Genomic DNA, 57,041 nt, shown 5'->3' on the forward strand with positions numbered 1-57,041 from the left:
CATACAAACATGTCATCGAAGCAAGTTTAAAAAGTACAACTGAATTCTCACAATTCAATAATGTACTCTAAAATATAGAAATTTATATTTACAAGAATTTGGAGGCACTACCCATCTAGCTATGATTGATACATTATGTGAATACAATAGATAAAAACACAAAAACATCTCTTGAAAATGTAAACAAAATTATATATATAGCTGCTATAATACTCATTACAAAACACACTCATTATGTATTCTCAAAACTATGACTATTTTAAACTGATTTAAAATAAATATATAAATATAAATTATAAAAATAAATATAATAATCCTATGGGCCACATTTTTAAAAAACAATGAAATTTATGGCATACATGAAGCTATCTATCACAATCCTTGCTCTAATTTTATATTTTTAAAGTAATTCTCTCCTAGTCTCAGCCCCTACACTCCACCTTCAAAAGGTTCTACATTGTGGCAACCAAGTGTATAAAAAACAGGACCTCCAGCTCTACCTCAGGGGAGATTTGAATTCAACAATCTGAGAATCTGGGTGCTGCCTTAGGAAGGGAGGGAGCCTGAAAAACCCGGGTTTCTTATTGTCCCTCCAGGAACTCCTAGAAGTAGCCCCAGCTCCTAGGACTACGACATGATAACTCTATTCAGCTCATTCTAAGATTCTGGGTTCTTCTAGGTTATGTGCACCAGAGGTTCCTCTCTTCCTTCCTCATGTCTGTCGTAAGTGTCTGGAATGACTTCCTGCTGAAAACTCGAATCTCCCCTGGGCGCAGTTATCTGGAAGCAGGAGAAAGACAGAGAATGTGAGATTTCAAAGAGGCAACTCCCCAGTTACCAAGATTATTCACATTCTCAGTCAATTCCAACCAGAGTTTGAACAAACTTACACATCCCATTTTATTTCTAATCCTCCGTTATAGACCCAAATCCTGAACCATCATTTTCAAGTGTGATTCTTGGACTTTGGTGACCTTGACTCCAAAAATGACTTAACGTGCCTAATGGCAGCCCAGTAATCAGCTTCATAGCAAGGACTGTGTGTGTTTCTGCTCAGGGTGTGGAGCGCACTTGGAGGAGAATGCAGCTTTAGATGTACATCCACCTTGTCTTTTTGTGCGACTTAAGATCTGGGCTTCTAACCACACTACAGACATCACTAACATGTCAACATCAGAAACCATGAGACCAGATGCCTGATCCCTAATCCGAACCCTGGATGCTAACTTTTAACCATAACACTTAGTCCTAACCTTGGCTGGTGCTATGATCTGAATGTTCGTGTCCCCCAAATTCATATATAGAAATCGTAACCTCCCAGGTGATGGTGTTAGGAGGTGAGAGATGATTAGGTCACGGGGTGGAGCCCTCACGAATGGGATCAATGCCGTTATAAAGGAGATCCCGGAGAGCTGGCTCGCCCCTTCCACCAGGTGGGGACACAGCAAGAGGCCACAGTCTGCAACCCAGAAGAGGGTCTTCACCAGAACCCGACCATGCTGGCACCCTGGTCTCGTAATTCCAGCCTCCAGAACTGTGAGAAATAAATGTTGTTCAAAAGCCACACGGACTGTAGTATTTTGTTTCAGCAGCCGAAATGGACTAAGACAGCTAGTTCACAAGATTTAAACCAAATCATTGCTTAATCCTCTGCCCAAATCTATCACTCGAATGTGTCGATCGTCGTAAGCCACACTGAGGCTAGTATTTCTTAACCTTAGCTCTTTCTGACAGATTCCTTGACCATAAACCTGAGGGGGAACGTGTAATTGTACAGGAGGAGAGACTGGTCCAGAAGTGGTGAGTCAGGGGAAAGGAAGGGCACGCAGGTCATCTGGCCATAAGCAATTTGCTTGAAAGTAAATTTGGATAAAACGTAGGTAGTCATAATTTATCTTTTAATATTGGATATGGAGACTGTCCCATCTAATAACCTCTTGTTAAACATTTAGTTTGTTGTAAATAAGTCCCTATGGTTGGTATCCCTGAGGGATGAAAGGCCAAAAATGAATTAAAAACAGAAAGTCAAAAACACAATGTATGGAAAAAATTGGAAAACTATTCATTTTTCACAAAAATCAAAATTTCACTACAGCTATTATTTGGACCCAATTGCTTTGGGTGAAGTGATTTCATCCAATCCGTGTGTCGGCGTCAAACTGGTTACGTGAGTTCTGGCCTCCCACCCACCCCATCAGGGCCATGCCTGTGTGTGCTTGTCAGTTTGTGCTGGGAGCTGAGTCGACGTCTGGCTGAGTGCTCGGCGGCTCTACTTCACAGTGTGTGGAAGGGTCACGTAGCGTAGGGGGTCCATGACTGTGAGATTCCTCAGATTTCCTAAACGGACAAGAAATCATCCTGTCCATACCTGACAGGACACAGACCTACCTTCCCTTAGGCCGGTGACCTCAGGCCTCCGTGGTCCCTGGATCTCTAGGGCAGGAGGGTGCGATCTCGCCCCCACACCCAGAGCTCTGGATCAAAAGCCTGGATCTGGAAAGACAAACAGCCCCCTGAAAAGATGATGACTCTCCAGGTGGACCCTGCCCTCTCTTGTCCAGCCTCCAATTCCTTCTCTTCCCAAATTCCCAACTCCATTCCCCATGATCCCCTCTCTCTGCAATCGGCCCCTGCCCCTCTCCCAAATCCACACAGCCCACCCACCTCCTCGCACTCTTCCCGGGAGACCCTCATCCTCCAGCCCATGGAACGGATGAATTGGAATCGCAGTTTGTGGAACAGGGGACGCTTGGCGCGGTTCTCCCCATAGAGGAAGGAAAAGATGGCCTGTTTAGGGGCCTGGTTATCCTCTTCCATGTCGTTGGCCAGGTAGCTGGGGAAAGACATCAGCATGCTGGTGAGGAGCGGGACCAGGAAGGACCCCGGCCTGAGGTCAGCTTCCCAGAAAGGACACGCGCTGATCATCTTCACACAAGACCTACAGGAGTCCTGCCCAGTGTCATAGAGCCCCACCCAGTCATCCAGAAGCCACTGCTGTGCAGTGACCTGAAGGACGCCTCTCACACCTTGAGATGAAGACCAAGTCCAAAACCCCTCCTCCCTTCAACTGCCTGTCTGTGTGCATAGCTGTGTTCTTAGATTGTAAGCACATAGGCAGCTCCTGAGGGCAGGAGGGGCTCTGGCCTATTTCTCAATTCATCCCTTCCTACCAAATGACTAACATAAGGCTTGGTTCCTATTGATACGTTAATTCAACAGTGCTTGTTGACTCTCTCTCACCATCACCTCATATTCCCTGGCATGGAGGATGTACTTGACAAGGTTTCATTGAATGAATGAATGAATGCTTTAGCTCATAGGCAAATGCAATACTGATTACCCATAGGTTCAATATAATGTAAACATTTACAAAATGAAAAGAATTGTGCTGAGTAGTTTAGGAATGTATTGAGGGCGGGCCTCGTGGCTTAGCGGTTAAGTGCGCACGCTCCGCTGCTGGTGGCCTGGGTGTGGATACCGGGTGCGCACCCACACACCACTTCTCTGGCCATGCTGAGGCCGCGTCCCACATACAGCAACTAGAAGGATGTGCAACTATGACATACAACTATCTACTGGGGCTTTGGGGGGAAAAAAAAAAGGAGGAGGATTGGCAATAGATGTTAGCTCAGGGCCGGTCTTCCTCCGCAAAAAGAGGAGGATTAGCATGGATGTCAGCTCAGGGCTGATCTTCCTCACAATAAATAAATAAATTTTAAAAAAAAGAATGGATTAATATTTTTACAATACCTGCCTTCAACAGGCGCCTAGTCTAAAGGGTTGAAGAAGAGGACGGGAGAGATAAGAAGTAACTATAATCCAAACTATCACATTATAATAGGATTTTAACTAAGTGCTACCAGGATGCAGAAGTTAGGGAGGTCAGGGAAGGCATCATGAAGTTCGGTGTTTGAACCAACTCTGAGACGTTGTTTTCTTCAGATGAGTGTGTGTGTGAGAGACACCTAGACAGCACAATATAGAAGCAGAGGGAATGGTATTTGGAAGGAGCAGTGGAACAAAGAAATGAGATGTCAGATGGAAGGAGGTTTGATGGAGGTTGTAGGGAGCGTTGAATTCAGACTGAGGACTCTGGACTCAGAAGGCACTGAGCCCAGGGAATTCTGAAGGAGGATGTGAAGGGGTTAGACCTGTGTTTTGGAAGGGTATTCAGGGAAATAAAGCCATCTGGCCTGGGAGAGAGACTTGTAGAAAACACAGGAGGGGAGGGTATTGTACAATAGATCTGTGTGAGGTAATGGGGGCCTGAACTGTGGCCTTTGTCCTGGGAACCCAGAGGAGGAAGACAAGGACACTTGGTGTTGATCTGGGAGGAGAGAGACAGAGGATCAGAGAGGGCACCTTCTCAAGCCTCTTTGCTTGGGGGCAGGGTGTGTCAGCTCTTTCTTTCCCTCCACTCAGGAGGGTGTTCTTTCTTTTCACTGACGGTAGGGTTGTTTGTTTTTACAAAGAACAGCATGAAAAAAGACTACAGTAGAATCCTATCATTTTTATACAGAGAGGAAACAGTACAAATAGGTTAAAAAAGCAGAGGAAAGGTCAAAGTCCCTTTTCTCTCCCTCCACCCTCCAAGGGTCGGGAAGATTGACTGACGGGAGGAGGGGAAATACCCACAGAGCAATGAAGAAATGAATCCGCTGGTACTGCCAGGAGAAGAGGCCAGCCCGGCTGAAATAAGCTATGACCATGGCCAGGAGATACTGATGGAAAGAGGGAAAAAAACACAAAGGAGAGGTTACATCCTAAGGAGGAAGAGCAGGATAAGGGTGCGGGAGGATGAGGGCAAGTGTCTCTGCTGCTCAGGGAAGAAATCCCCGTGTTGGGTAAGCCTGCTCAGTTGGGGAGGACAGGGGACGTCGGTGGGTCGGAGTTTCTGATGCTCCCCAGACAGCAGGCTCTGCTGGTTTGAAGGCCTGTGCTTAGGACCGCTGGCACAGGAGGGTCTTTGAGAAGCTGGAGCAAAGGGAAGTCCTCAGGAGCTGAGAGGAGAGAGGACTTAAGGTGGCAACAACCAAAGGGGCACGCCAAGAGCTCAGGTCTCCAAGGATCTGCAGGAAACCACGAGGGCCCCAAAGGGACCTGTTGAGAAGGCGTCAGGTTGGAGAGAGAAGTGAATTGTTGATTCTGAAAGCACTCCCCTGCCCAGGAAAGCTGCGGGACCAGGAAGACATCTGAGTGGGGAACAATCATACCTTGTCAGATAGCAGCAGATCTCTGTCCCAGGCTAGGAATTTTTTAATGACAGGATCCTCTGTGAAGAGACGGCGTTTGTTAGGATGACAACCAGAACAGGGTTGCTTTGGGAAGAGCAAGGAGGAGAACCATGCCTCCCTTGGAGAAGTTTTTGGATTGTGGGCAAGGGGGAGGTTGATGGGAAAAGGGGCAAGCAGACCATTCACTGGGCAAGGAAAGGTGGTGACTGCCTTGTTTGGGGTGGCTGAGTGAGAGGTGGGTGTCCATAACACGTCTCCATGGTTCAGAGCTTACATGACAGTGATGCTCCCTCATCATGCGTGAATGTACCCTGCAGAGACCATAAAGTCATTCAGAGTCATTTTCTCAACTGACAGTCGCATCAGGCTGCAAAGACAGCTTTATTATCTCGCTCACACCCACGAAGGCATTGAGAATCAAAAGGCCAGTAAGAGCTAAGAAGTCTCAGAGGGACAGTTGAAACCAAGATCTCTTATCCCAAGTGCACACCCTTTCCAAGTCTAGCCTAACCCTGTGTCACGTCTAAGTATCCCCAATGGGTGATCAATACGCAGTGTTCCAAGGACAGAGAGCTCAGCAACTGGCAGGGAATTCTTTTCCACTGGAAAAGCGTAGTCATTGGAGGTTTCTTCTGGTTTAAAAAGAAGAATAGGGTTGAGGGTGCTGTTGGGGGGCTCTTCCTACCGAGCAGTCTGGTGAAGGCCTCGTGGTGCTCTGGCAGCACTGTAGACACCCGCTGTCGCTTCAGTCTCATCTTGAGCCCACAGAGGGACTCCACCACCCAGACGTCCTCAGCCTCAGGGCCTCTCTCCTCGTCTGTCTCCTCGTCTGTCTCGTCCTGGAAGGCTGCTGACCACACCCTCTTGAGGCCAGAGGACTGAGGCAGGGGGCTGGAATCTACCCGGGGGGCTGAGTGAAGAAACCAGGCTACAACTTAAAGCTTTTGTCTTTACAATTAGGACATTGGTCACCCAAGCCCCGCAAATCCCGCCAGACAACCAAACCTCCTCTCCATTCTCTCCAGTCTCAGAGACTGTTGGCCTTCTCCCTAACCATCTTTCCATCCTGCTCCTTCGTTGACATCCATCTGCCCCGTTCATCTTGTCTTTGTTCCCTCACTCTGTCCTCACAACTCCTCCTCATTATAGAGATTTTCTCCCATGGGGGGAAAAAAAGGAAGCCTCCACTTGTTTCCTCTCTTCCCTTTTCTCATGCTTGGATCTCATCTCCTAAGCCTCCTCCCTTGCTCCCCAGGTTTCCCTTCCACGTGTATATCCTTGTCCCCAGCTCCTGTGCTCTCCTTCTCCAATCCCTGGCTTCTGCATCTCTCCTTCTTCCACACACAGCCTACTCAGGTACTCCTTCGTGACTTCTGTTCCCTCTCCTCCTTACTGGTCAACCTCTCAGACCCCTTCCCACTCCAGCTTCTCACCTGATGGTCCTGGGATTTCTTCATTCACTATCACCTCCAGGGGGTACCCTGACGTGCTAGACTGGGGGCTCTGGTGCTCAGGCTGGGGACTCGGTGGACGACTGGTCATGATTTCTCCCAAACTCTTTCTTCCCTTCCAAGAAACCTAGACCCTGTTCTGTCCAAAGTCCTCTTCTGGATTCTGGCTGAACACAAGCCCGTTATCCCTTCTTCAGGCTGAGGAGAAGGAGAAGCTGGGAGTGGAGAAAAGCTCTGAGAAGATGCTGTTGTCCACCTCCGCTGCCAAGCACCACGGAGTTTTGTCCTTCCAATCAGGAAGGTCGGAAGCCTCTGATGTCATCGTCATTCCAACCTGGCAACCAGTTTGAAGGAAAACTCATGTAACTGCCAGACCACTGTGTGTACTTCTGGAGATCAGGGGTAAACCATACCTCCTGCCACTAATCCACCCTCTGACCATCCTCCACAAGCTTCCTGAAGGTGTCCGGATCACTCCTTACCCCTCCCCAGCAGATGCCCTGTTCTCTCCATTCTAAACTTGAAACATGTAAAACTCTCTCCCTCCCTCCCATTCCTATTTCAGAGCGTGGTCTGGTGGGAGAGGGAGGAGAGTGACGAGGAGCCTCAGGGTAAGTGGAAATGGGGAGACCTTGCAAGAGTGAGATAAGTATGTAAAGACCACCCCAGGTACACTGACTTGTCAGATTAAAAAGTTACTAAAACACTCAATTTGGCCAAGCTCTTCTGCTCCGTTTTTACCGACACTATGTTCAGGATTCTGTGCTGGGGGACGCACATCCTCTATCCCCAGGCATCTTTGAGTCCAAGAGACATTTTGAGAACCTAAAACCATAGAAAACTGTACATGTGCCCACACACACACACACACACACACACACACACACACACACACAGATACAGACACACACTTCACATGGTGTCCACAATCTCAGGGAGTCCATGAATTCCTTGAAGCCTGCCCCACAATTCCAACTAAGAAACTCTAGTCTACATATCAAATATTTGAGCATGTGTATCATTATTGACCCAGAAATTTCACTAATGTTTCTGTGTCTTGAATAAAATGTCACATGCACAGAAAGGCGACATGGAAAATCTCTTATTCAAGACCGAATGTGTTGTTTCTGTGAAGGTAGGGAGTCCATGGGAGCACAAATGCAGAAAATAGCCAGCTTGTCTCGACATGCTACAACTAGTCAGTGCCCATCATAAGATATGTCGGTACATTGTCCAAATCTGGACTAAAGAGCCAGTTTGGGTGTGATGTTTGGGGGAAAATGAAACTATCCCGTCTCCTCTTCTCTCCGCCTCCAGTGGAGCAGTTCACATAACAGTGGCTCTAGCTATAGTGCAGAAATACCAGCAGAGTGAAGCAGGAGTGCTGTGTAGACACCATCCTTTCCACATGAGGATCACAGGGAGAAATTCACATACAGATGCCTGGACCCAGCCCCGTAGATTCTAACTCAATAGAGCTGAGGTGGGGCCTCATTTAACTTTGTAGGTGACACACATTCAGGTTTGGAAATCTCTGGGTGGGATGTGCCACCCAGGTCAGGGCACTAGGGATCCTAAAGAAAGCAACGTGACTATTGAGTACAATAAACAGGAGGGTGGTGAATGATGATCTGGGCCTCACATGGCAGGGCTGTGGCCAGGCTGAGTCCATTATGAGTGGACCTTCTGAAGCAGCCTCCAATCCTCCAGCCAGGTAGTCCATGATGACCCCTCCAGCAGCCTCGGTGCTGATGTGGACAAGGAGACCTGCGAGCAGGGTTCATCCTGAGCACCTACCCAATAATGCGTGTGCCCATGAAGAAACTGCCCTCTCTTTTAGGTAGCTCACCCCTTGTCAGGGGCTGCCCATTCTGGCCGTTCTGTTCTCCTCTAGGGAATAGTGGTCTCTGTACCTCCCCTTCTGTGACCTACAAGACCTAGGGAAGCCCCTAGGAGAATGACAGTGAGTGCTAAATCACAGAAGAGAGTTCTGTGATGGGGAGATGGAGAAGAGGTGCTAGATATTGACCTGAGCGTCTTGTGTCTGAAGCTAATTATTAAGCGCAAATCTTGGTCGTTGACTTTTATACTCCCCTCCACCACGGCTGAGATATTCTTGTTGGCTCCCCCAGGAAGGTTCGTTGTACTCTGCTATTCATTGCCTATCTCTCAAGTGTTACAAAATGTTGTGTAAACACCACTGTGCCCATTTATGTTTGGAAATCTTGTTTTGAAATAAAGATTTGTCATTTATAAGACATTTTCAGGAGCGTTGTCTCATTTTCTTTGTTGAGATGGGAAAGTGGGGTTGTAGTATTTGATTTTTAGACAAGGGACTTCAATAGTACTAGTGAGAAATGGAGCGAGGGAAACCAGGCTGATGGGTGCTCTTCCCAACTTCACCGTGGGGCTTCCAAGGTGCTCAGGGAAGATTCCATCTTTTACTTTGTAAAAATGGAAAAGATCGTGGAGAAATGGTCCCTAAATGTTTTCCTGGCTGAGGCCCAGAAGAGGTGCGGTCACTTTCGCTCACATGCTAGTATTCCTTGGGTGAGAATTCAGGCACAGGCCATGCTTAACAGCAGCAAGAGCTGGGAAAGACAGTTCTTGACCATGCAGCCCCTTCCAAGAGCAACTTTGGAGACCCACACATTTGTGGGGGATTCAGGATTCGCTTACTGCAGCAGTTCTGCTGGGAAAATCAGGAATGGGTGACTGGCCCATTCATTTGACGGAATCAGCACTTACTATCCCCTTTTTTAGTGCATTTCCTCGAGAAAACTTGTACTATAAATACTTCCTCTGTCCCTTTCATACGTATATAAATCTTTTTAAAAGCTAAATATGTCTCTTGCCAGCATTACAACCCAGGAGTATTTTTTAAGGGCCTGATAAGAGCTGTGTCTTTAAAATGCAAACCTCAAGGAAGATAAGGTCCCCAACTCTGTCTCCATGGGAGTTTGGGATAGGTTTTAGGCACCTTTGAGCTGAAAGGACCTGCTTGTCACAGACATATGAGAAGTTTTCTTTTTCCTTTGGTACAGGCAATTAACTAGCACGGATGGGCACCTTGACTACCAGGTGAGTTTAGGATGCACTCTGAAACAATGCACAGCAAATGGTGCTGTCAAGTCCTTTTACTTGAGGCAAGTGACCGTTCATCTTGAGAATGCGTGTGTAATGGCTTGTATCTGTTGAGCCATCCGGAAAGACGAGCTTCATTTCTCTCTTTGCGATCTCATTAGGGGTTCCTGTGATGCACAACACTGTCTTGGCTTAACGGTTATTCAACAACAAAGCTGTTCCTTATTTCTACGTTTGTGGAGAGCATTTCCTGGGTTGGCAGGAAATTTTATTTTTAATCCCCTTCCCCAGCTTGTTAGAAACAGTTGGCCAAGGACATGGTTATATTACTCCACCAAAATATAACGATAATCATGGTCCTTCTGATCCTATTTTTGAACAACAGCACTGTTACCTAACATGAACATGATACTCCTTTACAGGTAAGATCCCAGGCATCTGTTTTCATTTTCAAGTTTGTGTGTATTTTCTGATTTTTCTATACTTTTAATGCATTGGTTGCGTAACTTAGAAGAGCTACAATTTCTATTTTCTTTTCCTTCCTTGGAGAAACCATATGCCCACGGGTAATATTAATTGATGTCATGGCTGGGCATTAATTGTATCCTAGGATTTTACTGAAACTTCTTCTAGTATTTCAGTTAAGGGAACATGATACACCCTTTCCTTCCAATCTCCTGGTTGTGGGCGAATCTCAGTTCTAACCCGAAAGATCTCAGGGTCTGGAAAGGACCAGGGATCCAGGACACAATCTCACCGCCCCTAGTCGTGGCAACACCTTTCCTTGATCCCTAACAAGAGTGAAGATAAATGGGAAATTGAGTCCCTGGTGCTAGCGGCCAATTTTCCTGATGCAGCACCTTGTAACGGCTAGATGAAGCACAGACTTTTAAGACGTTCCCTAAACTTGACAGCGCGTAGACTCGCGGGAAATAGAGTCTTGGTATTTGTCCGGCTCCCTCGGGTGGGCCCGGGCAGGCGGACTTCCGGCATCCTCCTGCGCATGTGCACTTCTCCCTGTGTGCGTGTTCGCGCACGCGCACTGGTCCGGCTTCCTGTGCGTGCCCAGGTCGCCGCTCGCCGTCTCCGCAGGCTTTGGCCTCTGGCGGGCGAACATCCCGGGACCTGTAGGGTTGGACGCCGTCCGGCCGGGTTGGCACCCAGCGGGCGTGGGCTGTGCGCGCAAGGGTTCGCGTTGGTCGGGCGGGGGCTCGAGCGCGACCCCGGAGCCCGCAGGCTGGGCCGTGGGGCCGGGCGGGCGGTGGCGGCGCGGGGTCGGCGGGGCCCGGGCCCGGTCCGTCTGCACCCGCGGCGGCTCGGCGGAGGCTCGGACCGTGCGGCCCCGGGAGGCCGAGTTGGGCCCCGGGAGGGACGGTCGCCTGAAGTGAGTGTGTCCCGTAGGCCGGGAGCCGGCTCCTCGGGAACTGGGGCCTGGTAGGGGGAGAGGAGGGGACCCCGGTAGAAACACGCTGGTGGAGCAGTCCCCGGCCCGGGCCTCGGGAGCCTGGGGCGGAGGAGCGAGTCCCCGCTGGATAGGTGGTGGGCGTGCGGGCCTCGAGGCGGTTCTCGATCTTCCCGCCTGCAGTGAGCAGAGCTGCAGGGAACTGTCTCCTGGCCGAGGAAGCGAGAGTGTGCGACAGGGAGGGTCGAGCGCTCCCGGAGATGCGCGCGGCTGTGCTGGAGGGCAGGGGTGCTCTGCTCTGGGTGGACGCTGCACTGGGACTCGTGAGTTCAAGGTTTTCTGGGGTTGTAGGGCCACAGGTTGCGCTGTGGGCGTGCGGTGTCCACTCCTCCCTCCACACCCCAACACCCCTTCTTGTTCCCCCTGTCCTTTCCAAATGTGTCTCTAAAGGTCTACCAGCACCTTTGTTCTCTGATCTCCGCGTGCACTGATTCCCTCTCAGTTCTGCCCTTGTGAAATCACACCGTGCAATGCAGGGTAACTCTGTAGGTGGGATTGCTAACAAGATTCAACTCCCGAGCCAGATGTTCTGATTTCTGTGTTGCAATTTTCTTAACGCAGCGGTAACCATGTTTAGTGAGACAATGTAGAAACAAAGTCGTGCCTTCATACACATTTCTCTCATTTTTTGAGAGCTCCTATTCTCTGTTCCTGTGGATTCTTTGATTTTAAGAAATTTAGACAGTAAGAAAATTTGTAAGCAGTAACATGGGAATTTTTTTTGGAGGGGGGCTGAGGAAGATTAGCCCTGAGCCAACATCTGTTGCCTATCCTCCTCTTTTTGCTTAGCCCATCTTTCTCTACTTTGTATGTGGGACACCTGGCACAGCATGGCTTGATGAGCGGTGTGTAGGCCTGCACCTGGGATCCTAACCCGCGAAATGCAGGCTGCTGAAGTGGGGCACGGGAGCTCAACCACTGCAGCAGTGGGCCAGCCTAGATTTTTTTTTTCCACCTGTTGTTTAATGGTAGCAAACTATATGAAAAAGGAGTCAGTGTGTTCACCAACCACAGTAACTTGTCCAGTAACCTCCTGATCATGTTGGAGTTACACGCTTCAGGTGTGTGTTCTGCTATCACACTTTCAGCCCCTCTGACTGTTCACAGGGTGTCTTTTCTTTGAGCTCTCCTTGGTGCTGGTTATGCAGGAGGTTCCTGTCTCTCGGGCCAGGTCACCCAGGGCTTCAATTACTTGCTTCTCCTCTCCTAGGTCCACTGTTAACAGTCTCTACACTTTTCCAAGAACAGCGGAAAATGAGTGAATCCCAGGTGAGTTTTCCTGTCTGTGTATATGTTCCCCCACCTTGTTTTGTAATGCATTTTAGTAGGTTTAGAAGGATCCATACTTTAAAATGGGGTCGTAGAGTTAGATAAAAGACACAATCATGTCAGGTACAGTTCTGAGAGTGTGATTGGCACCAAGAATCTTCATAAAGTTCCTGTGTGTAGGCACTGTGATACTTTAGGGTGCTGAAGTTGAGCTGAAAACAGGACTGATGTTCTTGACAGTCACAGAAAAAGAAAATACCATCCATTATGTGGTTTGTATTCACTGTAAGAAGATACCATTGTTGTTACTTGTGGGGTGTAAAGATTTCCTAGGATTTGGGAAATCTTTCACAAAGTTGATAAACTGAATAGCTTTCCTAATAAAACCATTACATCATGCAATATATGGCTTCTCCTTGTTGCTTACCTAAGCAGGGGGCTTGCTGCCCAGGGAGAACTTGGTGCATGGGATTTTTCCAGGCGCCAAAATACTGGGATCCAGGTAGACCTATTCCCATTTTTAGTGTTTAATCTAAAGATAAAACCTAAGTCACGGAGGAATGGCCTGCTCATCCTTCAGATATTTTGTTAGTCTGTTTATTTGGGTTGCACAGTGAACAGTACAAAAAGGTATTCTCTAGTAAAGATGTGCTCACTTCCCATCCCAGTTCAATTGTCAGTGTCTTGGTTTGGTCCTTACCACTTTCCTGAATCTCTTGGTAAAGATGAGCAGTGACCTGATTTTAGTCAAAACGAGGGGACATTTTCCAGTCCTACCTTATGGTCACCCTTCATCTGCCTTTGACATCTGTTACTTCCAAACTGATATTTTCTTCATGGAGTCTCGCTTCTCTTGGATTTTAAAACAACTTATCTGTAAATATTTCTGTGTGTATCTTTAAATGATAGGGAGTGTTTTACATGGTGGGGATAACCCACTATACCATTCTTTCTTATCATTTAATATCCGGTGTTGAAAGTTTCACAGTTTTCTAAATGTTTTTTGGTTTGATCTTTTCCATCAGGATGCAAATAGAGTCCATATGTTGCAATTGGTTCTAAGTCTTTTAAATCTTTAATAGTAGCTCCCCCTGTATGTCTTTTGGATTATTTCTTTGGAATTTATTATTTGAAGAAATTGGGCTGTTTATCCTCAGTTTCCCACAGTCTGGATTGTTGATTGCATTACCATCGTTTTAACTTGAGCACATCTTTCTAGTCCCCGTTCGCCTTGTAAAATCCGTAGTTAGATCTGGATGTTCACTCAGATTTGTGTTCAGTGCTTCTGGCAAGACCCTCTTGTCTGTGACATTTGTGTACTTTCTCCTGGAGGCCCACGCCACCCTCCCGTCTTTGTTTTTGTGACGTCAGCATCTACTGACCATGTTTATGGCCGAGATCCACTGATTCATTAGGGGAGACGCAAAGGTCACCTGCTGCTTACCACTTCTTCTCATTTACTGTCTAGAATATTTTTCTAAAGAAAAACATCTATCTGGTTCTATGGTTCGTACAGGAAAGAAAATTTTCAGAATATTCAGTAGGCTCGTGAGCAACAGGATTTTTGTTTGTTGCATTTTGTCTTCATGAGCTTCTAGGCTTAAAGGTATTTTAAGTGTTTCAGTACACTGAGGTTGTTACTCTTTCTGATGTTGGAGGGGGTCCATCTTTGACCGGGGGAATCCCTTCCAGTCGGTTTCTGAGTTCTTTTGAAACATCCCCCATATATTTGACAGCATTCTTTTTTATTCCACATTTTATTTGGAAAAAACTTCAAATTTACAGACCAGGTGCAAGGATGGTACAAAGAACTCCCATGTTCCTTTTGCCCTGATTCTCCAGTTTCTGACATTTTCCCACGTTTGCTTTATCAGCTCATCTCTCTCTGTGTAGATACACACTTTTCCTGAACTGAGAGTGGATGTCGTATGTCATGTCCCTTCACCCTGTCGCGTTTCAGATTGTACCTCCTACGATCAAGAATATTCTCTTACATATCCTGGCACAGTCTTTAAATTCAGGAAATTTAACATTGATATAACACTTTTATCTCATCTATAATTCATCTTCCAGTTTTTCCCGTTTTCCTAGTAATTTCCTTTATAGCAATTTGTGAGTTCTGATCAAGGATGCAGTCCAGGATTATAAGTTGCACTCAGCTGTCATGCTTTTTAGGTCAGTTTAATATGGAATAGTTTCTCAATGCCATTATAACGTTTGAAGAATACAGGCCACTTATTTTATGGAATTCTTTGAATTTAGGTTTCCCTGTTGCTTCTTCATGACTTGCTTTAGAGCGTGAATTTTCGGCAGGACTGCTACAGGATTAAGGACTCCTGTTAAACATATGGCCCAGAATAGAGCATCTCCTGGAAGAGTTCCCAGTGCGCTGGAGAAGATGCCTGTTCTGTCTCGGAGGCTGGCGTGTTCTGTGAATGTCAGATCAAGGTGGTAGTGTTGTTCAGGGCACTGCATCCTTGATGATCTTCTGCCTACATGTCCCCTCAGTCGTCAGAGAGGGGAATTGAAATCTCCTGCAATTGTGGTTTATCTACTTCTTGCAATTGTGTAGTTTTTCCTTTATGTATTTTATTAGGTACATCAACATTAAAGGTTGTCGTGTTCTATTGATTGATTAACTGCTTTGTCATTGTGAAATGGCCTTCTTTACTCCTGGTCACATTCTGTGCTGTGACATGGACTTTCTCTGATATTTATACAGCGACACCAGCTTTCTTTTGAGTAGTGTGGGCATGCTGTGTCTTATTCCATCCTTTTACTTTTCACCTATTTGCATCTTTACATTTAAAGTGCATTTCTATAGACAGCATATGGTTTGGTCTTCCTTTTTTCTCCTACCTGACGATTTCTGCCTATTAATTGGGGTGTGCAGACCATTTACATGTAATGTGACTACTGACATAACTGAGAGCTTATAGTCTGTTGTCTTTGCTTTCTATTTATCCCATCTTCCTTGATCCCTTTTCCTTCTTTGTTTTCCTTCCTTTCAATTGAGTATTTTTTAGACTCCGTTTCACATCCTTTGATGGGCTGTGAGCTACAACACTGTTGGTATTTTAGTGGGTGCTTTAGGGCTACTGTACGCAACTTTATAATTTATCCTAGTTTATCTTCAAGGAATATCCCATAGCACTGTTAATCTGGTCCAGTATAATTTTCATTTCAGATGTTGTAGTTTTTATCTGTAGAAATTCAATTTGAGTCTTTTTTTATGTCTTTCCCTTCTCTACTCAATTTTTTTGAACATATGGAATACAGTTATAAACTATTTTAATGTTCTCTACTAATTGTAGCATCTTTGTCAGTTCCAGGCCCATATCAATTGACTGATTATTTTTTTATGGCTTGTACTTTCCTACCAACTTCCCCCAATTTCCCAACTCTTTCTCCTCACCTCTGTCTCAGTTCTCTCTCGCTGCTCCATGGCTGGAAAGTCTCAAGGGGGTAGCTGTAGGGCTCACCTTGTTTATTTCCCAGCTCTCAGGGATTACTGCCCTTCGTTGTCTGATCATCAGTGTCTTGAAAACCATGGCTTTATATATTTTGTCTGGTTGTTTTGGTGTTGTTTCAGGTGCAAGGGTAAATCCAATCCTTGTTCATCTTGTCTGAAAGGAGAGGTCTTAATGTCTGTATTTTGAGTCACAGTTGGAAAGCCTTTCCCCATATCAAAGTTATGGAGAAATTCACCCATGTTTTCTTCTGCATGGTTTAATTTTTTACATTTAGGTCATTGATCTAGTTGGAGTTTATTCTTTTATGGTATAAGGTTTGGATACAGTTTTATCCACATCCAAATGATTATCAGTTACTCTAACACCGTTTATTAAAAGTCAGTTCTACCGATTATTGTATTATGTTTTAATAATCATAATGTAATCATATATCAGCATAATATATCATATAATCATGAAAGTCTAGTTCTAGACTTTGTGCTCTATTCCACTCATCTATCTCAAATCATGTCCCAGTACAAAACTATTTTAATCACAGAAGCTATGTTTTAAATCTGGTGATGTTTAGACCCCCTTCACAGTTTTTTTTTGGAGATTTTACTAGTTGTTCCTGATTTTTTTCCCCCTCATATGAACTTTAGTGTCAGCTTGTCTAGTTCCAGGAAAGAGCTTTTTGGTATTTTTATTGGAATCATATATTTTTAAAGTAATTTAGGGTAACTGGCATCTTTGTATTATTAAGTTGACCTATCCGAGAACAAAGGATATTATTCCATTTGTTCAAGTCTGCTTCCTTGTCTTTTGGGAGTGTTTTAAAATTTTCCTAGTATAGATTTTGTACATTTCTTGTTAAGAGTGTCATCTTTTCTGTTGCTACTATAAACTGTGTGTACAGTTGAATTATATCTTCTTACTCTTTTTTGTGTAATGACGGCTGTTGCTTTGTGTGTGTTAATTATATACCCTGTTACCTAACAGAGTTCTTTTATTGAGTTGGTGTCATCAGTGAGTCTCTGAGTTTTCTAGGTATAGTACATCATCTACGAATAGAAATGTTTTCTACTTTTTCTTATCGATGATTATGTTTCTAGTTTTTTTCTCTAATTGGAGATAATGAGCGTTTTGCCTTGTTCCTGATCTTAGTGGGAATGTGTCTAGTGTTCCTCTATTAAGTAAAATCCTGACTTGAGAACTGAAGAGGACTGAAACATAAATGTGTGTGTGGGTATGTGTGGATAAATGTAACCGTACATATATGCTTGTATGTGATTGAGATGTGTGTGTGTGTGTGTGTGTATATATATATATATCACACGTACTATACATATTATGGTGTGTGTGCGTGTGTGTGCGTGTACACCTATATTCATGTTAGTGAAGTATCCACCAATTCCTATTTTCATGGTTTTTTTTAATCAGGTATGCATTTTGAATATTGTCAGAGGCCTCCTCAGTGTGTTTGGGATATAAGATTTTTCTTCTTAGCTGTATTATAACAGCATATAATACTAATGGATTTCCAAGTATTAAACCAGTCTGTAGCCTTGGAATAAGTCCTCCCTAGCTATTACATATTCCCTTCTCAATCTGGTGTTGGATTCTGTTTGCTAATATTTTATTTGGATATGTGTGTTGACATAAGTGATACTGGTATGTAACTTATTGGATTGACCAGTCTGCTAACCCCTTCCACTCCTTGGCTCCTGGACTAAGTGGACCCGGAGGGTATTACTCCCTGCAGTGGTCTTTAAAGCTCACTTGGCTGCCCTTTGGATAGTCCCGGGTGTCCTGCTTTGGGTTCTCACCGGTCAGTGGAGCAGCTCCGCTTCTTGATCTAGGGAATCTCAGCCGTGGGTTCTACCCAGCTGTGGCTGTATCAGCTCATGGAAACCCTCTGCTGATGTCTCCTTTATAAACAGTAGGATAAGGGACATGTCTGCTGAGCGTTTCCCTTCTGAAATATGAGTTAAAGATTTGCAATCCCTAGAACCGCTCCTCACAGCAGCACTGAAACCCCTTGTGGCTGGTCTTTCAGTGAGGTTTCCATATCCCCACGTTCCTCTTTGTTGGATTTCCTGGGTTTCACTGGAGTACATCTTTGAAGGCTTTAAGGAAACTGTTTTCTTCGGTAATAAATTCTCTTGCTTTTCTGAAAATACCTTTGCAGTGTCTTTAGGTTTCGATGATGGTTTGGCTTGGTATACAGCTCTAGGTCCAAAATCCTTTTTCTTTCAAAAATTGTGGGCAGTTCTCCATTGTTTTCTCTCAGCTGAGAAGTGGAATGTCAGTTACCAGGGTAACTAGTACATATTTTTTTCTCTGTAAGTTTAGGATTTTTTTCTCAATTTCTGAATTTTGGATATTTTATCAAGAAATTTCTGGGTCTCTGTATTTTCCCCAGTATTCTTGTTGACGTTAGACGGCTCCTCACGATTCTCAGCACAGGCATCACTTTCGGTTCTGCTTTTGATGATCTTTTTCTTCATCCTCCTCATTCTCACTTTCTGAAGATATTGGATCTCTTGGATCTGGTCTCACATCTCAAATTTTATCTAATCACTTTGATTTCTCATAGTCTGAGAGATTTTCTAAATTAGATATTCTATGCCCCATTTGTTATTCAAGCTTCTTACTTGAGGATTTTCTTAAAATTCAACAATCCAGCCTTTAATTTCTGAGTATTCTTTGATGGCTGTTTCTTAGCAGAATGTTCTCATTTTAAGGAAGCAATATCCTGCCTGATTTACCAAAAAATATAAATCAATAGAAGAAAATGTAAGTTCTTTCCTTTATGAATTTGGTGGCATCATTGTTGAGTGATACATCTTGATGCTTATCTTTCATTTACACTGTTTTCCTCAATTACCTGGTGATTCTTGATTTTTTCATTTCCATTTTTGAGAGAGTGATTACTGATAGATAATGTGAATATACACTACTGACCCTGTTTCACTCCCCCTTCCTTCATGGAGGGGATGGTTGCAGAGCTCTAGAAGGGAGTGGGCAGGGATACGTATTTAGACAGACACCACTTCAATTTTTCCAATTTTTTTTTATTATGGTAAAATACACGTAACATGAAATTTACTATCTTAACCATTTTTTAAGTGTACAGTTCAGTGGTATCAAGTACATTCATATTGCTGTGTAACCATCACCACCATCCATCTCCAGAACACTTCTCATCTTTCAAAACTGAAACTCTGTCCCCGTTAAACAGTAAGTCCCCATTTTCTGCTTCCTCAGCACCCGGCATCCACCATTCTACTTTCTGTCTCTGTGATTTTCATTGCTCTAAGTACCTCATCTAAGTGGAATCATACAGTATTTGTCTTTTTGTGTTTGGCTCATTGCACTTAGCATAATGTCCTTAAGGTATATCAATGTTGTAGCACACGTCAGAATCTCCTTCTTTTTTTTTTTTTTTTTTTTGTGAAGAGATCAGCCCTGTGCTAACATCTGCCAATCCTCCTCTTTTTTTGCTGAGGAAGACCAGCCCTGAGCTAACATCCATGCCATCTTCCTCTACTTTATATGGGACACCGCCACAGCATGGCTTGACAGGCAGTGCGTGGGTTTGCGCCTGGGATCCAAACCGGCAAACCCCAGGCCGCCACAGCAGAGCGCGCACACTTAACTGCTTATGCCACTGGGCCGGTGGCAGAATCTCCTTTTTTAAGGCTAAATAATATTCCATTGTATGTATATACCACATTTTGCTTATCATTCATCAGTCAATGGACACTTGGGTTACTTCTGTGTTTTAGACGTTGTGAATAATGCTCCTATAAACATACGTATGTAAGTATCTCTTTGAGACCCTGCTTTCATTGTTTTGAGTATATGCACAGAAGCGGAATTGCTGGATCATATGGTAGTTCTATTTTTAATTTTTGAAGAGCCACCATACTATTTTCCACAGTGCCTATACTATTTTACATTCCCAGCAACAGTGCACAAGGGTTCTAATATCTCCAACACTTGTTATTTTCTGTTTTTTGGTAGTAGCCATGTATTTTCCCCTTCTGTGGGCTGCCTTTTTCCTCTGTTGATAGAGTTTTCTGATGCACAGAATTTGTAAGCACTTCTCCATTTTGAACCGGTGGTGAGCTGTCAGACAAGGTTAAGTCGCTCAAGTTGCTTTACATTGAGAGTGGTTTTCTAAGAGTTGTCTTTAGGAAAAACATCCACACCCAACATGGATAGACCTGAATGTATGTCCTGGTTTGCCTGAGACCGTCTTGGATTACTCCTGATTTCCTGGTGCCCCATCTAGTTTAACATTTGTCCCAGTCAGAAGTTTTCTGGTTGGACAGTGAATGTGTGGCCACCCTAACTGTGGAGGTCTGGAGTGTGTTTACTCTGCTATGTGTGTGACCACAGTGCCCGTAGCCAGAGAGTTCTTATCAGATTCAGCCTTCCCCTGGCTGCTCTGTGTACTGGAAACAGGGAACAACTCAAGCTGCTCAGGTAGTCATGTGGTTAGTTTCTCTGTCAATCAGTCACTCTACTGCCCACCGGAACCCGAGGCCCTCTTGACAGGCCTGGAGATTTTCCAGGGCTCTGCTGGAGAGTCTGGGCTTTTGCTGTGGCCCAATATCTGCCCTGCGTAAAGCTGTGTGTCCTGCAGCTCTGATTTCTCATCTTCTACTCTACTCCATATCTCGATAATTTCCTCAAAGAAATTTCTGCTGTTGGTAACCTCTGTGTTCTAGTGCTGTATTTTGTATTTCTTTGAATTGGACTTTTTGGGTTTCTATTTTGTTTTTCAGGCAGGAAAGTAACTGTGTATGTTCAGTTGCTCTCTTGAATTAGAACCAACTCTTACTGTCAAAAAGCTGTCCTTAAGAAAGTCCCTTCTTGGTCTCTGCCCTGTTCTTCTCTGCACCCTTCTTAGATATTAATGCTGCTTCAGTCTTTGCCGTTCGCACTTTTGACACCGCGTCATCTTCTTTCCCCCTTAATCTTGCAGAATACACCACTGAACCTGTGAAGCCTCATCTGGCAATGTAAAATTAAAATAATTTGCTTCCATTTTGTTATCCCACTCCACCTGGTGTACATCACTCTAACACCTCGGGCATTCGTTCAAGCAACAAATATTTATTGTTGCCAGAATGATGTGTTTGAGATAAGATATTTGAGATAAAAAAACTGGAAGGAAGTAGAAAACTTAGTCATGGAAATAAAACTTGAAGGAAGTAGAAAGTTTAGTCTTGCAGATCACTAGAGATAGCGGGCTGTGAGAATAAAAAGTCAAAAGATCAAAGAGCTGAAAGAGGACAAGGGCACCTGAGCAGAGCATGGGAAGGGAGAGACCAGGGACTGAGTCCTGGGGGGTGCCAGCACGAAAAGTTCTGGGAAGAGGAGGACCAACCAGCAAAGGCGACTGAAGAAAATGACAGGGAGTAAAATGCATGCGTTTATTTTCATGGTATCTCCTTATCAGGACAAAAGCTTTTTAAGAACAGGAATGGTGTTTTACTCATCTCTGTCCCCCAAAACTCAAGATAGTTCAGTTGTAAAATGGGAACTCAGTTTTTTTTTGGTTTGAGGGTTTTTGTTTTCGGGGACGTTTTTTGGGACATGTTAAAGAACCCAAAGGCAATTGTGTTTCCAATGTGGTTGTTTTCCTTCTGTGATTTGTAACATAAAATCAGTTTTCAGTGTTCATGGTTAACTTTACCAATGAACTTGGTACATTCTTGTCCCCATGTGCTTTCCCCACGTCACCCATTTCTGATCACGGTGCCGTTACAGGGGCCAGTGTCATTCAAGGATGTGGCTGTAGACTTCACCCAGGAGGAGTGGCAGCAGCTGGACCCTGATGAGAAGACGACCTACAGGGATGTGATGCTGGAGAACTACAGCCATTTCGTCTCGCTGGGTGAGGAGAGCTTGCTTTTTGAGTTGCTGCTATATGAGGGCTTTCAGTGTAATGATTTTATCCTTGAGTTTGAAGAAACTAGGTAAAAAGACCATTTAATTCCTTTTGGGCACTGAGTATTGTATCTTTGTTTCTCCAACAGAAGGTTCTAATTTTGATAAGGTGAAAAGCATGGCACTTTGTCATGCACCCTCTGAGGCAGCACCTTCTACTCAGAGATCTGGATGCCAAGCGGATGGTCCAATGCACTCCATTTCTCATTCCCAGGGTACGACAGCACCAAACCAAATGTGATCGTCAAGTTGGAGCAAGGAGAAGAGCCGTGGGTAGCAGAAGGTGAATTTCCCTGTCAAGGTCATCCAGGTAAGTTAGTAGACTGTTACATTTGCACAGATGGTCCCTCTGGACCTTTGCGAGTGACTGGGACATCTATGCCTCAGATACCCTAACTCGTACCTCCTGGTGCCGGGTAGCCTTCCCTCCAGCACAGACACTCAGGCTTCCTTTTTTGATTTTACATTTGATTTACATTGGATGGATTTTCTGTGCTTACCAGTACCAAGGAGCCTTCCCTTCCTCCTTGTGCATTCTCCGTAACTTACTCACGATCATCACAGAATTCTTTTGTTTTCAGGCATTCAAAATCTGACAGAAAAATTAACTGGACACTTTCATGTTCATTCTTCTTTTCCTCTGTTTTCTTTCGCTCCTTGTTGTGAAATGCCTAAGCCTGGTTTTCTGCCCCCAGTTTCGCTTCCCCGTCTGGCACTCAGATACCAAACTTCGCCCTCGCCCTCAGCTGGTGAGGTCAGTCACTGCCGTGCCTGGTGGGCACTGTGATTCTTCAGTAGTGCCCGTCACTGTCCTGAGGTCCGCCCTCGGTGGATGTGGTGAGACGACACGAGTCTTTTCCTCCACTGCTCATTCGTGTCTTGTCTGCCTCTCTGTCCAATGTCCACAGTAGATGTTCAGGAAGTGTTTACTTCATAAGTGAATTTCTGTTCCTTCCCTTGCCTTCCTTAGGAGTGCCTCCTAGGGCCTATTTTCCACTTGTGTAGTTTTCTTTGTATCCCTTAAAACCGTTCATCTAGTCTCAACTTTTAAGACTTTTTTATTTGTATTTATGCTGCTCATCCAAAGTGGTTATGTGATACCTTTAACTTGTATTCTAGTTGACTCTTTACCTGACAGACGACAGTGCCAGTGACAGTCCACTTCCTTTCTCAGAATGTCTGATGATAAACCATGAACTTTCTAAATCACGAACTTTGTGTGTCTTCCCCACCTCCCTGTATTTCTTACATTGTACTAGTCTTCTCTCCCAGGTTACTGTTTTTTAGTCTTTTGTGAAATGCCTTAAAATTTTTCTGCATATTCTCAGTTATTTCTGACATTGGTATAAACAATATTTTCTCATACTGGATTACAGTGAATCCTATTTGGAAATGGCAGAATCTGTCAGAGACATCCAATTGATCTCATCACTAGACTGACAAGATAAACCTTTAACTATTCTGTTTCTTGTTAAATGGAATTTAAATTCTCCTCTCCTCAAGTCCCACACAATATGATGCAATATTGCTTATCAGAATTAATGTCCTCTGTTTCCCCAAACTCTTGTTAAATGCCATTTGGTCTAGATTTCTAAATGTCTTCCATTCAAACTGTCATTGTCTTTTTTGTACACTTTAGTTTCCCAGATCATACATCTTCCTGCCTTCCTTAATTGTAGTAAAAAAAAAATAAAGTTTACCATTTTAGCCATTTTTAAGCGAACAGTTCAGTGGTGTTAACTATATTCACATTGTTGTGAAACAGAATCTCTAAAACTTTATCCTTTAAATTGGAGCTTAACACTTCAGCTCCTCCTTGAAGTTTCCTTCCTTACTCATTCACCACACCCATCTTAATATCTCTTCCACTTAGTGATCACTACCACAAGAGTTAGAGACGATTGTATGCTCTGATATGTAATGGCATATTTTTGTTGCTGGAGCTTCTTTCTCTATCTGAATTATTATCCTCCAAAGAGGAAGAATCTTTTTACCCATTTGATATGTAACATTAGACACTCTGTAGATTTTTCATTGACTAACTGAAGGTAAATGAAAGACCTCTATTTATTCCTTGAGAGAGAATTTATTCTGAACTACAGGTTCTGATAAAATAGATAGGGGTTAAGAGTGGAACCTGAAAGCACCTCATTTGATTCAAATTAGGAGCTACCACTTTAATTTCTATTTGGACAGATTCAAAGAAAATAAGAAACTCATACTTTCCACAAGTGCAGGTTTTAATTAGGAACGGAGAACAGAGCTGCATGAACTAGTTTAAAGTTCAGCTTTCACCTGGAATATTTATATTCAGATACGTGTTATACAACTTTGTGTTAAAGTTGTTTTAAATTTTAAGGGAAGGAGAACTTCAAAAAGCTGGGAAGAGATTTGGTAAATATTTTAAAGCTCCCCCCAAAATATAGATAGGTTTTGAGTATAGCCAACACTGAAAGTCAGAGCGAGTGAAAAAGAACATGCGCACAGACTGTGGTTGAGAATAAGCAGGGCACAGCGAGGCTTCCTGGAGCAGAAGGTCTCTTTGGAAGATTAGTGCAATGCTTGTACAAAGGGTCCTGGACCCAGTTCCATCGTGTGTGTGTGTGTGTGTGTGTGTCTTCCTCTTCCCCACACCACCAATGACAGCAGCATATTCAAGATTTCAACTCAATTCTGACACTACCAACCTGCACAGTTTGTTTCCTGTGCTTCTAACTGACTACTACAAACTGGAGGTTCCAAAGACCTCCTCCAATTCAGGCTGCCAATTGTAAGTCCAGGTTGTGACCTGCACTTCTGACCCACTGGCTGTAAATCAGAGGTTCCCATGACCGCCTCCTCAGATTTGATTAATTTGTTACAATTGCTCATAGAACTCAAGAAAACTTACTTACTCACTAGATTACCAGTTTATTACAAAGGATATTAAAGGATATGAATCAACAGATCCAGACACATGTAGGGCAAGATCCTGAACAAAGGTCCTTGTGGAGCTTGGGGCCCAGCGCCGTGGCATGTGGAAGCGTTCTGGTTCCCCAACGTGGAGTTCTCTGAAAAAATGGGCTGATGAGCTGTCCTTTTGGGTTTTTATGGAGCTTCATTAGTAGTCATGATTGAGTAAGTCATTGGCCATTGGCAATTGATTCAACCTCAAGTCCCCCTCCCTGGAAATCAGGGGGTGGAACTGAAAGTTCCAGTCCTCTGATCTGGTTCTCCTGGCAACCAGTCCCCACCCTTTGGTGGGGTCCAACAGTCACCTTCATTAACATAAACAAGAGACACCTTTAGCACTCAACACTTAGGAAATTCCAAGGGTTTTGGGAGCTGTGTGTCAAAAACAGGGATGAAGACCAAATATATATTTCTTATAATAAATCACAGTATCACAGCTAGTTTGAATATATATTGTGAATCCAGGTAATGAAAAATCTTATTGGTGAATGATAACTTTTCTGTTTTTTTCCTATTGGTATTTGGGGCATTTGAGCTCAGGGATGTTGTAGATTTCTGAGCACAGAACTGTCAGGGTTGCATTGAATGTGGATGAGAGCAACTGACAGTAGTTCAGAGGATCCAAAAATTTGTCAATAAAAGTTGACATTGTAGGGCCAGCATTAGGAATCCAATAGTGAAAGTTTTACACCAGATGAAACCTGGGAATAGGGAACTCTTGTTTGTATTCAGAATTAAGTTATAGTATTATGTTAAGAACACGACTGGTTTTAGGAAATTTAAGTCAGAAAATTGAAAGAAAATTAATGGTGAAACTTAATGAGCATGTATTTTGTGTCACAAACTATCCTAAGCAGTTTACATGTACTGTTAGTCCTTTCCTAGCCCAGTTATTTAGGCTTGGAAATGTTGTCTACATTTCAGATGAGGTGACTTGCCCAAGATCCCCCAACCAGTAAAGTGTTGGAGTTGGGACTGGAGTTGGGGTTCCAGTGCTCTTAGCCACATGCTCTGTTGTGCAAACAGCAGGTTCAGTAGTGTTAATAAGACTCTTAGAACACCTCAGAGAGCTCATCTTAGTGGAAAGATCTCTTGCCATCTAGTCTATCTTACATTTCTTTCAGACATTCTTGTGCCTGGATCTCTCCTTCCAGGTGAATGTGAGTCAGGCCTCGTTGTGGGACTATATCTAAACGTGAGGAAATTTGAGCTTTTAGAATGTTTATTTGGATTTATATGCAGAGTAGAAGGGCAAAGATTTTGGAAGGGTCTAGGCTGGTGAGGATGTTACCATAGTAATCTTGGTATGAAGTGATATCCTACAGATGCGATTAAGCACTATCTTAAGATACGATTTATGTCTTAATAGAAATCATAATCTCTTTTCTCCTAAATGTAATCCATACATAAATCTCTCTTTTGAATATACATCTGGTAATTGTTCCTGTTCTCCCACTGACTCTATTTGCCCTGAGTCCTCCCTTTTCTGCCTGGATCTTGCATTCTTTCAGTGACTTTGTCTTCTCATCATCTTTTGGGTTTATTTCACCTTTTCTACCAAAATTTTGAACATATTTGTAAAGTAACAAAGGTTCTTGTATTCAGTGTGAATTTACTCTCCCTTTTGCCACTATTGCTGAGTTCTATCCCACCCTCAACCCTTCCCCGTGCCTCCCCGACCCCCTTGTGTGTGTCTGTCTGTCTATCTGTCTTGTATGATGAATCAAGGGGAAAAGATAACTATACACTTGTAATTATTTTTATTTATGGAGATTGGCCCTAAAGCCAGAGTCAATCCCACAATAGGGCACTCGAGTACCACTCCCATTCTATAGCTGGTGTGTTCAGATTCACATGGCTTGTTTAATTTTATTCCTTTTTTAGAAGTTTGGAAAGTTGATGACCTGATAGAGAGAATCCAAGAAAATGAAGATGCACCTTCAAGGCAAGCTGTTTATATCAACAGCAAAACCCTGATTGAAGAGAGAGAGAATGGATTTGATAAAACTTATAATATGGAAACGAGCCGTGTTCCTTCAAGCATAATATCTCATAATTGTGTCTCATGTGGAAAGAATTTAGAATCTACTTCAGAATTAATTATTAGTGATGGAAGTTATGCAAGAAAGAAACCTAATGAGTGTAGTGAATGTGGGAAAACATATGGAGAGAAACCCTATGAATTTCAGAATGAACAAGGCTATTCTCAAAATGAAGAAAATATTCTTCAGAAAATTAATATTTTGGATAAACCCTTTGAATATAATGAATGCATGGAAGCCTTAGGCAATGAAACCGTTTTCATTACTCATAAGAGAGCTTACATGGGGGAGAAGCCCTATGAGTGGAATGATTCTGGATCAGACTTCATCCAGATGTCAAATTTTAATGTATACCAGAGATCACAAATGGAGTTGAAGCCGTTTGAATGTAGTGAATGTGGAAAGTCCTTCTGTAAAAAGTCAAAATTCATTATACATCAGAGAGCTCACACAGGAGAGAAACCTTATGAATGTAATGTATGTGGGAAATCCTTCAGCCAAAAGGGAACCCTCACCGTACATCGGAGATCACACTTAGAGGAGAAGCCCTATAAATGTAATGAGTGTGGGAAGACCTTCTGTCAGAAGTTACATCTCACTCAGCATCTGAGAACTCATTCAGGAGAGAAACCCTATGAATGTAATGAATGTGGGAAAACCTTCTGCCAAAAGACACATCTCACCCTACATCAGAGAAATCATTCAGGAGAGAGACCCTATCCATGTAATGAATGTGGGAAATCCTTCTCCCGAAAGTCAGCTCTCAGTGACCATCAGAGAACGCACACGGGAGAGAAACTTTATAAATGTAACGAATGTGGGAAATCCTACTACCGAAAATCTACCCTTATTACACATCAGAGAACACACACAGGAGAGAAGCCCTATCAATGTAGTGAATGTGGAAAATTCTTTTCTCGAGTGTCATACCTCACTATACATTATAGAAGTCATTTAGAAGAGAAACCCTATGAATGTAATGAATGTGGGAAAACCTTCAATTTAAATTCAGCCTTCATTAGACATCGGAAAGTACACACAGATGAGAAACCCCATGAATGTAGTGAATGTGGAAAGTTCTCTCAGTTCTCATATCTCACTGACCATCATACAACTCCTTTAGGAGAGAAACCCTATGAATGTAATGAATGTGGGAAAACCTTCCTTGAAAATTCAGCCTTGAATGGGCACCAGTCACTTCCAAAAGGGGAGAAGTCCTATGAATGTAACATATGTGGAAAATTGTTCTCAGAGTTGTCATACTACACTATACATTATAGAAGTCATTCAGAAGAGAAACCCTATGGATGTAGCGAATGTGGGAAAACCTTCTCCCATAATTCATCCCTCTTTAGACATCAAAGAGTACACACAGGAGAAAAACCCTATGAGTGTTACGAATGTGGAAAGTTCTTCTCTCAGAAGTCTTATCTCACTATACACCATCGAATTCATTCAGGAGAGAAGCCCTATGAATGTAGTAAATGTGGAAAAGTCTTCTCTCGGATGTCAAACCTCACTGTACACTATCGAAGCCATTCAGGAGAGAAGCCCTATGAATGTAACGAATGTGGAAAAGTCTTTTCACAGAAGTCATACCTCACTGTACATTACAGAACTCATTCAGGAGAGAAGCCCTATGAATGTAATGAGTGTGGGAAAAAATTCCACCACAGATCAGCCTTCAATAGCCATCAGAGAATTCATAGGAGAGAGAATATGAATGTACTTGATGTGGAAAATCTCCTGTGAAGTCAGATTTTATTTTAGAAAATCCTCTGAATATAATGAATATGGGAAATCCAATAGGCAGTCAAATGTCATCGTTTGAAAGTTCATGTTTCTGAATGAGGAAGAACATTTAGGCGTTAGAGTCATTTTAACCTGAATTTTCACAGAACAGAATTCCTAAGAATGCAACAAGAAGCAAAGCCTTCAGTAAGACCCTACAACTCATTGGACATGAGATAATTTCTACAGGAGTGAAACTTTATAAATATTTAATATTTATTTTGGATTCAAATTGTATTTACATATCAGGGAATCATGTCAAGCCGAAATCTGTCAAAGTGATGAATGTGGAAAAATATATTTCTTGGAAATTGTTATACTAAAAGCCATATTTCTGATGTAAAATCAAATGTTTATAGGAAAGCTGTCAGAAGCTATCAGCTCTGAATAAGCCTTCATTGTATAAAATGTAGTTTTCAAATCATCAGGAGTTGATAATGAGTACAGTAGCATTAAATACATATATGGCAGTTTCTATCATGTTTTAAAAATGCAGTCTGACAATAATTTTATGCAATTCTATGCAAGTGTGAATTTGAGTAATTTGTGAAAACGCAATATTCTTAAATATTTGAGTATTAAGATGGCAAAATGTACTAACGGGATATATTGTTCATGAGATGTTTAATAGGTACAAAATAGTTAAATACATAATTTTCTATTCTATAGAGGCATTTACAAATGGGTTTGTAATGAATGCCTCATAAGTAGAGGAGCCAGTGATTTTTATAAGGTTTTCAACTGCATTTGAGCGAAAAAGGTTTTAAAACATACTATTTTCATAAACTACACATAACTAATTTAGAATTAAGTCTGTTTCAATGAAAGAGGGCAACTGTACTATACTCCCAGCTCTCATACCACTCTTGTTTTATAGTACATAGGTCTGAGTGTGCAGTGTGCCACTATTCTGTAACTCAGAAATTTTATCTGTACTTTTATTTGATATGAATACAGTATTATTTTGTGCACTGCCCCTTAGTCTAAGTATTTTGGAACAAAATATATAGGTTTCTAGCAGACATTTTTGGTTGATAAACTCAGTGTCCTTTCTCCCCTCATTCCTTGCTGGAAGAGTTTGGGTGTCTAGCATTTCTCCACACAACACAGAGGGTACAGCCTGATAGGCCTAAACTGATCATGATAATCCCATTCTGATTGCCAGTAACTCATTTATAGTGGTCACAGGACCCAAACCTGGGTAACCAAAATGTGGACGGTTTCTGGAGAAAGGATAAAACAGTGATCAAGTCGGTCTTACTCCAGGAATGTGAGGATGTTTTAATAATCAAAACTCAAATCAAAACTAATACATCCTGTGAAGAAAAGTAATCTAGCACGCAGGAAATTCGTGTGGTAAAGTCCACATCCATTTATGTTCTTAGCAAACCATGGCTAGAAAGGGACTTCATTAGTTGGATAAAGAGTATCTTAAACTACAACAAACAGCATACCTAATGGTGAAATATTGAAAATTTTATCCCAGTATCAAAAATATAGACAAGGATATCTGCTATCACTAATTTTATTCAGTATTGTACAGAAGGGCCTAGCCAGGAAAGTCAGGGAAGAAAAAGAATCAAAAAGCATAAGGATTAGAAAGAACTTATAAAACTTATTTGCAGATGACATGATTTTGTACATAGAAAATTCTGAGGAATATACAGAGAATTAGTAAATTTAGCAAGGTCCCTGCATTCAAGGTCATATGCAAAAATTGTTTTTTAATATACCAGCAGTGAACACAGAAAATAAAAATTTTAAAAGCAATACCACTTAGAATAGCATCAAACATCCTCAAGTGCCTAGGGGAAAAAGTACCTAACACCATATTTTCAAGAACTGTATCCAAAAATTTAAAAATGTTACAAGACACAGGGATATATCTTGTTCGTGGATTCTGGGACAATCTTAAAAAGATGTCAGTTTTTCCCAAATTAGTTCATATATTCAGTGCAACCTTAAAGTCCTAGCAAGTTTTCTAATCAAAATTAAACTAATTCTAAAATTCATATGAAAATTCAAAAGACTGATAATAGTCAAGGCTTTCTTCTAGAATAGATAGGGCTGAAGAAGTTTTATTGCCAGATATCAAGACCTATTATAAAGCCATAGAAATTATGATGGTGTACTCGCACAAAGATAAGTTGATCAGTGGAACAGAATAAGGTGATAATGCAGTGTAATGGGGGAAAGGATGTTCTTTCCAATAAGTGCATTGTTAATTAAATTTCATAATTTAATTAAAAAATCAATTGAGATGGATTGCAGGTTTAAATATGAAATGTAAAATAATAAAGCTTTAAGAAGAAAGCTTTGGGGACTGTAACCTTAAAGTAAGCAGTTTTAAGACCCAAAAAGCACTAAACCATAAAATAAAACTTGTTAATTTGGATATATTAAGTTTAAAAACATGTTTATCAAAAAGACACCATTAAAACAAATAGGCAAACCACAGAGGGGGAGAAGATATTTGCAATTCATACATATGAGCAGACTTGACTGTCAAAGAGGGGTTGGTAAACGTTTTGGTAAGGGGCCAGATAGTATTTGGGGCTGTACAAGCTAGAAGTTCTCTGTCGCTACTCAACTTTGCTACTGTAGTGTGAAAGCAGTATATACAATATTAAACAAATGAACATGGCTGTGTCCCAGTAAAACTTTATTCACAAACACTGGCGGCAGTCGATTTGGCTGGCAAGCCATGGTTGCTGACCTCCGATCTAAAATAAAAATATTTACAAATCAACAAGAAAAAAATAGAAAATGGGCAAAAGAGTTGGACATCCACTTCACAAAAGAGGATAGTCAGATGCCAAGAAACATATGGAAAGTTATGTTAATTTTATTAGTAATCAGGAAAATACAGATTTAAAGCACCATGTGGTACTACTACCCACCCACTAAAAGGTTAAAATGAAAAGTATGAAGAAACATCAAGTTTTGGCAAGGATCTAAGCAACAGGAACTCTCCTATGCTGCTCGTGGTATTGCCAATTGATAAAACAGTTATGGAAAGCTGGGACTTAAAGCTGAACATATGTATACCCCTTTAACCCAAACCTAGCAGAAATGCACATATATGTCCACCGTGCATGTATATGTCCACCAAAGGTCATGTGCTAGAATATTCATGGCATAAAAAAAACAACTTTCTGAAGGCATATATGCAGTAGAATGAACTTAGTGGGATGTTTCCACCAGAGAATACTGTAAAGCAATGAGAATGAGCGAACTCTAAGTACACGCAATAACATAGTTCACTTTCACAAGCAATGCTGAATGAAGGAATCCAGACACAAAAGCAAACGTACTGTATGATTCCATCTGTGTGTATAAGAACACGCAAAACTTGTCTGTGTAGTTAGAATTTGGGACAGAGGTTAGCCTTGGCTGAGAGGGGTATGTATCTGGTGCTGGTAATATTCTGTTTCTCTGTCTGGGTGCTGGTTATCTGAGTGCTCTGTGCACTTGAGATATGTGTATTTTTCTGCATGTATATTATATTCTCATAAAAAGGTTTTTAAAAGTGTCTACCATTTTTGTTGCTCAGCACTCTTTTGCCATATTTTTCTGGATGTATATGAATATGCTGCATAACAGGAATTAAATGGTAAGTTTTGCATAATTCTGTGCAGGAAATACTCTTTATAGTAGTTTTAATGGCGACTACTAAGATTTCCTACACTGTGACCTTAAAGCTTAATATAATGTATATTTTAAGTAAAATATTTGAAAAGGTGACAGGGCCATTACGTAGCTTGTCATCCTACCTTTTTGCATATATAAATGGATCGGAACTGCCTCTTCAATAAAGAACTAATGTGTGTGAACATTTCACATTTTCTCAGACAAATTGTTTTTAGCATTTCTGAATTCAGGATGCATCTTAACCATTACCCTATCTTAGAGGTGACCTTTCTTTGAGGCAAATAAATATAATGGTGAGTTTGATTTGATGAAAAATTATATTTAAGAAGTTTTCAGGTACTCCTTTCAGCAAATGTAAGACTGTTAACAGCATAAATGTGAATAAGTGAAAGAAACTGCTAAGACTTTGCCACAAAAAGTAAAAGCACTCAGTGTGGGGAGTGGGAGGGCTGGCTGAGTTTAGGGCACAGCAAGGAGAAATTGTGACATTTGATGGAGCAGACTGTATGTATTTATGTCACCTTTTTATACTAGATTAAGCGTGAAGTGTGAACAGATTAACAATGCCTTGCTTTCTGAGGGAGGGGTAATCAAGCAGTTGGTGGGACTTGGAGGTGTGACCCCCTCACACTGGCTAACTGTTCTCCAATCCACTGGGCTCGACCAGTAGGTCAAGCAAGGCCGGGCTCCCTCTTCTGTGCCAGCCACAGCCTGCAGCAGCCTGCGCTTTTCATCATGAGGTCCCCACTCCATCCCCCTATTTACTATTGCTCAACTTGGGGTCAGTTAAATTTTCAGATTTTTCTCTCAAGTCTCTTAAATGGGTCAAAAGACATTAATGCAAGACCTCCTACACCTAAGGACAAAAAATTCTGCCACTGTTTCTTGTTCCATCCCAAATTATGCCCAGATATGTTGTGCAGCCAGCTGAACTCCAGAGAGGGGAGATGACCCGTGGCACAGCACTGTTAGAGCAGTCCCCAAATTAAATTATGTGAAGGCCACACAGAAATAAAAAAGTGTAATTCCCCGCAATTGACACAGTGGTAATCATGACAAAAAATAAATTTCCTTTCACCTTAAATCAAACTCCTGTAGTTCCTGTCTAATTGGTGAGCTACCATTGAATTGCTGACTTGTGAGCTCCTAACAGCATGAAATTCACAATGTCTAGCTTTCAATAAAACATTGCTAGGCATGCAAAGAAGCAAAAAAAATACAGCCCATGATGAGGAGAAAAGGCAATAGAGACCCAGAAATGACACAGAAGATGGAATGAGTAGATAAGGACATTCGAACAGCCATTATAAATATACTGCATATGTTCAAGAAGAATGGAGAATTTAGAGGCAGGAGTGAGGGACCCAGGACTGCCCCAAACTCGGGAGTTCTGAGCTAACAGGGCTGGGAGATTCAATTTAAGGAGCGTGGTCTGCAGTGACAGGGGCGGGACTCGAGTCAGGGAAGAGAGGCAAGGGGGGAGTGGGTCTCTGAGGCCTAGCTCAACAGAGGCGAGGCTCTGACTTAGGGGCTGTTGCCTGCTATGATAGGGAGGCGGAAAGTGGGTGGAGACTTGCCTTAACTCCACGGGAGTAGTTAAAGAATGCGTGGCTATGTCCTTGGGGCGTGGCCTCTGGAGGGTTGGGGTGGGGCCTAACCGTGGATGGGGCGTGGCTATGTCCTGGGGGCGCGGCCGTTGTGAGGAAGGTTGCGGGCGTAACATTGCATGGGGCGTGGCTCGGGCCAGGGGGCGTGGTCATCAGTGGGCGTGGCTCTCGCTCGAGGAGAAAGCATCCAAAGCTCCCGGGGCGCTCAGGTGAGCGCTCTCGGGATCTAACAGTCTGGGGAGCCGAGGCCGGTGACCCGGCTCCGGGTGGACGCAAGGGCGGCCGGAAGACACGGCAGGCCTGCCAGCAGGCGAAAAGTGACTGAGGCCTGGGCGTGCGGCGCGGGGTCTCGGGGGCGGTGGGCCTGGCACAAGTGGGCGAGGGCACAGAAGAGGGGATTAGACGGGTAGAGCCGGGTTGAGCGGGGTGGGAGGCGGGGCCTGGGAAAAGGGCGGGGCTTCTGACCACCCTCCTTGCCCCCATCCCAGCTGCCTGGCCATGTGGCGCCCGCTGGTCCTGCTGCTGCTGCTGCTGCTCCCTGCCGCCCCCGTCCCCACCGCCACTGCCGCTCCCATCCTGGACGCCAAATCCCAGGACGGCCTGCAGAGCCTACTCCAAGGTTGCAGTCGCCTCTTGTTGGAGTTTGGGGAGAGGATGAGGACAGAGAAGAGGGGCAGGGGCAGACAGCAAGAGAGGAAGTCTGAGGGACACAGATAGGGAGAGACAGAGACAGAAATATGCAGAGGGGTCCGAGGGACAGAGATGGAGGTACAGCAGGACAGACAAGGGGCAGGAATAAGGAGATAATGGGACAGAATAGAGACAAAGCAGAGGGACAGGGATCCAGATAAGAACAGGTGACAAGATTGGGGGTGGACTGGCTCCGCCGTGATGCTCAGAGCGTGGAGAGGGTGGAGAGGGAAAGGGGTGGGAGGGACGTGGGGCCCAGCCTGGAAGGCATCCGACAATCAGACCACTTCCTGTGAGCCCTCAGGGCACCTGCTGCCTCTCTGCCCCTCGGACCTCATTGCCTCCCCAGGACTACCACTGCACAGAGGACCAGGGGCACTGGCTGGAGAGGAGCACCCTTTCTAGCTAGCACCAGGAAGCCCCTCCTGGAGCCCAATTTGTTCCTCTTCACCAGGTGCCCAAGCTGGAGGAGACAGAGGGCCTTGGGTGGCCGGAAACCCAGCCCCTCACTCTGGCTGTCCTCCTGGGCCATGAAGTGACAGCCGTGGTGGTGCAGCCAGCAGCCTGGGCGGTGGACCTGCAGCTCCCTGAGAAGCATCCGTGGCCACAGGCCATCTGCGACAGGATCCCCAAGGGGGCCCAGCTGGCAGGGGGACCTGAGGCCTCCCCCACCCCAAGGGGCCCACCCCAAGACCCACTTGTTGTCCTTTCCCAGACTCAGCAGCAGCCGCAGGGCCTGGGAGTGGGCATTAGAGCCCTGGCAGGAGACAGACGTGTACCCTCACCAGACCCCACCCCAGTGCCACTGAGAAATAAAGTTCTTTCTTACAGCCAGCTGAGCTGCTTCTTTTCGGGACCTGTCCCCAGGACCTGGCCAACTAAAACGATTTCTTTTACCACTCCTGAGGCAGGAGCGGGGTCCTGTTTCCTCCTGTGTTGTACAATGCTTACCAGGGCGCGTAGCTCACTACCTAGTTCTCAAAAACGTTGCATTGTCGAGAACAGACATGTACGTAGTTGAGTCCACTGGGTGTTGTCTGGAGGGATGCCCTCCCTGACGCTCCAGCTCTAGGCTTCCACTTCAGTGTTGCCTAGAATGGTGATTATGTGGGACTGTCTAAAAATGCTAGAGTCCTATGGTCCTAATGCTGAAAATTAGAAGATAACACACACGTAGATGGGTGAGTGAAAATAAATGGGTCATTCACAGAGGAGGACACTTACCTCTATTTGGATGTAAAGAAGCCCTATTAAAATAAAGTCTTGAGGTTAAAACAATGACATGTTCTTCTTTGGCTCTATTCTGTATTCTGGGGTCCATTGGACTCCAGGCTGTGGGTATGTATGGGTCCTATGGCAGCATGGCCATGCCCAGCTCTGTGCCAGCCTGTGAGCATCCTGGCCATTGTCTGGATATGTCCCTGCTTGATCCAAGCTGAGCAGCTGGCCCAAGGTGACATCTGCCTAGCTGGTGGAGCAAGGTGGATATGGGGGCATCAAGACAAGGGGCAGGCGGTGGCGTAGCAGTTAAGTGCCCGCGCTCTGCATCAGCGGCCCAGGGTTCACAGCTTCGGATCCTGGGAGCACACCGACACACCGCTTGTCAAGCCATGCTGTAGTGGCATCCCGTATAAAGTAGAGGAAGATGGGCATGGATGTTAGCCCAGGGCTGATCTTCCTCAGCAAAAAGAGGAGGATTGGCATTGGATGTTAGCTCAGGGCCGATCTTCCTCCCAAAAAAAAAAAAAGAAAAGGGGCAGGGGGCTGCACTGGAGGTGCAGAGCAGGGCTAACATAAGAAGGCGATTTGGGTGGGTGAGACTGGTGATGATGAACTGGGCTCAGATGAGGATGGGGGGTACAGCAGCACCAGGGGCCTGGGGTGAACGTGCCGCATGGAGATATAAGGCAGCAAGAAATGGAGCCCAGATGGGGCAGGGGGAGCCTGCAGGAGAGGTGATTGTTGCCCTGGCCCTGTCTTCAAGCCACAGTGTGACTCAGGCTGTTTCTGGGACCCCAGGCTGATGGAACCTCTAATCAAATGGCAGCTACTTCTGCCAACAGGTGAATGCCCCTTCAGTATTAGAAGGACCTGGTCTTGGGACCCTCTGTATCCTTGAGGCCTGTGCCCAAACCTCCAGACAGACAAGCGGGTCCAGGTTCTGGGCCATTCTCTGTGCCAGGGCACGGCTCATGCTGTTCCACTGCCTGGACCACCCATCTCTGACCTCACCTCCGTCCATGAGGAATGGAAAAAAGTGAGACATCATTACAGAATTTATAAGAAGCTATTATGAACATTCTATACCAATAAATTTGAAAATCTGGATAATATGACAACTTTCTAGAAAATGCTCACTGAAACTGACACAAGAAATTGAATCTATAGTTTAAAATCTTCCCACCAACAAATCTACAGGCTCAGATGACCTCATGAGTAAATCCTTCTAAACACTTTAGGAAAATATGAATGGCAATCTTACATAAACTCCAGAGAATAGAAAACTTGTGTTAAGAAACCAGAATAGCCTTGTTGCAAAATCCGAAAAGTAAATTTTGAGAAAGGAAAAATTTCAGGCCAATATCTTTCACAAACATAGGTGCAAAGATGTTAGCAAAATGAATCACCATCATGAGGCAGATAATTGTAGGAATGATGACTTAGGTAGAAACGCTCAGCCATAAGTTGCTGGCCACACAACTATTCAGGTGAGCAACAGTGGGATCCAGTAACTGAAGACATGAATAAGAGCTCACATGTTGTAGAACTTCAGTGCGGGATGAACTGAGTTAGACATCATCACGTTTTCTTCAGGGGAAAACGGGACTCAGACGAAATGTTAATTTTACACAAAGTAAGGAAGAAATCTATCCACAACAGATATTCTTTTCTTCTAGTCTGGTTTTGATCTGCTGCGAGACTCAGATTTGCTGACAAAGGCGCCACTCCCGAGGACCTCACCCAGAATGGAGCCTGCCTGGGGGAAAGAATCCACAAGCCACCCTCCACAGAGGCGAGCCCACGGGGCCTCTCTCCAGAGGGAGAAGCAGGTCGCTAGTGTCAATGCTGACGGTTGTCTGGTTCATCATCCCTTCTGCCTGCGTGACGGGTTCCAGCCTTTGTGGTTGGGAAGAAACCTACCTAGGCTCTTATTGCCATGTGTGCATGCTCAAGAGGAAGGGGAAGCAGGTTTGGGGTTCCATCAGGAGCAGGGAAACTGCATTCCATAAGCGAGGGTGTGGTACCTGAGGCTGGTAAAGCCAGCGGGGCACTGGGGCAGTGGTGTGATGGTGAGTGCCAACAACTGGCTCTCCGAGTGAACATAAAGCCCCGATTGATAGCATTTGCCAGTTTCTATCGTGTAAATAATCCTGCTCTGGCCGATCTAAAGCTACCGATGTGGTGTGGATCGGCTCACAAAATCCTTGAAAAGTTAAGAATCGGCTCTCAGGAGCCAGTAGGAGGCACACCTCCAGCACACCTCGGACTGCCGTCTTCACAGAAGGTGCCATCTTCTGCTTCTCATCTCCGCAGACGCTTTGGAAGCGACATCATCCAGGCCTTCCTGCAAAGACGTGGGACAGGCAGGAGAGGATGCTGCAGCCACGGCTGGTGGATTGAAAGATTGTTCTGGTGAGAAAAAGCTAACAGGCCTGAAGTCTGAAGTTCTGCAAAAGGCAGATAAGGGACAAAATCATAATTTCACAATCGTCTGCCTTTAGAGTCTTAGAACGCAAGCTTTAGAGCAGTAATGCCAAGAGGTCCTGAGGCAGATCACTGGGAGTCGCGGCTTCCCATCCAAAGAAATCGGCACAGCAGGTCTGGGCTCCTGAAGCTTGTCATAAAGACTTCAGAAAATGGTCCCCAGAGGGTCAGGTCTCACCTTGAGTGAGTTGCTTGCAATGGAGGGAACTCTTTGCTTTTCAGGCTCATGGAAGGGGGCCGGTTCCCGCGCCCCACCTTTATTCCTGCGAGGACGCCCTGTCTGTGGGGCTGAGGCCACCATAATGGAACAGAGCTCTTCAGGCCCCTTCTGCTCCCCGGAAAAGACAACTCCCCGTCCCCCCGCGCCCACTAGTGCACACGGTCAATGACTTGCAGGTCCTGGGCATGCAGCTCTCCCATGCAGTTGTGGCATCAGCTCACTCTATGCTTTTTTTCACTAAAGTGTTACTATTCCCTATACATCAGTTCCCACTGACCATATTTGGCATGCACGATGCCCAGTTGTCTGGGAAGGAGGTGCCAGGGATTCAATTACTTTCTTTACAAAAGTGGTTTTCCCCACTGGGAAATACATTGGGATCTGGAAAAATCTTACGCCATGGGCAACACTTGTCTCCCACACCTCATGTTTCCAGAAAGGGATTTTCACAACTTCTGGGAAGTATGGAGTGTCTTTGCACACCCTCGGCCCTTTGCTCACCTGGCTGCACAGTGTGGGTGAGTTTAGAGGAGGCACTAAGTACGGCTGAGCAGACCCCACCCTGTCTTCCCAGGGCTGCCTGTCCTCAGGTCCTTCCCCTCTCCCTCACAGAAGACCCTCGTGGTTTCCACGGCACCTGTGGCCGGCAGGCGCAGAGTATTGGGCAGCCCACGTGGCCCCAGGTCCAGGTAGTTCCTCCAATTGAGTCTTCTTCATAATAAAGCTGATGTTGTCACTTCTACATGTCTGACTCCTGTGTGTGTGTCCAGTGGATGCAAACTTAGGGCAGGAAGAGAAGGATTAACTGCCTTCCACAAGCCCCCGGATTTGCATGGTTATGTACACTGACTGCATACATGAGTGCGTATGTCAGCCTCAACATCCTTACTCTACTCCATCCCACCACTTCTCCCTAACAATGGTGCCAAAACTATAATTGCCCCCAGAACCTGCAGGATGCGACATCTAAGCTTCCCCCAAACCTGCTGACCAGCCTGGAACAAACTGGGGTGGGAGGGAGAGAGCTATTAAACACACATATTTATCTCCACTCCACCTGAAAACCCACAATAAGGAATTCATTTTTTTTAAAAAGGCTCAGCGAGTTGGCCAAAGCGGCAGGAAGTTTGTAGTGGGCAGAAGGCGAGGGGTCTGCGGCTTGGAGGGTGCAGGCGTCCCCTCCTGCCTGGTCTCCCCCAACCCCGCTGTGGCCCCAGGCCAGCCCCCCAGGCCTAGTTCCCCATCCTGGACGGCATCTGGGCCAGTCAGACTCCCACTGCATCCCCGGTGCTCGGGGCCCAACTGAGATGCAGTCTGTGCACCGTCCTGGACCCACTAGGTCCCTCTGTCGTCGTGGAGGGGAGCTCCCATTCTGGAGGGAAACACAGAGTAGAAGCAAAGACGATCCTTCGCAGATAATGAAACGCCCCCTTAAAGTGAGGACAGCAATTGTGGGCGGGAGTGATGGGGGGAGAGAGGGCCTCTCGGAGGAGGTGATGTTTGACTTGAGACCTGAGAGGGGAGAAGGAGCCTACCCCCCTGAGGACAGCATTCCAGGCTCAGGCCGCGTGAGACTCTTACGTGTCAGTGAGGCCTGGTGAGAGCTGCCACTTGAGGACAAGGTGCCAGGCGGTAGAGCTCCGTGGGGGAGTCTTACAAGACATTTTCAAGTCCCTCTGACAGTTCCTCCTCTGTTCTCTCTCCCCAGCCAACAGGGTGGCCTTCTTTACTGATGCAGTTGTATTCAATGACAACAAATAGCTTTTCCTACCATCGAAATGGTTTCTGTCTCTGGTCTCAAAACGCTTAGACAATTTAATTAAATTCCACAAGCAGCACCAGGGTTGCTGGGTTGAGAGAGAGAGAGAGGGAGGAGAGGGAGGGGAGGCAGACCCTAGGTTTCTACTGAGGCTACCCATTTTTCTAACTTCTTTTCTACCAAGTCATCCATTTTTGTCTTACTTTGTATCGACTCTTGCTGTCCCTCTCGCATCTCCCTTTTGTGGAACAACTTGGAAATACCAGTTTTGCTATTGGGAGGGAGGTGGTTTTAGGGAACCGTTGAAGAGCCTCATGAATTCTTTTTCTTTTTTACTGGAATTGCCCATCTGTTGAGTCTGAAATTTGCAAGAGTAAAAAAGAAAAAAATGTAGGGCAGCATTTATTAAGAGTTCAGAATAAAGGCACCTTTTTATGACAAATAAATAAATAAAATGAAAAGGCTTAACCAGCAGGGATAAAGGGAACATGAAAATAGTTGAAAGCGGCGGAGAGATGTCCACCCCGTGTTAGAGGAAACATGGATGTGCTAAGGGAGTTGCCCGAGCAGAGCAAAACAGACTGAAGCTTGAGTTCCTGCAGGAGTAACTGCCAGAGGAGGGGACTCAGGTAAGACTCAGCGGCTGGGGACCCAGGGACCCCAGTGGGTGGGGATGAGGGGTAAGGCTGAAAACAGAAGGCCTGGATAGACAGCTGAGTGGAGAGCAGTGAGATGCCCAGACATCCTCAAACCCTGCACGGCTAGCGGCCACTGGCCCAGCCTAAGACGGGAAAAAGGAGAAAGAGGCTCTGAACTTGGAGGTGGTGGCACAGACGAAAAAGCAGAGTGAAAACACGGACTTCGCGTGAACAGTGAGACCATGACAGCCCCTTTCGGCGGCTCGGCTCCAGAGCTGGCAGCATCCTCACCCATCACACCAGGCAGAAGAGCTGAGCTTTCTCAGGAGAAACGGACCCACCCAAGGGAAAGACGTGAGTTCCCACCAATGTCCCAGGGGAAACGTGTGGGTCAGCCCTGCCCTCTGGTGGCAGCACATGGAACTACACTAGCAACTCGGGTTATTCCTTCCAGAGATATCCCCCCAGGGCTGCTCTGACCTGGGGATACCGTGCAGTCCTAAGTCCTTAACAACCTAATAAGGAAGAGAGACGAACATTTTATTAAAAACCATTACTGCTGTGCAGGGAACAGGGTCTGAGGGAGGTGATAACGGAGGGACCACCTGAAGACCAGACACAGTTGATAGGAGATTTGAAGGATGGCCTCGGTGTTCCAGAGGCTGAGCTCACTTGGCTGAGCTTTGTCACTGGTGCCACCCTGGGCTGTGGAGCAGGGGTTTTAGCCGGGCTCTTCATTCTGGTCTCCTCCTTCCTCCTTCCAGGCTCCGAGCACCGGACTGTGGGCTCCAGGCCTCCCTACAGTACCAGGGTCTCTGGGCCGGCCGAGGCTGGGTGGCCTGGTTCATGTTCCTCAGAAGGGTTCAGGGGTTCGTGTCCAGGTCTCAGGCTCTGAACACTTTGGTTCTGGCCCGGGGTTAGGGGCCGGCTGTAGGCTCAGGTTCCCTCTGGGGCTGAGACTCAGGGGCAGGTATGGGAAAAGGGTGGAGGCTTGGGGACCCGACTGTGGGGATGCTGGGAACAGCTAGCTTATTCTGTATGACAGCAACCCTGGGTGAGGTCTGCTTGCTGCGGCAGCCGGTTCATCCTGATGACAACCTCCCGTTAACAGCCTTGTCAAGGTGTCAGGCTTCCCTGGAGAGAGTTCCAGAGCCCCTGGAGAGGATGGACTGGGCTAGGGGCTGGGGAGAGGGGGCTGATGCCCTCTACTCTACCCAGATAGGAGTCTGGGTAGTGTGGGGAAGAATGGGGAGCCTGAGGAGGCCCCTCCAGCTGGAGAACGTTCAAAGCTCAGGAGGGGGGCAGAGTGACCTGGCCCCTCCTGGGCACGCAGCTCCTCTTGAAGCAGGGTAAGGTCCAGTGTTGGGGGGTAGGTGTGAAATGGAGGACAATAACACAGGCACAGACATCTGGCTCCAGTCCTGCCCCAGGATAGTCTCTGCTGAGACATGACTGCCCCTTCTCCATAAATCTGGGTCTCCATTTCCCCATCCGTGAAATGGGACAGGGCTACCAGTTCCCACAAGAGGGCGTTCCGTCCTCTTGGGCTGCTGTGCTTGGTTGGGAGTGTGCAGCCCGGGCTTGTGAAGAAAGGGATGTCCTAACCTATTTTTATACATTTATTCATGGACGATTTGGCAGCCATTGATCACAGGGCCAAACTACCAGCCAAAGTTGTTTACATCTCCCCTGGGGTCTGGCTTTCGCAGGCGAGCGAAAATCACCTTGCAAACCCTCCATCCGCACATTCTAACACCTGCGTTTCACTTCCCGCCCCAAAACTCCTCCCGTGGCTACTCCCCACCACACCGGCAAGGAAGGCACAGTCCCGGCTCCTCTCTGGCCCTCTCTCTCCCCCGTTCCTGCATGCGCTGAGGCTTCGTGTGGCCCTGCAGGGCTCGGCGTGCCTCTGGTTTCTGGGGAACTTGGAGTAATAGACTTCTTTCAACGGCATTGACCTCTCCATGTCTTCACTCAGTCATACCTATAAATTAAGTCCCGAGTACATTTTAAAACAAGGGGGATCGTTCCAGGCCTCTAATTTCCAGAGCCATCCGTGGGGTTTCTTGAAGACCCCTGGAGGAAGCACCTCCTCCATCCAGCGGAACAGCGCAGAGCCCTGCGCCCTGGCGGCAAAGACTGGAGCTGCGTTTTCCCAGGAAGTCGCCGCTTTGGTCTGGTCCTCAAATGCCTCCTCTGCCCTGAGGCCTGGCAGGACAATGCTGCTTGTCTGACCCGATAGAGTCTCTGACCAAGGGGCTCCACCAGGCACGCGTGAAATATGAAATTTCAATTTGTCGGGACAAGTGCCAAATTTCGTTCCGGAAAGTTACACTCCTACCAACAGTGGGTGAGAAAGCCCATCTCCTCTCAATTTGCCAGCTCCAGATTGAGACATTTTACAACGTTTTGCTGATATTTTTGCAAAAGCAAAATATTGCATTTTAATATTTTTCTTTTATTGAATCAAGAGTAAGTTTGAGGTGACAAGCACTTCCAGAATGGAAAAATAAGAACCCCTGAAAATCTGCTCCTCTGTCAGGCAACAAAAACGTCGCTAAAACGGTCAAAATCTTTTCCAGAACTTTGGAAATTAACTACAGGCTTACAGCAATTTGGGGAGAGTTTATTCAAGAAAAATGACTTAATCTCTCTAAGAACAGTGGACTTCAGAGCATTTTAATTTGCCCTATTTCCATCCCCTTCTCCCCGGCTTTGTGGTAGCCTTGAAAACCAGCAGCCTCAGAAACACAGTAGCTGTGAAAACCAGCCACCTAGCAGCCACTGGAGGGTGCCAAATGGGTCTGAAGCTTCCCCAAAAGCCCCATCGCCGGAGAACTGTCAATACTTGGCCTGTACGGGAACTCCCTAGAAAATCCCCATTCGTAGGAATTGTCTTTATTTGCTCTGATGAAGAGCTCACTCGGGGAGTAAAGCCCCATCCCCCAGGCATTTGTCAAAAACAATCAGTGGCAGTTGAATAACATTGCAGCTATCTGGAGTGATGATATCAGTTGAGGCAAACAAGAGGCTGGCCAAAAAACTTAAAAGGAAAATTTGGGGAATGAGACGCTCGTAAGGGGATTTGAAAGGCTCTGACATATTGTTCTTGGGGATCTAGAGGGCCATGCACATGCGTGGGGCTGTGCACAGGCCCAGGAACTACCTCAGACAACTTTAACCTCTCATACCTGGCTGGCCTTGAGACTCTGAGCAAGCAGGAATTAAAAGCTAAGGCAGAGCAGTTGACTGCAGGGGCATTGAAGGTGGCTCCAACACACAAGGGGCCCCTTGGAAAAGCCTGGGAGACTTATTGGTTTAAGGCACATAGGGGAAGTTCTGTCCAGTCATTAGCTGAAAGCCAAGATAACTGAGCAGAGGCTTCACACAACAAAGAATACAGACTTTACAGATTAGTCAAAGAAAATCACTAAGCAAACAGCACAACAGTAACAAAGAGCAAAAACAACGAACTCTGAGGAGGGGAAGCGAATCTGATTACCAGAGCTGCCATATTATGTTATTTTAGATGTCAAGTTTTACATAAAAAAAAGAGAGAGAGAGAGAGGTGCATGGAGATACATGCAAAGAAACAGAAAATAAAAAGCAGTCAATAGAAACTGGCACTGAGAAATCCCAGATGTTGGGCTTACTGGACAAAGACTTTAAAAAGCCATTATAAATATGTTCAAATAAGTAAATTATTAAACCTGTGTTGATGGGCTTATAAGATGTAATTAGTGTGACAATAACAGCACAAAGGAGTGGGTATAGAATGCAGGTATGTTGGAGGAGTGTTTTTGTATACTATTGAAATTAGGTTGGCATTAATCCAAACTAGATTGCTTTAAATTAAGAAGTTAATTGTAATCCCCAGGAAAGTCACTCAGAAGATAACCCCAAAAATATATAGCAAAGGAAACAACAAGAGAATTAAAATGGTACGTTAGAAAATATCTATTTAATACAAAAGAGGGCAGTAATGGAGAACTAGGGGAACAAAACAGACATAAGACATATAGAAAACAAATATCAAAATGGCAGAAGTAAGTCTTTCCTTATCATTAATTACTTTAAATGTAAATGGATTAAACACTCCAATTAAAAGGCTGAGATTGGCAGAATGGATTAAAAAATGATCCAACTATATGCCATCTACAAGATTATCACTTTAGATAAAAGACAAAAATAGATTGAAAGTAAAAGGATGAAAAAAGATATACTGTGCAAACAGTAACCAAAAGACAGGTGGAGGGACTACGTTAATACCAGACAAAATAGACTTTAAGACCAAAAATTGTTACTACAGATAAAGAAGAACATTTTGTAATGATAAAAGGGTTGATCCTTTTATATGATCAGGAATACATATAATTATAAACGTACATGCACTTAACAACAGAGCCCCAAAATATGTGAAGGAAAACTGGTCAAAGAAGAAATCAAAAAGGAAATGAATAAACATTTTGAACTGAATGAAAATAAAAATACCATGTATAAAAATTTGTGTGATGTAGCTAAAACAGTGTTTAGAGGGAAATAGCTGTACATGCCTATAACAGAAAAGAACAAAGATCTAAAGTTAATGCTGTCAGCTTCCACCTTACACTACCAGAAAAAGATCAGATTCACCAAAAGTAAGAAGAAGAAATGAAATAATGTATGAGGAGAAATTGATAAAATAGAAAATATAATAGAGAAAATTAATGAAACTAAAACCTGATTCCTTGAGAAGATCAATAAAATTAATAGTCTATCCAGACTAAGTAGGAAGAAAGAGGGAAGACACAATTTATCACTGTCCCGAGGGAGAGAGATGACATAATTAGAGATCCTGCAGATATTAAAATATGTCAACAATTTTATGTCAATAAATCCAACAATTCAGAAACAGTGGACGAATTACTCAAGAGATGTAGATGCCAAAGTTCACTCAAGCTTGCTGGTTATTTATTAAGTAGAGGAAGTTTCTGTCTCTCTCTAGTTTGCTGAGAACTTTTATTGGGAATGGATGTGGGATTTGGCCATATGGTTTCCCTGCATCTATTGAGATGAGCGTATGGCTCCCTTTCTCCACATGTTACCTGATTTTGATCATTTGTGTCTTCTCTCTTTTTTTCCTGATCAGTCTGGCTAAAGGGTTATCAATCTTATTGCTCTTCCCAAAAAATAAATTTTTGGTTTTATTAATTTTCTCTACTGTGTTTCTATTTTCTATTTTGGTGATTTCTGCTCTGATCTTTATTTTTTCCTTTCTTCTACTTCTTTTGTATTTAATTTGCTATTCCTTTTCTAGTTTCTTATGGTGGAAGCTGAGGTCATTGATTTTGAGATCTTGTCTCTTTTCTAACGTAGGAATTTAGCACTCTAATTTTCTCTCTAAACCAGCAGCTGGCAAACTATGACCCATTTGACAAATCCAGCCCACCACATGTTTTTGTACCACCTCTGACTTAAAAATAACTTTACGTTTTTAAATGGTTGATAAAAATCAAAGGAAGAATAATATTGTGTGACACATGAAAATTATGCAAAGTTCAAATTTCAGAGTCCATAAGTAGAACGCTATTGGAACACAACCATGAGCATTCATTTATGTAAGGCTGCACTCACCCTACAATGGCAGAGTTGAGCAGTTGCAACAGAGACCATATGTGCCACTCTCATTGCTTTGAACTGTTCTTCAGGGCACTATAAATTGCAGTGAATTTATAAAATGGCATTTTGAGTGCCATATGTATCACTGTACTGCAACATTTTTTTAAATTACAAGTGTATATCTATTCTGTATAACAAGAAAAGTGGACTTCAAATACTGATCCTTTAAGACCCAGTGGAGTGAAGATTATTTTGTCATTGATTTAGATGGCAAAGCATTGTGTTTATTATGGAATGACACACCATAGCTATGCTAAAGAATACAATATACATTGACCTTACTAGACTAAACGTTCATCATGATATTCCCAATTCACAGGAAAGCAACAGTTAGAAAAATTTGAAAGTTTAAAAGAGAACATCTCATCAGAATATCTTCACAAAAATAAAAATGAGGCTGTAACTAAACTAAGTTTCTGAGTGGCGTGTTTATTAGTCAAGCAAGGAAAGCCACTCACCAATGGAGAGTTAATTAAATCATGATGGAGGCAGCTGAAAAAATATGTACAGAGAAAATAAACATATTCTAAGATTTTTAGCCTTTTGGTGAGAGGAGTCATTTAAAGAGTCGAGAACATTGTGAGCAACATCAATAGTCAGTTTCAAAACAAGGCAGGTGATTTTTGAGTGGTTTTTCTTGCCTCTTGATAAGTTGAAGGTTGTTACTAATACTGCTCAGATATTCATTTGTTTGTTTGAGAAGCTAATGCCAAGTTTGACATGATTGAAGAATTAGCCTCTATGAATAGCAAGGAACAACTACAGGTGAGAATATTTTCAAAGAAGAAAATTAAGTTCAGAAGAGCAAATGAAGTTCATGGTTGACACTACTGGCTTATAATGCATGATAGGTTGAAATATTTTTCAAAAAGTACTTGCTGATAAACAATGCAATTAATAACCATAGATTTTAAAAACCTTATATCTTCACAAGCTTTGTACATTTGTCGAACTAAGCCTTTTCTGCTCTACAAATATTTTTGCCAACATCAATTGCAACACATCTTAGAAGATTCACTGCTAGTGATGAATTATTTCAGTTTTTGTATGTTCAGAAATTTTAAAACTTTGTCTTCTTTCTTGAAAGATATTTTCACTGGGTACAAACTCTTTTTTAATACTTTAAAGATGTTCCTCCACTGTCTTCAGGCTTGCATTGTTTCTGACAAGAAGTCGGCTATCACTCCTATATTTACTACTCTGTACATAATGTGTCATTTTTATTTAGATGTTTTTTATATTTTCTTTTTGTCACTTATTTAAAGCTATTTCATTGTTTTCTTCATGTTTCTTGTGCTTTGGATTTGTTAAACTTCTTGGATCTGTGGATTCAGTTTTCTTTAAATTTGGAAATTTGAGGATCATTATTTCTTTAGATATTTTTCTGCTCCCTCCTCTCCTTTTCAGATGCCAATTACACATATATTAAGTTGCTTGAATTTGTCCCACAGCCTGATGATTCACTTTATTTAGTCATATTTTTTCTCTCTGTATTTCATTTTGGATAGTTTCTACTACAATGTCTTTAAGTTCACTAGTCCCTTCTGCATTGTCTGATCTACTGTTAATCTCATCCAGTGTGTTTTTTTATTTGGACATTGTAATGTTCTTCTCTAAAAGTTTGATTTTCATCTCTTTTATATACTCCATGTCTCTCTTTAACGTGTCCAATCTTTCCTCCAGCTTCTTGAACGTATGGAATACAGTTAATAGTAACCATCTTTATGTCCTTGTCTACCAAATCTGTCAACTGTGTCATTTCTGATTTGGTTCTGATTGATTTTTTTGCCTCATTATGGGTCATGTTTTCCTGCTTCTTTGCATACCAGCTAATTTTTTGTTACATATCAGACATTACAGAAAGAAGCTTGTAATGTATTCTCAACAGCTGAATTCTTAAGGTTTTCTGGTGAATCTCAAACAACTGAAATTGTTTTCTCTGATGCCACTAGCCAGCCTGGATAAGGACAGATCATTCTGACCTCCTTGGGGGTTTATAGCTAATCACTGTACCCCCAAAAATGTGCAAACAAGGTTCACTGCTCCTAGACTGTATGCAGTGTTTGTTCTTTCCTTTCTCTCTTTCTTTGATTTAAATCCTGGTTGTTTTTTGTGTTTGTTTTTTTTAATTACTTAGAAATCCGTCCATGGTTTTATCTCCACTGTATACAAGTAAACGGCATGCTGATAGTTCACTGTATGTCTTTAAGTTCTTCTTTGACACCAGACACAAAAAAATTTATACTTTACAGCTCAAAAACAAGCAAAACTAATATAAGACACTAACAAACAGAATAATATTTTATCTTGGGGAAGAGGGAGGGCAATGCTAAGGGGGGAATGAGGAGAGTTTATGGAATTCTGGTACCGTTCTATTTTGTCACTTTGTGAAAATTTATCCAACTGTACAGTTATTTTGTCCACTTTTATTAGGTCTGTTATATGTCAATTATAATGTTTATTTTTTAAATCATATTATTAAATCATCAGATTTAAAACATCTGGTAAAAATAAAATTGGATTCATCTTACAGTATAAGTTGAATACGGGTCAAACATTTAATTGTCAAAAAAATCAAACCACAAGTGTTTAGGCAGAAAACATAGGCAAACAATTTTTTATTTTAGAGTGTGGCTAGTCTTTCAAGTATGACACACAACCCAGAAGCTATAAAAGAAAATATTGATAAATCTGACTACACTGAAATAAAAAATTCTACATGGAAAAACCCATTGTAAACAACATCAGAAGACAGCAAACCAGGAAAAAGTTTACAATTCCTACTACAGACAAAATTTAATTCCTTTAATATGTATATTAAAACAACTACTTATAATCAATAAGAAAAAGAACCAAAAGCAAAAAATATATATGAGAAAAATATAAACAGTGCAAAAAGTACAAATATCTTTTAAAAATATGAAAATGTCACCTTCACTTATTGAGAAATGCAAATTATAATTATACTGAGACATCGCATTTCTATCAAATCATCAATGACAAAACAGTCTGATAAGCACCGTGTTGGTGAAGGTGTGGAGAAACAAGTATTTTCATGTATTCCAGACGTGAGCACAAAGTGCTACAATAACTGTGGAGAGTAACATGTCAATAACTAATTTAAAAAACTAAGAAAATTTAAAATGCACAGACCCTTTGACCTACTAATTGCACACATGCCAAATGCCATATGGGCAAGGGTATTTATTGCAGTACTGATTGGAAGAGCCAAAGATCAAGAACCATCTAAACGTCCTTCAACAAGGACTTGTTAAATAAATTACGGCATCTACATAAAATGGCGTGTGAGACAACGTGATCAGAGAACAAGGACACTCTTCATTGTACGGAGGCAGTGCAGGGTAGACAGACTGCACAGCAGGGTAGTTGAAAGCTTGAGCACACGACTGAAGTCAAATCCTACCTCCCCACTTGGCGGCTTTGCTGTAATAGTCAAGTTACCGCACATCTTTATGCCTTAGCGGTGATGATAGTACCTACACAATGGGGTTACTGCCAGGATTGAATGGATCAATACTTTTTTATCACCATAGGCCAGTGTCTGGTAGACAGTAAACACTACATAAGTGTTAAATAAACTAAAAATATATTGATATCAAAGATTTCCAAGATATACTTCTAAGTGAAAGAGGACATATACCTACGAGTTTGGGGACACTGCTAATATTTTGTCAATTAAAAATAGCAAATAACACATCCATGTGCATACTATCCTGTATAGACCTAGAATATCTCTTTCAGGAGAAACATGAACCTGAGAAACACTGTTGTCTCTGGGTGAGTTGGGAGGCGGGGTTCTTGGGGCAGACTCTACTTTTATACCCTTTGAATTGTGAACCAGGTATTTCATCTTTTAAAAAATAAATAAAATTAACGCTTAAAATAGACAGTTAAGAAGAATACATAGCAACATGGAAAATGTGTATAATTCAAGATTAAATGGGAACAGCATGATCCAAAACCATGTACTCTGCAATGCTATAATTTTCTCTGCAAATAGGCAATGAGAACACAAGAAGGCTGTGTTATTGGGTTTTGTTGTTCAGAACTCTTGAGTATTTTCCAGTGATGTTGATGGTGGTGGTGGTGATGGTGATGAAGATGTCTGTCCCCATCAACTACACCAGTCAATCCATTCTCAGACCTTCAGTCTCCTGGCCACCCTTGGTTCAAACTTTAGGAAAATGTGGAGACAGCAATGACTTTCCTCTCCTTTCTCCAGGGAGCTGTCTGCCAACCTGCTTTGGGCTACTCATTCCCCTGGGTTCAAGTTTACCGCCAGCTCTTGCTGCAGACTCTTCATCACTTCAGGGAGGTGGCCCCCTGTCCCCTTGGCCCCAATGTTTCAGACTCTCCCTGGAGACCCCAGTTCAGGTTTCCCCAGCCCTCCCCCTTCTCATCCCTCCAGCCCCCAGCCTTCTGAGACCATCGTGCTCCTTAGAGTCCGCAGTGGGGACAGAAAATCACTAATGAGGCCGTGGGGCTTTGGATCCAGCCAGACCCTTAAGTGGGCCCTGGGAAACCTATTAAGTAACTCTTCTCTTCCTGAGAGGCCCTGGGAGCAGAAGTGGGAAGATCCTGGGAGAAGAGGGAGGATGATGCGGTGGAGTCTGTCTGCTCCCCTTTTTCTACAAAATGCTTCTATGATCTACTCTGCTACTTTCTTATTTTTATTCACAGAGGAGCTTATATTTGATCTGGGCCTTGAAGAATGAGTAGGTTTCCAGGTGCAGAAAGGACATTCTGATATGGAGAAGTAGCTGTAAGGTCAGGGAGAAATGAGTGAGGGCGGCGCACGCAGGTTGCTGTGTATCTTGCAAGTAAGGAGCCGGGCAGAGGACAGTGGAGGGTGAGAACAAAAAGCTATAGTGGGTCCACATTTTGATGGTTGGAACCTGCATTTCTTCCAACCAAAATTCAAGTCACCTCCTCAGCCCAGCCTGGGTCTCTCCCTCTCTCAGGAGCCATTGCTGGGACTATTCCCTCCAGGACAGGAGGCTGGGCGAGCAGCTGAAGATTTAAGTCAGGCTGGAATTCGAGGTCTGGTGGCCCTGAGTCTGGATGTTTCCTTGAAATGAATTTCCATATTCTGGTCTTTTTTCTCCAGGGATGCATGGGAGATGGCTCCTTGTGGGGCGTGGGTACCAGGAACCCAGTACAAAGCCCATGCTAGAATTCACCAACTAAAGCCCACGTGTGCGGTGAAGGGGGAATCCTGTGAGGAGGAAGCCTTAGGTCCAGAACGCTGGGGGCCATGGGAGATTTTCTCTCTCTCTCTCTCTGTCTTTCTCTGTCTCTGTGTGTCTGTCTCTGTCTCTTCCTTTCTTTCTTTGTTTCTCTCTGTCTTTGTCTTTCTGTCTCTGTCTGTCTCTCTGCCTCTGCCTCTTTCTGTGTCTGTGTCTATCTCCATCTCTCTCTGTCTCTCTCTGTCTCTGTCTGTTTCTTCATCTCTGTCTCTATCTCTCCATCTCTCTCTGTGTCTGTCTGTCTCATCTCTCCATCTCTCCATTTCTCTTTGTCTCTCTCTGTCTGTCTGTCTCTGTCTCTCTCTTTCTCTCTTTGTCTCTCTCTGTCTGTCTCTCTTTCTGTCTCTCTGTCTCTCTCTGTGCCTCTGTCTGTCTCATCTCTCCATTTCTGTGTCTCTGTCTGTCTGTCTCTGTCTCTGTCTTGCTGTCAGCCCAGATCCTAGTGAACCACCTGGGCTGGGAATGCTCTGCCAAACGGTGCACGTCCTCACTCCTGATCTGTCTGCCGCTGCCCTCAGCAGGTGCGCCTCTGCCTGTTTCTGGGTTGTCTGTCTCGTTCTGTTTCTGTGCCTTTTTGCCTCTAAGTCTGCTTCTTTCTTTCCTGCAGTCCCTTCCCATTTTCCCCTCATCTGGGAGAGGAAGGACTAACAGATAAGAGAGATACAGAGAAGAGTGTGTTCCCCCTACTTAAGTGCGCAGACTTTGAAATCAGTCAGACCAGAGACAAATCCTAGTTAAGGGAGATGCTATGTGACCCCTGTAACAGGTCAGTCTCTCTAAGTGTCAGCTTCCTCATCTGTAAATTAATAATAATGTCCACTACTTCATAGCGGTCTTGCAAAGATTAAACAATATTGTGCATGCAGCGTGCTTTGAATACGCCTGCACATTATCCAGGCTCAACAAATGGCAGAATAGTAATAGTAGTGGTTATTGTTGTTTCAATTCTGTTCTCTTGGTGCCGTCGGTGTTTAGAGGGAATATGGGGGTATTGCCAGTGAAGGGCAAGTTGGAGGCAATGTCAGTGTCGCTGGGCAATTTTCCAGGAGATGGTGGAGGAGGAGCTGGGGGGAGAGACTGGGGAAGAGTGAAGAATGGCTGGAAACTTGAAGGCATTCTGGGTCTTGGAATCAGAGCAGAGAAGGAAGGTAATACTGTCTACTGTGGGCCTCTGCCACCCAGGGCCATGTGCTTCCTTCTCCTCTCCCACTGGTTGTCTGATCTCTCCAGATAACTCTTCCGTCCAGAGACTCTCCGCCAGGGTAGAATGTAGCAAACACACAGGGAGCAGGAAGCAGACGAAAGGACTGAGGATATCTTGATATTTTGGCGGGTTTCATTCAATAATATTTCCCATAGGCAGGGACTGCTGCGCCAGGCGCTTTCCCCACATTATTTCCATCAACCATTAAAAAAATTCTATGGGGTTGAGGAGGCTGCTGGTGCTTCAGAAGGTTAAAAACTCTCTAAGCCCTCTCTGCTGGTCAGTGGAAGAGCTGAGATGAAAACCTGGGTGTGTGAACCCAAAGGCCCTGTTTGTGCGTGTGCCATCCCGGCTCCGAGAGAAACAAAGGAGAGGCTCCTGCCCCCGCAGAGACAATTCTATCTCAGGGCCACATAGCCTAAGTCCTTCATCAAAGGGGACAGGTGAGGAATCTGAGACCCAGAGAAAATATGGGACCCAGGCAACATCACAGACAGGACTAGAAACCAAACCTCCTTACTCAGCCCCCAGACTTCCCTGTTATCTGAAGCCGCCCCAAAGTGGAATAATGAGGCAGAACGCAGCCAACAATGCGCTGTACACTGCACACACATGTGCAAATGGATACTTACACTATCACATTGGAATAGCTAGGGAGAGCTGTTTTGATGTGTACACTGATCTAAGGCCCTTCTAAGATCCATAAATTGACATCAACTACATTGGGCCTGATCTAACATCTCCCTTACTGACCTAGTATTCTAGATTAAACCAATGTCTTCAAACTTCTTTATGGGCTCTTGAAACATCAAAATATCTTTCAAAAAATGATTTACCTTGGGAATAAAAGCATAACCACAGACATAGCCTTTGATAGAATCATAAAATATCAGAACTGGAAGAAACTTTAAAGATTGTCTGGTCCAACTCTCTTATCTTCAGGTGAGGAAATGGTCTCTGATACACCATGGCCAGCTCATTGTCACACAGTAGATGATCAAGGATGGGTTTCATGGTTCACAATGCAGTGGCTGTTGGTCTAGGCTCTATAAAAATGACCTCAACACACTACCAGCCTCCCGTGAGGAGAGGAACGATTGGTTAAACATCAAGGAATGGCTCAGTTGACTATGGAATGGAAACATCAACATCAATGCCAGCCTGATCTGGTAGTTTAATGGGCATCCACTATGTTATGTTCGTAAGCGCCTGAAGCAGTGATTCGACCTCACCAGGTAAAGCTCTTCAGGAAAGGTGAGCTTGAATTAGGTTTCAAAGGAGTCAAGTTTTAAGGATTAGGGTGTATGAAGAGAAAGAAGAGGAGAAAGATGTGTTTCTTAGTTGAGTGAGTTAAAGGGAAGGCAGGACAACTGATTGATCTTTGATGGCTGTGTGAGGAGATGAAAATGATTCTGGTAGTTTTTTGGAGGGCATTGACCCTAAAGATGATTGATTGCATGTACCGCATCTGAGATTGACGGCACATTGCTAGTAAATACCAAGGAGCATTTTGGGGGAGGAGCCAACAGAAGTTGGGGCAATTGGCTGTCATAAAGGGGCAAGGCCTCTGACTCTGAGGTTCCAGGGCAAGAAACCCAGGTTAGGGACCTAATAGGGACACTTAGAGGAGGCATACATTTGGGAGAAATGAGGATCGAGTAACTAATTCCTTCACTTACAGTAATTCAGCAAACATCAAATATGACTCAAATCTTTGATTCCAGGAGACTGAGTTTAGTGGAGTTGCCATTACAACGGTGGAATTAGAGGATGACACCAAACCTGCCTTGGGGACAGGAGTCTTCACCCAGGATGTGGCATGTGTGTTCAGCCTTGGAGGATGAATAGAACTTTTCCAGCTTTTCCAGGTAGACAATGTGGGGACTCCAGGGGATTCCAGGACTTGGGAATAGCATGTGTAAGGGCATCATCCGCTCAGGGCAGGTGGGTTACTCACTCCAACTTGAGTCTGTGGTGCAGGAGACGAAGCTGGAAGTCCCACTGGGAAGGGCTGAAGAGACCGTGGGTGCTGTACTAGGACTTTGGACTTAATCCTGTAGGTACAGAAGGGAGAGTTAAGCTAAGAATTAGTATCTTTAGTTCAGAAGGGTCTTTCCAGTTGGTGGCACAGAAGAGTGATTAGAAGGAAGCAGACTGGAGGCAGGAGGACCAGTTAGGATCTGCTGTAATCATTCGGGGAAGGAAAAACGAGGGTCGTGAGAGAAAAGAGAAGAACCTCTGGAGGTCTGAGGTACACCTGACAGGACAGTACAGTGGTGCTCATCTGTACTTGAGAGTGCGGGAGAGGGAGTTCGTCTACGATGACTTCTTGATTTCCAGTTTGGGCACTGGGCTAACTCCATTCACAGAAGAAGGAGGACGTCTGGGTTAGAAATAGTGCCTTTAGTCTGGGATGGATTGAATCGCAAGTGTTGGTGGGACATGTTGGTGGAAATGCTTAGGGTCTGCAGCTAAGAGAAGGGAGTGGGGTCTTGAGATAAATTTAGGGTTTTTCATCACAGCTTAAGCCATGAGAGTGGACGCTATCGCTCATGATGTCTACAGTTCATGAGAACATGGAGAGGGCTGGACTGTCTTCCCTTGTCATTTTTTTCCCTATAACTGAGTCAGAGAGCAAGGACAGGCCCAAGATTACCATGGGTTTGTCCTGAATCTAGCTAAGGAGAAGAAATGGAAAACAAATTAAACCAAACAACAAAGGCCAGGGCAGGTGAGGAGACCATTCCACCTGGTCTATCAGCCAAGAGCTGGGAGGGCAGTGGAGAGTGTGGAGGGTAAGGTGGGCCTCGGTGAACAGGAGATTCCAATGCTGCTCAAGCCCCTTGATCCCCGCGGCTCTGCGGGAAGGACCGTCTTCCTCACTCAGAAGCAACCCACTCAGTGAAGAGGTTGTCGGTAGAAATCTAAATCCTTCGGTCGTTTTCCACCCTGGTGCTCAGCCCTCAGCTTCATCCCTGGGGGCAGGAACCCAGGGCGCCTGGCTCCTTAGGTACGGGTGATGTGGGATTTAGGCCACTGGATAGAACTGGAGGGTGGGCGGACAGGTGTGAAGAAGACGCCTGGGTGTCTGGAAGTACACGGGGCACAGGAAGCCAGAAGGGAGAGTGGACAGTGGCTCCAGACATCTGACTTCCTGGAGGACATCGGACTGTGGGAAACGAGGGGTGGAAAGTACTGGATTGGGGAGAAAACCCTGAGTCCCTGGGGGAGGGTGGAGTGGGGGTGTGGGAAAGGAGGGTGGGCCATAGAAGGCTGGCTGTAGGTTCCCAGCCTAGGAGAGGCCAAGGACGTGTATTTTCCGGGTGGGGTGTGTCACCGTGACTCTCCTCTCTGGCCTGCACGCCTGTCCTCCCCCAGGTCCCAACATGAGCCATTGGCCCGAGTCAAACTGGACCACCCCGCAGGAGTTTGTCATCCTGGGTTTCTCCAAGTGGCCCCAGGGACTGCGGGGGCTGCTCTTTGCCTTCCTCCTACCACTCTATCTGGCCACACTGGCGGGAAACCTTCTCATCCTGGGCCTGGCCATCGTGGACCCGGCCCTGCACACTCCCATGTACTTCTTTCTGGGGGCGCTGTCCGCTGTGGAGGTGGCCTACACGCTGGTGCTGACGCCGCGCATGCTTGCCAGCTTCCTCCTTCCTCCTGGGGGCCACACGGTGGCCACCTCCACCTGTGCTGCCCAGATGGGCCTTTTTGTGGCCCTGGGAGGCTCTGAGTGCCTGCTGCTGGCTGCCATGGCCCTGGACCGCTACCTGGCCATCTGCCACCCTCTCTACTACCCTCAGCTCATGACCACGGGGCTCTGCTGGTGCCTTCTCGCCTCCTGCTGCGTTGGGGGCTCGGTCCTGGCCGTAGGCCTCACCACTGCCATATTCCAGCTGCCCTTCTGCCGCGGGGGCTCGATCAACCACGTCTTCTGTGAC

General features: G+C 44.4%; 2 protein-coding genes across 5 annotated transcripts; one reads left to right on the forward strand and one right to left on the reverse strand.

The window, feature by feature from the left end:
* Positions 1-2,430: 2,430 nt before the first annotated feature.
* LOC131422270 (speedy protein E4-like) lies at positions 2,431-6,782 on the reverse strand. The gene is made up of 6 exons (XM_058569357.1): positions 6,668-6,782; positions 5,920-6,144; positions 5,214-5,272; positions 4,636-4,721; positions 2,665-2,833; positions 2,431-2,493 (listed from the first exon to the last, which is right to left on the reverse strand). The coding sequence occupies exons 1-6, from the start codon at positions 6,774-6,776 to the stop codon at positions 2,434-2,436; spliced, it is 708 nt and encodes a 235-aa protein (XP_058425340.1). The 5' UTR covers positions 6,777-6,782; the 3' UTR covers positions 2,431-2,433.
* Positions 6,783-10,814: 4,032 nt separating this feature from the next.
* RBAK (RB associated KRAB zinc finger) lies at positions 10,815-29,036 on the forward strand. 4 transcript variants are annotated; one of them, XM_058569348.1, is made up of 6 exons: positions 10,815-11,153; positions 11,355-11,494; positions 12,442-12,500; positions 21,734-21,860; positions 22,128-22,223; positions 26,750-29,036. In XM_058569348.1, exons 3-6 carry the CDS (start codon positions 12,486-12,488, stop codon positions 28,657-28,659), a joined length of 2,148 nt encoding a protein of 715 aa, XP_058425331.1. In that variant the 5' UTR covers positions 10,815-11,153; positions 11,355-11,494; positions 12,442-12,485; the 3' UTR covers positions 28,660-29,036. The 4 variants fall into 4 exon arrangements, with proteins under 4 accessions (XP_058425331.1, XP_058425332.1, XP_058425330.1 ...); XM_058569349.1 differs by lacking the exon at positions 11,355-11,494 and adding an exon at positions 12,204-12,292; XM_058569347.1 differs by lacking the exon at positions 11,355-11,494 and having other exon boundaries at positions 10,815-10,921.
* The last annotated feature ends 28,005 nt before the right edge of the window (positions 29,037-57,041 follow it).

This window comes from Diceros bicornis, chromosome 26 (genome assembly GCF_020826845.1).
Source record: "Diceros bicornis minor isolate mBicDic1 chromosome 26, mDicBic1.mat.cur, whole genome shotgun sequence".
Taxonomy (NCBI): Eukaryota; Metazoa; Chordata; class Mammalia; order Perissodactyla; family Rhinocerotidae; genus Diceros; species Diceros bicornis.

Bases quoted from the DNA above. Each gene is read 5' to 3' on its own strand.
- LOC131422270 (XM_058569357.1), bottom strand. From the start codon at position 6,776: ATGACCAGTCGTCCACCGAGTCCCCAGCCTGAGCACCAGAGCCCCCAG. The intron at 6,145-6,667 runs GTGAGAAGCTGG...TTCTTCACTCAG, and splicing joins AGAAATCCCAGGACCATCAG to CCCCCCGGGTAGATTCCAGC. The intron at 2,834-4,635 runs GTGGGTATTTCC...GTCTTTCCCCAG, and splicing joins ATTCATTTCTTCATTGCTCT to CTACCTGGCCAACGACATGG.
- RBAK (XM_058569349.1), top strand. From the start codon at position 12,271: ATGTTGGAGTTACACGCTTCAG. The intron at 12,501-21,733 runs GTGAGTTTTCCT...GTGCCGTTACAG, and splicing joins GGAAAATGAGTGAATCCCAG to GGGCCAGTGTCATTCAAGGA. The intron at 21,861-22,127 runs GTGAGGAGAGCT...TCTCATTCCCAG, and splicing joins CAGCCATTTCGTCTCGCTGG to GGTACGACAGCACCAAACCA.